Here is a 72,089-nt window from a genome sequence, read left to right as displayed (position 1 = left end):
CCTATTTCCTACCTACCATTCATTTCAAAAGTCCTAGATAATGTAGTCGCCACTCAACTCCACTCTCATCTCACCTGCAATAACCCTTTCAGTCCGGTTTCCGTGCACTTCACAGCACTGAATCAACTCTACTCAAGGTCACCTCTGCTCTCCTCATTGCAGCTGACTCAGATTCATTCTCCATTGTCATCCTTCTTAACCTGACTGCGGCCTTTGACACCATCTCACACACCATCCTTCTCAAAAGACTTTCTTCCATCGGCATCACCCACACCGCCCTCAACTGGTTCCATTCATACTTCAAAGACCGCACTCAGTTCATCCAGCTTAAATATTTCTCATCAAAGTCCCTCCCAGTCACCTCAGGTTTGCCCCAAGGCTCGGTCCTGGCCCCCCTATTATTTATCATATACCTCCTTCCCCTTGGCAGAATTTTCCGAAAATTCAATATCGCTTTCCATTGCTTCGCGGATGACACCCAGCTCTAGTTCTCCTGCAAACCCAGCATATCACTCCCTCCCACCTCCGTCACCTCCTGTCTATCTGAAATCAATGACTGGTTTTCTAATAATTTCATGAGGCTTAACAGCGACAAAACAGAAGTTATTCTTTTCAGTACAAAATCAATACAATCCAAAGTTGGCAGTTTTCCCATTCCTGTTGGCCCCTCCATTGTTTTCCCATCCCCTCAGGTCAAGAGTCTGGGTGTCATCCTTGACAGCACTCTATCTTTCCATAAACATAATAACACAACCCGGTCAGCCTACTTCCATCTGCACAATATCAGTCAACACCGCCCCTCCCTTTTTCCCTCATCCACTTCTATTCTGGTCCAAGTCGAGTCAAGTCAATTTTATGTGTATAGCCCTTAATCACAGACAGTCTCAAAGGGCTTTACATAACCACAATCAACATCCACTGATCTTAACCCCCAGGAGGGCAAGGAAAAACTCAAAACCCCATTGGGGGAAAAGTGAGAAAACTTGAGAAGGGACCACAGATGGGGGGGAAACCCCCTTCCAGGATGACCAGGCTGCTTTGGATGCCAAGTGGGCAACATTTGACACATACAATGATGCTATACAATGTTAGATGAGATAATGTGAGAGTCAATTAAATGAAGTGCTGCAGGAAGATGACTTTAGTGGAGTGGGTCCTCATCCAGGACCGTAATCGCCATGGCAGCATATCCGAGGTTGAGCCTTTGATCTTGAAATAGTCAGTTTGGGGTAAATTCAGAACAGCCACTTCCAAGTGAATCACCATCACCTAATTCCCAAGCTGTGGAATTGGGAACAGAAAAAAAAGAACAGAAATAGTAAACAGGCCAACAAGTAGTTCAACGAAGTGCTGAAATATAGGGAAATCAGAAGAGGTGCTGCATGAAGACGACTTCGGCAGAGCAGGTCCCTCCCCGGTTGGTCAGTGCCGTAATCTTCATAGCAGGTCACCATCACCTAATTCCCAAGCAGGGGAAGAGGGGGCAGAAAAGAGGAGAAGCGGCAGTAAACAGGCCAACAAATAATTAAATTAGATGCTAAAGTATATAAATAAATGTCGCGCTGCAGGAAGACGACATCACTGGAACAGGTGCATGCCCAGTTTGTCAATGCCTTAAACTTCCTAGTGGGTCACCGTCACCTAATCCCCCAGCCGGGGAAAAGGGGGCAGAAAAGAGAAGATAAGAGAAAAAGCGGCAGTAAACAGGCCAACAAATAGTTCAACTAAATGCACAAGAGTATAAATGCGTCTTTAATAGTGTTTTGAACATTTCTACTGAGGTGGCGCCTCTAATACCTGAGGGTAGTACATTCCAAAGCATTGGTGCCCGAATAGAGAACGCTCTAGAACCTGTGGACTTCTTTTTGGCTCGCGGGATCACTAAAAGACCAGCATTTTGTGAGCGAAGGTTTCGGGACGGAACATATGGTACCACGAGGTCAACGAGATAGGAAGGTGCTAAGCCATGCAATATTTTATAGGCAAGTAGCAGAACTTTAAAATCACATCTCAAGTGGACCGGAAGCCAATTCAAATTGGCAAGTATCGGGGTAATATGATCAAACTTTCTCGTTCTAGTCAAGAGTCTAGCTGCTGCATTTTGAACTAACTTTTAATACTAGACATGGGGAGACCCGAGAGCAAAACGTTACAATAGTCGAGGCGAGACGTAACAAACGCATGGATTAAGATTTTTGCATCACAAGTTGATAGAATTGGGCGAATTTTAGCAATGTTACGCAGATGAACAAATGCAGTTCTAGTAATATTTTTAATGTGCATTTGAAACGACATAGTTGTGTCAAATATAAGACCGAGATTTTTTGTTGAATCCTTTTGGGCAATTTATCGATACTCATAGTGGTGTCTTTGAAAAAGGTACAGATGACGCGCTGGTCCAATGATCAGCATCTCGGTTTTATCTGAGTTAAGACGCAAAATATTGAAAGACATTCATAGTTTAATTTCGGCAAGGCATGCCTCTAATTTATAGCAATCACACGGATTCGTTATATCCAACGGCATGTATAATTGCGTATCATCAGCATAACAATGAAAACTAATGTGATATTTCCGTATAATATCACCAAGCGGTAGCATCTAGTACCAATCCCTGCGGAACTCCGCGTGTGATCTTACAAAGATCAGAAGACGCATTGCCATGAATTACACGGTGCGTCGTCTCCGACAGATACGAATTAATCCAAGAAAGCGCTGAACCTGAAATGCCAACACAAGTTTCAAGGCGTTTTAATAATATGTTATGATCAAGTGTCAAAAGCGGCGCCAAGATCGAGTAAGAGTAATACAGTGAACCCTCGGTTATCGCGGTTAATGGGGACCTCGTAGCGGTCGCTGCTCGGGCCCTAATAATAATTTCTACAAAAACAATAGGGACCTCGCCGCCGTCGCAGCTCGGGCCCTAATAACAATTTCTAGAAAAACAATAGGGACATCGCAGCGGCCACTGCTCGGGCCCTAATAATAATAATAAAAATAATAATGATTTCGACAAAAACAATGGGGACCTCGTAGCGGTCGCTGCTCGGGCCCCAATAATAATTTCTACACAAAGTCCATTGTGGTGACCCGCCCCCTTTTAAGTAAATTCAAAGTGGCCGACTTCCTGTAAAACCTAGCTCATTGCTCCAAGAGACTTTTTTGTAGGTCTTGGTCTTATACATACAGTGAACCCTCGCTACTTCGCGGTTCACCTTTCGTGGGTTCAGTGCTTCGCGGGTCTAAAAAATATTCGGGGGCATTGTAGTTTCGCCGAGCGGCACGACAGGGCGCTGGAGCGGTTAGACGGCCGGCGTGCGCCGAAGAAGAGCGTGGGCGAAGAGGAGAGTGGACGAAGAAGAGCACGTTCCCCCGGACACGATCGGTGGCGACGTTTCGCGCGGTTCGGACCGTACCAGAGCTCCGGCCGGCGTGCGTGGCAGTTAAGCCGTAGAGGAGCACCTTCCTGTTAAGGATGTTTCTATCAAAACAAGCCTGAACAAATGAATCAACCAGCCAAGATTGTCTGTCATTTACGCGCGGGGCAGCCCTCGAACTCCGAGGCGAAGCCAGCGTGTTCGACTGCACACATGGTTTTTATTTGCATCAGCATAAGCAATTTGAATATGCAATACATACAGAATGGAAAACTTGACATTTGACTCCATCCCACTTGCCCACCCTCTTCCTGCCTATTCTAACGGTTTCAGCTTACAAGACACCTTTTGTTCATACTTCTGCTTATTCTAACAGCAAAAGTTCACTCTGAACTTCATTTGACCTGTGTAGTGTATTTTCACAAGGCTTAACGTGTTGAACTTATTTTATGGCCATGACGATATTGTTGCTTTAGAAATACCAAGCCTTGTGTTGGACCTCCCTAAATGCAGAAGTTACAGCCTTAAGAGGCCTCGGGCCCCAACATTATCTACGAAGGGTTAAAGAGGTCATCAACACCCCAAGGGAGGTGTTTACAGAAAAGGGTTCTGGCGTTGGGGAGTCACATTCGCGAGGAGGCCGTACCTGGCACCCGTAGCTGTCGAAAGTTTAATTAGAGGCCAGAAAGATACGAATGCATGTGCAACAAAGGGGGCCTGTAAGATTAGTTATAGTTTGAAACTTGCTAAGATGACAAACTAAACAACAAAACTAACAGATGAACATACAAACTTAAATTTCTTTAACATATCCCTCCTGTTTATCAAGTTTCAAATCTCATCATCAAAGGCTGTCGCTTGAGGGGGGAGAAAAACTACCCAAAAACTCAAAAATTCTTGGAGAAAAGGGTAGAAACCCATGCCCCGAACGAGAAGCCCAAAAAAATAATAACAATTAAAAGATAATAAAGCAAAGCTAATGCAGTTTTTGGTCCAATACATGTATGTACAAAATAAACCCGGAACATCAAACATTCACAACTGCAACTCTTTTCTGTGATGCAAGTTACATGAATCAGTGACCTTGAGCGTTTTTTCAGAGGCTGCAGGTTTTATTTGATGTGCGTGTAGTCAGCAGTCTGCGCCTGTGCAACTCGTCTGCGTTTGACGTTGTCCTGGTCTCGAGGTTGTGCGCTGACCAGGCACAGCCCTGCAAGGAAGTAGATGATGCATCTGGTCGACAGGGCAGTGCCCAGTTGCTGTTCGGCGGCTTGCTCCATCCTTCCGAGAGGGGTGTGTTTGCCACGGAAAACCCTCTTTCCAACTGTGGTCTTTTGTTGGTACATTGGAGTGTACGTGGTGGAGATCCTCTCCAAGGGACTTGCGTCGCTCAGCCTTCAGCAGGGACCGGAGAAGCTTGCACTGCGACTGATGGTTCCAGCCGCCACGCCCCTCGACCTTTGCTGCCGTCGGGGTCACTGCAATCACCTGATGAGGGCCGTCCCAGCGTTCACTGTCCCAACGAGGTCGTTTCAGCACCTTGAGGAAGAGTTGGTCTCCCACATGGACGTGGTTTATCTGTGGATCAAAACACACTGGCCAGTAATTGTGGTCAAACATGTCTTTCATGTGGACTGGGACAGATGTGCCAGTCGCTGGTGGTTCTGATGAACCTGAGAGTCTATGTGTGAGGCCATATAGGATAAAAAGGGGATAGTGTCCTTCCTTCGGCTGGCACTATCCTCATTGCTGTGATTGAAACACAGTCTGGCCATTGTCTCTTTTTTTTTTCTTTGTCTTGATAAGTCAGTTCCATTCGTGCGTTCCACAAGTCCTGCAGACTGTATGCAAAATGACGCTTTGAGTCAATTTTGCAACAACTGTCCCACTTGTTACAAACATTATTCACAAAATGCATCATTTTCACTTTAAATCACTCTTGAAATTCCAAATGTCAGGATAATTCGATTACACAAGACTTTTTCCAACTGTTTTAACATCATCATGTGTTGTTGGAAACAACGTAATCCATTTTGAAAACACATTAATTATAACCAAACAATATTGCAACCCAAACAACTAACACTTTGTCTAAAAAAAAGTTTTTTGTTGAAAAGTCTATATGTGGGAACAATTTCATATCATACTTCCCCCTGTTGACACACATGTGTCACTCATGTTACTCCTCAGCCTACTTCCATCTGCACAATATCAGTCAACACCGCCCCTCCCTTTTTCCCTCATCCACTTCTATTCTGGTCCAAGTCGAGTCAAGTCAATTTTATGTGTATAGCCCTTAATCACAGACAGTCTCAAAGGGCTTTACATAACCACAATCAACATCCACTGATCTTAACCCCCAGGAGGGCAAGGAAAAACTCAAAACCCCATTGGGGGAAAAGTGAGAAAACTTGAGAAGGGACCACAGATGGGGGGGAAACCCCCTTCCAGGATGACCAGGCTGCTTTGGATGCCAAGTGGGCAACATTTGACACATACAATGATGCTATACAATGTTAGATGAGATAATGTGAGAGTCAATTAAATGAAGTGCTGCAGGAAGATGACTTTAGTGGAGTGGGTCCTCATCCAGGACCGTAATCGCCATGGCAGCATATCCGAGGTTGAGCCTTTGATCTTGAAATAGTCAGTTTGGGGTAAATTCAGAACAGCCACTTCCAAGTGAATCACCATCACCTAATTCCCAAGCTGTGGAATTGGGAACAGAAAAAAAAGAACAGAAATAGTAAACAGGCCAACAAGTAGTTCAACGAAGTGCTGAAATATAGGGAAATCAGAAGAGGTGCTGCATGAAGACGACTTCGGCAGAGCAGGTCCCTCCCCGGTTGGTCAGTGCCGTAATCTTCATAGCAGGTCACCATCACCTAATTCCCAAGCAGGGGAAGAGGGGGCAGAAAAGAGGAGAAGCGGCAGTAAACAGGCCAACAAATAATTAAATTAGATGCTAAAGTATATAAATAAATGTCGCGCTGCAGGAAGACGACATCACTGGAACAGGTGCATGCCCAGTTTGTCAATGCCTTAAACTTCCTAGTGGGTCACCGTCACCTAATCCCCCAGCCGGGGAAAAGGGGGCAGAAAAGAGAAGATAAGAGAAAAAGCGGCAGTAAACAGGCCAACAAATAGTTCAACTAAATGCACAAGAGTATAAATGCGTCTTTAATAGTGTTTTGAACATTTCTACTGAGGTGGCGCCTCTAATACCTGAGGGTAGTACATTCCAAAGCATTGGTGCCCGAATAGAGAACGCTCTAGAACCTGTGGACTTCTTTTTGGCTCGCGGGATCACTAAAAGACCAGCATTTTGTGAGCGAAGGTTTCGGGACGGAACATATGGTACCACGAGGTCAACGAGATAGGAAGGTGCTAAGCCATGCAATATTTTATAGGCAAGTAGCAGAACTTTAAAATCACATCTCAAGTGGACCGGAAGCCAATTCAAATTGGCAAGTATCGGGGTAATATGATCAAACTTTCTCGTTCTAGTCAAGAGTCTAGCTGCTGCATTTTGAACTAACTTTTAATACTAGACATGGGGAGACCCGAGAGCAAAACGTTACAATAGTCGAGGCGAGACGTAACAAACGCATGGATTAAGATTTTTGCATCACAAGTTGATAGAATTGGGCGAATTTTAGCAATGTTACGCAGATGAACAAATGCAGTTCTAGTAATATTTTTAATGTGCATTTGAAACGACATAGTTGTGTCAAATATAAGACCGAGATTTTTTGTTGAATCCTTTTGGGCAATTTATCGATACTCATAGTGGTGTCTTTGAAAAAGGTACAGATGACGCGCTGGTCCAATGATCAGCATCTCGGTTTTATCTGAGTTAAGACGCAAAATATTGAAAGACATTCATAGTTTAATTTCGGCAAGGCATGCCTCTAATTTATAGCAATCACACGGATTCGTTATATCCAACGGCATGTATAATTGCGTATCATCAGCATAACAATGAAAACTAATGTGATATTTCCGTATAATATCACCAAGCGGTAGCATCTAGTACCAATCCCTGCGGAACTCCGCGTGTGATCTTACAAAGATCAGAAGACGCATTGCCATGAATTACACGGTGCGTCGTCTCCGACAGATACGAATTAATCCAAGAAAGCGCTGAACCTGAAATGCCAACACAAGTTTCAAGGCGTTTTAATAATATGTTATGATCAAGTGTCAAAAGCGGCGCCAAGATCGAGTAAGAGTAATACAGTGAACCCTCGGTTATCGCGGTTAATGGGGACCTCGTAGCGGTCGCTGCTCGGGCCCTAATAATAATTTCTACAAAAACAATAGGGACCTCGCCGCCGTCGCAGCTCGGGCCCTAATAACAATTTCTAGAAAAACAATAGGGACATCGCAGCGGCCACTGCTCGGGCCCTAATAATAATAATAAAAATAATAATGATTTCGACAAAAACAATGGGGACCTCGTAGCGGTCGCTGCTCGGGCCCCAATAATAATTTCTACACAAAGTCCATTGTGGTGACCCGCCCCCTTTTAAGTAAATTCAAAGTGGCCGACTTCCTGTAAAACCTAGCTCATTGCTCCAAGAGACTTTTTTGTAGGTCTTGGTCTTATACATACAGTGAACCCTCGCTACTTCGCGGTTCACCTTTCGTGGGTTCAGTGCTTCGCGGGTCTAAAAAATATTCGGGGGCATTGTAGTTTCGCCGAGCGGCACGACAGGGCGCTGGAGCGGTTAGACGGCCGGCGTGCGCCGAAGAAGAGCGTGGGCGAAGAGGAGAGTGGACGAAGAAGAGCACGTTCCCCCGGACACGATCGGTGGCGACGTTTCGCGCGGTTCGGACCGTACCAGAGCTCCGGCCGGCGTGCGTGGCAGTTAAGCCGTAGAGGAGCACCTTCCTGTTAAGGATGTTTCTATCAAAACAAGCCTGAACAAATGAATCAACCAGCCAAGATTGTCTGTCATTTACGCGCGGGGCAGCCCTCGAACTCCGAGGCGAAGCCAGCGTGTTCGACTGCACACATGGTTTTTATTTGCATCAGCATAAGCAATTTGAATATGCAATACATACAGAATGGAAAACTTGACATTTGACTCCATCCCACTTGCCCACCCTCTTCCTGCCTATTCTAACGGTTTCAGCTTACAAGACACCTTTTGTTCATACTTCTGCTTATTCTAACAGCAAAAGTTCACTCTGAACTTCATTTGACCTGTGTAGTGTATTTTCACAAGGCTTAACGTGTTGAACTTATTTTATGGCCATGACGATATTGTTGCTTTAGAAATACCAAGCCTTGTGTTGGACCTCCCTAAATGCAGAAGTTACAGCCTTAAGAGGCCTCGGGCCCCAACATTATCTACGAAGGGTTAAAGAGGTCATCAACACCCCAAGGGAGGTGTTTACAGAAAAGGGTTCTGGCGTTGGGGAGTCACATTCGCGAGGAGGCCGTACCTGGCACCCGTAGCTGTCGAAAGTTTAATTAGAGGCCAGAAAGATACGAATGCATGTGCAACAAAGGGGGCCTGTAAGATTAGTTATAGTTTGAAACTTGCTAAGATGACAAACTAAACAACAAAACTAACAGATGAACATACAAACTTAAATTTCTTTAACATATCCCTCCTGTTTATCAAGTTTCAAATCTCATCATCAAAGGCTGTCGCTTGAGGGGGGAGAAAAACTACCCAAAAACTCAAAAATTCTTGGAGAAAAGGGTAGAAACCCATGCCCCGAACGAGAAGCCCAAAAAAATAATAACAATTAAAAGATAATAAAGCAAAGCTAATGCAGTTTTTGGTCCAATACATGTATGTACAAAATAAACCCGGAACATCAAACATTCACAACTGCAACTCTTTTCTGTGATGCAAGTTACATGAATCAGTGACCTTGAGCGTTTTTTCAGAGGCTGCAGGTTTTATTTGATGTGCGTGTAGTCAGCAGTCTGCGCCTGTGCAACTCGTCTGCGTTTGACGTTGTCCTGGTCTCGAGGTTGTGCGCTGACCAGGCACAGCCCTGCAAGGAAGTAGATGATGCATCTGGTCGACAGGGCAGTGCCCAGTTGCTGTTCGGCGGCTTGCTCCATCCTTCCGAGAGGGGTGTGTTTGCCACGGAAAACCCTCTTTCCAACTGTGGTCTTTTGTTGGTACATTGGAGTGTACGTGGTGGAGATCCTCTCCAAGGGACTTGCGTCGCTCAGCCTTCAGCAGGGACCGGAGAAGCTTGCACTGCGACTGATGGTTCCAGCCGCCACGCCCCTCGACCTTTGCTGCCGTCGGGGTCACTGCAATCACCTGATGAGGGCCGTCCCAGCGTTCACTGTCCCAACGAGGTCGTTTCAGCACCTTGAGGAAGAGTTGGTCTCCCACATGGACGTGGTTTATCTGTGGATCAAAACACACTGGCCAGTAATTGTGGTCAAACATGTCTTTCATGTGGACTGGGACAGATGTGCCAGTCGCTGGTGGTTCTGATGAACCTGAGAGTCTATGTGTGAGGCCATATAGGATAAAAAGGGGATAGTGTCCTTCCTTCGGCTGGCACTATCCTCATTGCTGTGATTGAAACACAGTCTGGCCATTGTCTCTTTTTTTTTTCTTTGTCTTGATAAGTCAGTTCCATTCGTGCGTTCCACAAGTCCTGCAGACTGTATGCAAAATGACGCTTTGAGTCAATTTTGCAACAACTGTCCCACTTGTTACAAACATTATTCACAAAATGCATCATTTTCACTTTAAATCACTCTTGAAATTCCAAATGTCAGGATAATTCGATTACACAAGACTTTTTCCAACTGTTTTAACATCATCATGTGTTGTTGGAAACAACGTAATCCATTTTGAAAACACATTAATTATAACCAAACAATATTGCAACCCAAACAACTAACACTTTGTCTAAAAAAAAGTTTTTTGTTGAAAAGTCTATATGTGGGAACAATTTCATATCATACTTCCCCCTGTTGACACACATGTGTCACTCATGTTACTCCTCAGCCTACTTCCATCTGCACAATATCAGTCAACACCGCCCCTCCCTTTTTCCCTCATCCACTTCTATTCTGGTCCAAGTCGAGTCAAGTCAATTTTATGTGTATAGCCCTTAATCACAGACAGTCTCAAAGGGCTTTACATAACCACAATCAACATCCACTGATCTTAACCCCCAGGAGGGCAAGGAAAAACTCAAAACCCCATTGGGGGAAAAGTGAGAAAACTTGAGAAGGGACCACAGATGGGGGGGAAACCCCCTTCCAGGATGACCAGGCTGCTTTGGATGCCAAGTGGGCAACATTTGACACATACAATGATGCTATACAATGTTAGATGAGATAATGTGAGAGTCAATTAAATGAAGTGCTGCAGGAAGATGACTTTAGTGGAGTGGGTCCTCATCCAGGACCGTAATCGCCATGGCAGCATATCCGAGGTTGAGCCTTTGATCTTGAAATAGTCAGTTTGGGGTAAATTCAGAACAGCCACTTCCAAGTGAATCACCATCACCTAATTCCCAAGCTGTGGAATTGGGAACAGAAAAAAAAGAACAGAAATAGTAAACAGGCCAACAAGTAGTTCAACGAAGTGCTGAAATATAGGGAAATCAGAAGAGGTGCTGCATGAAGACGACTTCGGCAGAGCAGGTCCCTCCCCGGTTGGTCAGTGCCGTAATCTTCATAGCAGGTCACCATCACCTAATTCCCAAGCAGGGGAAGAGGGGGCAGAAAAGAGGAGAAGCGGCAGTAAACAGGCCAACAAATAATTAAATTAGATGCTAAAGTATATAAATAAATGTCGCGCTGCAGGAAGACGACATCACTGGAACAGGTGCATGCCCAGTTTGTCAATGCCTTAAACTTCCTAGTGGGTCACCGTCACCTAATCCCCCAGCTGGGGAAAAGGGGGCAGAAAAGAGAAGATAAGAGAAAAAGCGGCAGTAAACAGGCCAACAAATAGTTCAACTAAATGCACAAGAGTATAAATGCGTCTTTAATAGTGTTTTGAACATTTCTACTGAGGTGGCGCCTCTAATACCTGAGGGTAGTACATTCCAAAGCATTGGTGCCCGAATAGAGAACGCTCTAGAACCTGTGGACTTCTTTTTGGCTCGCGGGATCACTAAAAGACCAGCATTTTGTGAGCGAAGGTTTCGGGACGGAACATATGGTACCACGAGGTCAACGAGATAGGAAGGTGCTAAGCCATGCAATATTTTATAGGCAAGTAGCAGAACTTTAAAATCACATCTCAAGTGGACCGGAAGCCAATTCAAATTGGCAAGTATCGGGGTAATATGATCAAACTTTCTCGTTCTAGTCAAGAGTCTAGCTGCTGCATTTTGAACTAACTTTTAATACTAGACATGGGGAGACCCGAGAGCAAAACGTTACAATAGTCGAGGCGAGACGTAACAAACGCATGGATTAAGATTTTTGCATCACAAGTTGATAGAATTGGGCGAATTTTAGCAATGTTACGCAGATGAACAAATGCAGTTCTAGTAATATTTTTAATGTGCATTTGAAACGACATAGTTGTGTCAAATATAAGACCGAGATTTTTTGTTGAATCCTTTTGGGCAATTTATCGATACTCATAGTGGTGTCTTTGAAAAAGGTACAGATGACGCGCTGGTCCAATGATCAGCATCTCGGTTTTATCTGAGTTAAGACGCAAAATATTGAAAGACATTCATAGTTTAATTTCGGCAAGGCATGCCTCTAATTTATAGCAATCACACGGATTCGTTATATCCAACGGCATGTATAATTGCGTATCATCAGCATAACAATGAAAACTAATGTGATATTTCCGTATAATATCACCAAGCGGTAGCATCTAGTACCAATCCCTGCGGAACTACGCGTGTGATCTTACAAAGATCAGAAGACGCATTGCCATAAATTACACGGTGCGTCGTCTCCGACAGATACGAATTAATCCAAGAAAGCGCTGAACCTGAAATGCCAACACAAGTTTCAAGGCGTTTTAATAATATGTTATGATCAAGTGTCAAAAGCGGCGCCAAGATCGAGTAAGAGTAATACAGTGAACCCTCGGTTATCGCGGTTAATGGGGACCTCGTAGCGGTCGCTGCTCGGGCCCTAATAATAATTTCTACAAAAACAATAGGGACCTCGCCGCCGTCGCAGCTCGGGCCCTAATAACAATTTCTAGAAAAACAATAGGGACATCGCAGCGGCCACTGCTCGGGCCCTAATAATAATAATAAAAATAATAATGATTTCGACAAAAACAATGGGGACCTCGTAGCGGTCGCTGCTCGGGCCCTAATAATAATTTCTACAAAAACAATAGGGACCTTGCCGCGGTCGCTGCTCGGGCCCCAATAATAATTTCTACACAAAGTCCATTGTGGTGACCCGCCCCCTTTTAAGTAAATTCAAAGTGGCCGACTTCCTGTAAAACCTAGCTCATTGCTCCAAGAGACTTTTTTGTAGGTCTTGGTCTTATACATACAGTGAACCCTCGCTACTTCGCGGTTCACCTTTCGTGGGTTCAGTGCTTCGCGGGTCTAAAAAATATTCGGGGGCATTGTAGTTTCGCCGAGCGGCACGACAGGGCGCTGGAGCGGTTAGACGGCCGGCGTGCGCCGAAGAAGAGCGTGGGCGAAGAGGAGAGTGGACGAAGAAGAGCACGTTCCCCCGGGCACGATCGGTGGCGACGTTTCGCGCGGTTCGGACCGTACCAGAGCTCCGGCCGGCGTGCGTGGCAGTTAAGCCGTAGAGGAGCACCTTCCTGTTAAGGATGTTTCTATCAAAACAAGCCTGAACAAATGAATCAACCAGCCAAGATTGTCTGTCATTTACGCGCGGGGCAGCCCTCGAACTCCGAGGCGAAGCCAGCGTGTTCGACTGCACACATGGTTTTTATTTGCATCAGCATAAGCAATTTGAATATGCAATACATACAGAATGGAAAACTTGACATTTGACTCCATCCCACTTGCCCACCCTCTTCCTGCCTATTCTAACGGTTTCAGCTTACAAGACACCTTTTGTTCATACTTCTGCTTATTCTAACAGCAAAAGTTCACTCTGAACTTCATTTGACCTGTGTAGTGTATTTTCACAAGGCTTAACGTGTTGAACTTATTTTATGGCCATGACGATATTGTTGCTTTAGAAATACCAAGCCTTGTGTTGGACCTCCCTAAATGCAGAAGTTACAGCCTTAAGAGGCCTCGGGCCCCAACATTATCTACGAAGGGTTAAAGAGGTCATCAACACCCCAAGGGAGGTGTTTACAGAAAAGGGTTCTGGCGTTGGGGAGTCACATTCGCGAGGAGGCCGTACCTGGCACCCGTAGCTGTCGAAAGTTTAATTAGAGGCCAGAAAGATACGAATGCATGTGCAACAAAGGGGGCCTGTAAGATTAGTTATAGTTTGAAACTTGCTAAGATGACAAACTAAACAACAAAACTAACAGATGAACATACAAACTTAAATTTCTTTAACATATCCCTCCTGTTTATCAAGTTTCAAATCTCATCATCAAAGGCTGTCGCTTGAGGGGGGAGAAAAACTACCCAAAAACTCAAAAATTCTTGGAGAAAAGGGTAGAAACCCATGCCCCGAACGAGAAGCCCAAAAAAATAATAACAATTAAAAGATAATAAAGCAAAGCTAATGCAGTTTTTGGTCCAATACATGTATGTACAAAATAAACCCGGAACATCAAACATTCACAACTGCAACTCTTTTCTGTGATGCAAGTTACATGAATCAGTGACCTTGAGCGTTTTTTCAGAGGCTGCAGGTTTTATTTGATGTGCGTGTAGTCAGCAGTCTGCGCCTGTGCAACTCGTCTGCGTTTGACGTTGTCCTGGTCTCGAGGTTGTGCGCTGACCAGGCACAGCCCTGCAAGGAAGTAGATGATGCATCTGGTCGACAGGGCAGTGGCCAGTTGCTGTTCGGCGGCTTGCTCCATCCTTCCGAGAGGGGTGTGTTTGCCACGGAAAACCCTCTTTCCAACTGTGGTCTTTTGTTGGTACATTGGAGTGTACGTGGTGGAGATCCTCTCCAAGGGACTTGCGTTGCTCAGCCTTCAGCAGGGACCGGAGAAGCTTGCACTGCGACTGATGGTTCCAGCCGCCACGCCCCTCGACCTTTGCTGCCGTCGGGGTCACTGCAATCACCTGATGAGGGCCGTCCCAGCGTTCACTGTCCCAACGAGGTCGTTTCAGCACCTTGAGGAAGAGTTGGTCTCCCACATGGACGTGGTTTATCTGTGGATCAAAACACACTGGCCAGTAATTGTGGTCAAACATGTCTTTCATGTGGACTGGGACAGATGTGCCAGTCGCTGGTGGTTCTGATGAACCTGAGAGTCTATGTGTGAGGCCATATAGGATAAAAAGGGGATAGTGTCCTTCCTTCGGCTGGCACTATCCTCATTGCTGTGATTGAAACACAGTCTGGCCATTGTCTCTTTTTTTTTTCTTTGTCTTGATAAGTCAGTTCCATTCGTGCGTTCCACAAGTCCTGCAGACTGTATGCAAAATGACGCTTTGAGTCAATTTTGCAACAACTGTCCCACTTGTTACAAACATTATTCACAAAATGCATCATTTTCACTTTAAATCACTCTTGAAATTCCAAATGTCAGGATAATTCGATTACACAACACTTTTTCCAACTGTTTTAACATCATCATGTGTTGTTGGAAACAACGTAATCCATTTTGAAAACACATTAATTATAACCAAACAATATTGCAACCCAAACAACTAACACTTTGTCTAAAAAAAAGTTTTTTGTTGAAAAGTCTATATGTGGGAACAATTTCATATCATACTTCCCCCTGTTGACACACATGTGTCACTCATGTTACTCCTCTACTCCTCAGCAATGTTTGCACCTTTTTTCTCCCAATGTGTGCATTCAATTAGTGGTGTATTTTTCCCTGGCGTGAGATCAAATTGTCAAGTTGATTTGCTGCGTGTGTGTGTGTGTGTGTGTGTGCATTACCCCTTGCTGCATTGTCTGCGAGGCAGTATTCAATTGTAATCGTTTCATTTTCTGTTCAGAAAATTTTGCATTTACAAATACTTATTTAGACGTGCTTTATGCACAACTTTTCTTTCATCTTTTGTGATTTTTTAAAACGCCGTTTGCCCAATGTCGACAGAACACATAAACATATATCTTGGCAGTCAGTCCAAATTGTAAAATGTTTTTTAGAAAACATCTTACAATTCTGGATCAGCACAGAAGTTTCTGCTGCTTGTCCTGCACATACAGATTTTAATATCCCTTGAAACAAAATGCTTTGTTAAAAAAAAAATTCCCACCCCTTTGCGGCCGTCAAAAAACTGTCTCTCCAGTCGGGAGAAAGGTGTCCAAGAGGTCAGGTCGCTGTTTGGTGGTAATTTGGACTCGGCTTCCACAGTCGTGTGGTGTGCCTTCTACTGGTGCGGGAAAAAGTGACGCTGGGCTGAGCGCACCTTATCAGTGTAATGTGACAATTAGGTCGCCGTGCAATGTGAATGTGGTGGGTGAAGGCTGCTTGATCCAATTGTTGTGACTAATATGCAAGTGATTTCATGAGCCCTGCGCGTCTGCAGCCACACAAGGTCATGAAACCATTTTTTGCAGTCACTGTTTGCTCAAATGGCTCATAGTAATTTGGTAGTGCTAATACATCTTAATCAATGAGTTCACACTTGACAAGTTCAAAAGCTTGTCAACCTCAAGTGTTCAAACATTTTTTTTTTCCTCAAATGTCATTGGCTTGTCATAAATGATGTCCAGCAATAGTCGTGTGATTTCTAAGTACTTTGCAATCCATGCCTGGCAATAATTGCGTACACCTATAAGGGACATCATTTACTTCTTTGTTATTGGTTTTAGGGCTCGGGCAACGCCTTCTTTTTGCTTGTCACCAAAAATGCGCCCCTTTTCAGTCAAAATGCGGCCTAAATATGTGACTTCCTTTTTTAACAGCTGCATCTCATCGGTTCAGTTTGATGACGCATTAAGTAATTCTCGAGGTCAAACATATGTTTAATATCTTCCTCAATGTCCTCACTGTTGTCACTGTCAGAGGGGGAATCCAGAGGTTTGGACATCAACTCGCAGTCCGAAGCCCCACTGGGGTCCCGGCCTAGTCATTCATTTTCCCAATCGTACACTTCCTTAAAACAAGTTCTCAAACCCTTCATTCATTATGTAAATTACTCGTCTTCTCCTTGGCCGCCCTCGTGTGCAAGCCTATCCTAGACGCTCACAGCAGAAAAAGAAGGGAGGGGGGGGGCCTCACTGTTCATACGCCAATCACGCGGTCCCCAGGCAACCAAGCTGCCAGGGGTTACGCCCCCTACCAAAGGCTCCAGTTTACTGGCCACTCCTCCCTGCCAATTTACGAGCAGGCAATCTCAAGCCAATGGCAACAGCTCCTTCCCCCTAAACTTTCCGCTCGTTCCAATTCACTTACGCTTTCCTTCTGGCATCTGCCCAACCTACTTTACCTCTCAGTCATCTCCAACCCCCTCTTAACTTTCCGCTCATCCTATTTCACTTACGCTTTTCCTTCTCAACCTACCTTGCCTCTCAGTTAGAGAACCAAATTCTGCCCCCGCACCTCAGGTTTGACACCACTTAAAATTCAAAATCAGGAAACACCTATGCTTTTGCAAAGATTCCTCATGTTCACTTTCAAAACCTTCATTCCATCTTTCATAACACCTACTTCTCTCTTTCAATTCATGCAACCAACTCAGTGTCTTACATCCCTCAACCACATAGGTTCTAATTCTGTTACTCTATACAGTTTTCCACTTGCAAATCTGCCTATGACACCTTTCTCACTTGCCCTATCATTTGGACTTCATCAATCCTTTCTATGGAACATTAATTGTTCCTTTCCCTTTTCTACACATTCTTTTTCTTTCTTTACACATTCCTTTTCTTTTCTTATTAACTTCCAATCTCTACACTGCAAAGTTTCCCTGGACTTTACTATACTACCCAATACCCCAATTTTAGAAAATTGGACCAGTTTGTCAACACCTAGGGTGTTCTAAAAACTGGTTTCTCATCAGTAGGACAGCAACTCAATTTTCCTGTTGTGGCAATTCTCACTTCAACTTTTTCAGGTGGAGATTTCTTGTCTATTACATCCACAACAGTCTGCTGTTTATAATCCTACTGTATTACATGGGATAAAATACCAAGTGGTATTAGTAATCCCCAATCGCACACACTCCAGCTCACTGACTCAACCCCCACCCTTTCTCTTCTTTGTTCTCACACACACACATAGTCAGACTCAGACATATACACGGGCCCACAAAACAACACACACAGTTCTCAACATTGAACAGCTACAAACGAGAAGCTAATCAATATTTTTCAATTTCAACTAACCTACATTTTTCCTTTATTTCAAATTCGGAAAGTTGACAGTTAACTTCCTTCATCAATTCTGCCGCCATTTCTGACAGTCTTAATTGTTATGGTGTCTAGTTATGGTTCCTCAGTGTTGAGAAAAATTCAAATTGCCTGACTTTGGGTTGAATACCAAGCTTCTACTCCCAATTTGGAGCGGGTATTCCTGGGTGTTTTTACTCACAACCCTCGGTCAGTTTTAGATTTCTCAAACGTTGGACATTCATACAATACACATACACACTCACAGATTGATCAGTTCTGTGTCTGTGAAAATAGATAAACTATTTTCGTCTTCTATAAATAACAAACGTTGTACTATCACTTCCAAATATAGTAATAATTACATCTGTACTCTACCAGAAATAAGGACCCCTAAATCTGTCTTCCAGAAAAAACAACAGTTAATTCTGTACTATCCGAGCAGATATAATCAACTACACTTGTACTCTCTACCAGACAAGGAATGCCTTAATCTGCCTTCCAGAATAAACAACAGTTAATTCTGTACTGTCCGAGTCTTCCAACAAGTCTTCCAAAATAGCAAAGTTAAATCTGTATTTCTTCCAGAAAATAGCTAAGCTAAGATGTACTATCTCTTCGGGTAAAGGAACTCCCTGAAACCCTACTATCCTTCAAAAACCCCAAAAAGTTTTTTACTATCTGTTGTATACAACCACTGACCTGTGACAATCTCTCCGCTGGTCGAGACACTCGCGGTTCATGGATGAAGTCTGTGTTCTCTCCGGTGGAGGATGGCCGAGGACCGGCCTCCTGGAAGAGAGGACTTTTCACGATGGCGCCGTTTTCAGTCGTCGTCAATCGTCCACCGCAGATCACACGTTTTCATCCGGCATTCGAAGGACCAAGTAATGTTAAGGATGTTTCTATCAAAACAAGCCTGAACAAATGAATCAACCAGCCAAGATTGTCTGTCATTTCCGCGCTGGGCAGCCCTCGAACTCCGAGGCGAAGCCAGCGTGTTCGACTGCACACATGGTTTTTATTTGCATCAGCATAAGCAATTTGAATATGCAATACATACAGAATGGAAAACTTGACATTTGACTCCATCCCACTTGCCCACCCTCTTCCTGCCTATTCTAACGGTTTCAGCTTACAAGACACCTTTTGTTCATACTTCTGCTTATTCTAACAGCAAAAGGGAGCATGTTCACTCTGAACTTCATTTGACCTGTGTAGTGTATTTTCACAAGGCTTAACATGTTGAACTTATTTTATGGCCATGACGATATTGTTGCTTTAGAAATACCAAGCCTTGTGTTGGACCTCCCTAAATGCATAAGTTACAGCCTTAAGAGGCCTCGGGCCCCAACATTATCTACGAAGGGTTAAAGGGGTCATCAACACCCCAAGGGAGGTGTTTACAGAAAAGGGTTCTGGCGTTGGGGAGTCACATTCGCGATGAGGCCGTACCTGGCACCCGTAGCTGTCGAAAGTTTAATTAGAGGCCAGAAAGATACGAATGCATGTGCAACAAAGGGGGCCTGTAAGATTAGTTATAGTTTGAAACTTGCTAAGATGACAAACTAAACAACAAAACTAACAGATGAACATACAAACTTAAATTTCTTTAACACTTCCCCGGGCACGGGCGGTGCCAAGCGACCCCTAAGTTTAACCAAATGGAAGCTCCGGAGGAGGAGGGCATGCTCGCGTCACAGTAAGCCGAAGAGGAGCACCTTCCCCGGGCACGGGCGGTTCCAAGCGGCCCCTAAGTTTAACCGAATGGAAGCTCCGGAGGAGGAGGGCATGCTCGCGTCACAGTAAGCCGAAGAGGAGCACCTTCCCCAGGCACGGGCGGTTCCAAGCGGCCCCTACGTTTAACTGAATGGAAGCTCCGGAGGAGGAGGGCATGCTCGCGTCACAGTAAGCCGAAGAGGAGCACCTTCCCCGGGCACGGGCGGTGCCAAGCGGCCCCTAAGTTTAACCGAATGGAAGTTCCGAGGAGGAGGTCGGGCGTGTGTCACAGTTAAGCCGAATTGGAGCACCTCTTCCGCCCGGGCACGAGCGGAGCGCGAGGCTGTCCGTTATGAAAGAATAAATAAATAAAGAATGTCACCTTTTTTTCACAGGGCACACCGGACGGCGTACCATCAGGTTAAAGTCGGAGTAATTAAATAAATACAAAAAGAATGGCTGGGGAATAAAAAAATAATACGTTTTAATAATAATTTGGTTTTTTTGTTATAACATGAATTTCACTCTCTCTCTCTCTCTCTCTCCCCGTATATATATATATATATATATATAAATATAAATATTTATATATTTATTATATATATTGTATATTTTTTTAAGCATTTTTGAAGGTGCGCCGCTACTTCGCGGATTTTCAGTTTTTGCGGGTGGTCTCGGTCCCCATTAACCGCGATAACCGAGGGTTCACTGTACTCCATAAAATTTACAAAAAGCGAGGTGAAACACTCAACCAGGGCTGCTTTTTTGAACATTTCTCGAGGGCCATGGCGAGCCATTTCAAAAAAGCTGCACAACTAACGTATAAAATATTGATAAATTTGCTCTGCCTGATGTGTGTGTCAAGTTTCACGAGTTGTCGTTCATATTTAGAACCTCATAATCAGCGTTGTTTTATTGCCGAACCGTGCAATGCCACTCCCACAACTTTTCACGAAAAAGGATGAATTTCGTATTGTGACATCCTCATGGCCGAAACAGTCCTCCGAGCATATATGAGGGCGACCTTGTTGAGTTGCACGGAGAAAAACATCCAAGAAAATAACTTGTATTAGCTTTTACCAGTTGGTGGCGCTACTACTACGATGAAAAATAAGTTGGTAGATGTCTTCAGGGCTGAAGTATCCTCAAATGTGTACAACTTCGAGAAGATAGGATCATCTGAGTCATGTTGCCGGAGCTTTTGTTGCCACAAAGTACAATCGGACTTTTCAGCACCGTAATAGCCACGCCTTTTGCCAAAACGTCACAAATTCGGCAGAGAGTAAGATCATTGTCTTGAGTCTTTTCTGACTAATTTTCAGTCGGATTCGTCAAAAGGGCACCGTGCAGTACGTGAAAATTAAAATAAAAACAAATTTTTGATTCCACTTGGCGGCGCTGTGTGTATAACAAAATAATAACATTAAGATGTCTTCAGGTCGGGACATTTTATTTACAGGTGAAGGTTTGGATTTTTAGGAGCATGTGCAGGGGAGTTATTAAGCATTCATTTATTTGTATTAGGTTCATTTTGTCTTCTTATTATTGATATTTGACTGATTCATTAAAAGCAGACAATTATGTTTTAGGTAAATTTTTTACCTGACATGTTTCGGCGAGTCTTTCGCCTTCTTCAGAGTGTCGCATGATGGTGTCTTGAGACCCGTCTTTATCAGCTGATGTTCCATGAGGGTGTGACTTACCTGTCAAAAAAATTAAAAATCAGAGCAGTAAAAGAATAAGCACAACATGAACATTACAAATCAGCAATCACTGACCACTGCAAAAGGGAAAACCACATCATGGACCGGGAGAAGGGCAGGGTCATCCGCACCGAAGAGAACAAACAACAGCGCTGGATCAGAGAGGCCATTGAGATCTGCAAGCGAGGCATAAAAACCATGAACAGAGACAAGGGAGCATTTATCCTCTCGACCACCTGGAGCAGCATCTTGGCGGAGTGAACGGACAGCGGGGGGTGTGACTTGCCTTCATTCTTGTGACAGGTAAGTCACGCCCTCATTGAACATCAGCTGATAAAGACGGGTCACAATACACCATCATGTGACACTCTGAAGAAGGCGAAAGACTTTTGTATTGTGACATCCTCAAGGCCTAAACACTCATCCGAGCAAATATAAGGTAGATTTTGTGAACCTGCCCGGAGAAAAACATCAACGAAAATAATTTGTATTTGTTTTAACCAGTTGGTGGCGCTACCACTGCGATCAAAAATAAGTTGGCAGCCGTCTTCAGGGCCTGAATATCCTCAAATGTGAAAAATTTCGAGAAGATGGATCATCTGAATCATTTTGCAGGAACTTTTGTTGCCACGGAGAATAATCAGACTCTGCGGCACCGCAATAGCCACGCCCTTCGAAGGAAAGTCACAAAAATAGGGATAGCGTAAGATCAATGTCTTGAGTCTTTTCTAGCCAATTTTCAATCGGATTCGTTAAAAGGGCACCGTGCAGTACGTCAAAATGTAAAAAATGATATTGATTGGCGCAAGGTGTATAACAGAATATAAACATATAGATGTCTTCAGGTACCGACTCTTTATGTACATGTGAAGTTTTGGATTTTTAGCAGCATGTGCATGAGAGTTATTAAGCATTTTGTCCATTGCGGCGAAGGAAATCTTAAGTGAAAACTTTGAAGCCCCGCCCCCGTCATATAGTATTTCGGAAACAAAAGATTTTAGCCCCAGTGTTTGTCCCAGGTCTTAAGATGCTACAGACAGAATTTTAAGGCAATCAGATGAAGCCTTTAGGATCAGGGTGCAAAAGAATGACCCCTGTAAACATGCAAAAAAGGGCAAAAGTCGGACTTTCAAAAATTCATAACTCACTTCCTGTTCATATTAGACGTTAAAATATCAAATTTTTCGCCATGCCCGATGAGACTGCCAAGTTTGGTGAGTTTTTGTGCATGTTTCGGGGGTCAAAAATGCGATCGAACAATCGGAAAAATAATAATAATAATAATTTCAACAAAAACAATAGCGACTTCGCAGCGGTCGCTGCTCAGGCCCTAATAATAATAATAATAATAATAATAAAAGTAATAATATTTTCTACAAAAACATTAGGGACTTCGCAGCCGTCGCAGCTCGGGCCCTAATAACAATTTCTAGAAAAACGATAGGGACCTCGCAGCGGTCACTGCTCGGGCCCTAATAATAATAATAATAATAATTTCCACAAAAACAATGGGGACCTCGTAGCGGTTGCTGCTCGGGCCCTAATAATAATTTCTACATAAAAAATAGGGACCTCGCCGCGGTCGCTGCTCGGGCCCCAATAATAATTTCTACACAAAGTCCATTGTGGTGACCCGCCCCTTTTAAGTAAATTCAAAATGGCCGACTTCCTGTAAAACCTAGCTCATTGCTCCAAGAGACTTTTTTGTAGGTCTTGGTCTTATACATACAGTGAACCCTCGCTACTTCGCGGTTCACCTTTCGCGGGTTCAGTTCTTCGCGGGTCTAAAAAATATTCGGGGGCATTGTAGTTTCGCCGAGCGGCACGACGGGCGCTGGAGCGGTTAGACGGCCGGCGTGCGCCGAAGAAGAGCGTGGGCGAAGAGGAGAGTGGACGAAGAAGAGCACGTTCCCCCGGACACGATCGGTGGCGACGTTTCGCGCGGTTCGGACCGTACCAGGGCTCCGGCCGGCGTGCGTGGCAGTTAAGCCGTAGAGGAGCACCGTCCCCGGGCACGGGCGGTGCCAAGCGGCCCCTAAGTTTAACCGAATGGAAGCTCTGGAGGAGGAGGGCATGCTCGCGTCACAGTAAGCCGAAGAGGAGCACCTTCGCCGGGCACGGGCGGTTCCAAGCGGCCCCTAAGTTTAACCGAATTGAAGCTCCGGAGGAGGCGGGCATGCTCGCGTCACAGTAAGCCGAAGAGGAGCACCTTCCCCGGGCACGGGCGGTGCCAAGCGGCCCCTAAGTTTAACCGAATGGAAGCTCCGGGGGAGGAGGGCGGGCGTGTGTCACAGTTAAGCCGAATTGGAACACCTCTTCCGCCCGGGCACGAACGGAGCGCGAAGCTGTCAGTTATGAATGAATAAATGAATAAATAAATAAATAAATAAAGAATGCCACCTTTCATTTCACAGGGAACACCGGACGGCGTACCAGCAGGTAAAAGTCGGAGTAATTAAATAAATACAAAAAGAATGGCTGGGGAATAAAAAAATAATACGTTTTAATAATAATTTGTTTTTTTTGTTATAACATGAATTTCACTCTCTCTCTCTCTCTCTCTCCCCGTATATATATATACATATACATATATATATATATACATATATATATATATATATATACATATATATATATATATATATATATATATATATATTTATTATATATATATTGTATTTTCTTTTAAGCATTTTTGAAGGTGCGCCGCTACTTCGCGGATTTTCAGTTTCCGCGGGTGGTCTTGGTCCCCATTAACCGCGATAACCGAGGGTTCACTGTACTCCATAAAATTTACAAAAAGCGAGGTGAAACACTCAACCAGGGCTGCTTTTTTGAACATTTCTCGAGGGCCATGGCGAGCCATTTCAAAAAAGCTGCACAACTAACGTATAAAATATTGATAAATTTGCTCTGCCTGATGTGTGTGTCAAGTTTCACGAGTTGTCGTTCATATTTAGAACCTCATAATCAGCGTTGTTTTATTGCCAAAAAGTGCAATGCCACTCCCACAACTTTTCACGAAAAAGGATGAATTTCGTATTGTGACATCCTCATGGCCGAAACAGTCCTCCGAGCATATATGAGGGCGACCTTGTTGAGTTGCACGGAGAAAAACATCCAAGAAAATAACTTGTATTAGCTTTTACCAGTTGGTGGCGCTACTACTACGATGAAAAATAAGTTGGTAGATGTCTTCAGGGCTGAAGTATCCTCAAATGTGTACAACTTCGAGAAGATAGGATCATCTGAGTCATGTTGCCGGAGCTTTTGTTGCCACAAAGTACAATCGGACTTTTCAGCACCGTAATTGCCACGCCTTTTGCCAAAACGTCACAAAACTCGGCAGAGAGTAAGATCATTGTCTTGAGTCTTTTCTGACTAATTTTCAGTCGGATTCGTCAAAAGGGCACCGTGCAGTACGTGAAAATTAAAATAAAAACAAATTTTTGATTCCACTTGGCGGCGCTGTGTGTATAACAAAATAATAACATTAAGATGTCTTCAGGTCGGGACATTTTATTTACAGGTGAATGTTTGGATTTTTAGGAGCATGTGCAGGGGAGTTATTAAGCATTCATTTATTTGTATTAGGTTCATTTTGTCTTCTTATTATTGATATTTGACAGATTCATTAAAAGCAGACAATTATGTTTTCGGTAAAATTTTTTACCTGACATGTTTCGGCGAGTCTTTCGCCTTCTTCAGAGTGTCGCATGATGGTGTCTTGAGACCCGTCTTTATCAGCTGATGTTCCATGAGGGTGTGACTTACCTGTCAAAAAAATGAAAAATCGGAGCAGTAAAAGAACAAGCACAACATGAACATTACAAATCAGCAATCACTGACCACTGCAAAAGGGAAAACCACATCATGGACCGGGAGAAGGGCAGGGTCATCGGCACCGAAGAGAACAAACAACAGCGCTGGATCAGAGAGGCCATTGAGATCTGCAAGCGAGGCATAAAAACCATGAACAGAGACAAGGGAGCCTTCATCCTCTCTACCACCTGGAGCAGCATCTTGGCGGAGTTAACGGACAGCGGGGGGCGTGACTTGCCTTCATTCTTGTGACAGGTAAGTCACGCCCTCATGGAACATCAGCTGATAAAGACGGGCCACAAGACACCATCATGTGACACTCTGAAAAAGGCGAAAGACTTTCGTATTGTGACATCCTCAAGGCCTAAACACTCATCCGAGCAAATATAAGGTAGATTTTGTTAACCTGCCCGGAGAAAAACATCAACGAAAATAATTTGTATTTGTTTTAACCAGTTGGTGGCGCTACCACTGCGATCAAAAATAAGTTGGCAGCCGTCTTCAGGGCCTGAATATCCTCAAATGTGAAAAATTTCGAGAAGATGGATCATCTGAATCATTTTGCAGGAACTTTTGTTGCCACGGAGAATAATCAGACTCTGCGGCACCGTAATAGCCACGCCCTTCGAAGGAAAGTCACAAAAATAGGGATAGAGTAAGATCAATGTCTTGAGTCTTTTCTAGCCAATTTTCAATCGGATTCGTTAAAAGGGCACCGTGCAGTACGTCAAAATGTAAAAAATGATATTGATTGGCGCAAGGTGTATAACTGAATATAAACATATAGATGTCTTCAGGTACCGACTCTTTATGTACATGTGAAGTTTTGGATTTTTAGCAGCATGTGCAAGAGAGTTATTAAGCATTTTGTCCATTGCGGCGAAGGAAATCTTAAGTGAAAACTTCGAAGCCCCGCCCCCGTCATATAGTATTTCGGAAACAAAAAATTTTAGCCCCAGTGTTTGTCCCAGGTCTTAAGATGCTACAGACAGAATTTTAAGGCAATCAGATGAAGCCTTTAGGATCAGGGTGCAAAAGAATGACCCCTGTAAACATGCAAAAAAGGGCAAAAGTCGGACTTTCAAAAATTCATAACTCACTTCCTGTTCATATTAGACGTTAAAATATCAAATTTTTCGCCATGCCCGATGAGACTGCCAAGTTTGGTGAATTTTTGTGCATGTTTCGGGGGTCAAAAATGCAATCGAACAATCGGAAAAATAATAATAATAATAATTTCTACAAAAACAATAGGGACTTCGCAGCGGTCGCTGCTCAGGCCCTAATAATAATAATAATAATAATAATAATAAAAGTAATAATATTTTCTACAAAAACAGTAGGGACCTCGCAGCCGTCGCAGCTTGGGCCCTAATAACAATTTCTAGAAAAACAATAGGGACCTCGCAGCGGTCACTGCTCGGGCCCTAATAATAATAATAATAAAAATAATAATAATTTCCACAAAAACAATGGGGACCTCGTAGCGGTCGCTGCTCGGGCCCTAATAATAATTTCTACATAAACAATAGGGACCTCGCCGCGGTCGCTGCTCGGGCCCCAATAATAATTTCTACACAAAGTCCATTGTGGTGACGCGCCCCTTTTAAGTAAATTCAAAATGGCCGACTTCCTGTAAAACCTAGCTCATTGCTCCAAGAGACTTTTTTGTAGGTCTTGGTCTTATACATACAGTGAACCCTCGCTACTTCGCGGTTCACCTTTCGCGGGTTCAGTGCTTCGCGGGTATAAAAAAATATTCGGGGGCATTGTAGTTTCGCCGAGCGGCACGACGGGCGCTGGAGCGGTTAGACGGCCGGCGTGCGCCGAAGAAGAGCGTGGGCGAAGAGGAGAGTGGACGAAGAAGAGCACGTTCCCCCGGACACGATCGGTGGCGACGTTTCGCGCGGTTCGGACCGTACCAGAGCTCCGGCCGGCGTGCGTGGCAGTTAAGCCGTAGAGGAGCACCTTCCCCGGGCACGGGCGGTGCCAAGCGGCCCCTAAGTTTAACCGAATGGAAGCTCCGGAGGAGGAGGGCATGCTCGCGTCACAGTAAGCCAAAGAGGAGCACCTTCCCCGGGCACGGGCGGTTCCAAGCGGCCCCTAAGTTTAACCGAATGGAAGCTCCGGAGGAGGCGGGCATGCTCGCGTCACAGTAAGCCGAAGAGGAGCACCTTCCCCGGGCACGGGCGGTGCCAAGCGGCCCCTAAGTTTAACCGAATGGAAGCTCCGGGGCAGGAGGGCGGGCGTGTGTCACAGTAAAGCCGAATTGGAACACCTCTTCCGCCCGGGCACGAACGGAGCGCGAAGCTGTCAGTTATGAATGAATAAATGAATAAATAAATAAATAAATAAAGAATGCCACCTTTCATTTCACAGGGCACACCGGACGGCGTACCAGCAGGTAAAAGTCGGAGTAATTAAATAAATACAAAAAGAATGGCTGGGGAATAAAAAAATAATACGTTTTAATAATAATTTGGTTTTTTTGTTATAACATGAATTTCACTCTCTCTCTCTGTCTATATATACATATATATATATATATATATATCTATATATATATATATATTTATTTATTATATATATTGTATTTTTTTTTAAGCATTTTTGAAGGTGCGCCGCTACTTCGCGGATTTTCAGTTTTCGCGGGTGGTTTCTGTCCCCATTAACCGCGATAACCGAGGGTTCACTGTACTCCATAAAATTTACAAAAAGCAAGGTGAAACACTCAACCAGGGCTGCTTTTTTTAACATTTCTCGAGGGCCATGGCGAGCCATTTCAAAAAAGCTGCACAACTAACGTATAAAATATTGATAAATTTGCTCTGCCTGATGTGTGTGTAAAGTTTCACGAGTTGTCGTTCATATTTAGAACCTCATAATCAGCGTTGTTTTATTGCCGAACAGTGCAATGCCACTCCCACAACTTTTCACGAAAAAGGATGAATTTCGTATTGTGACATCCTCATGGCCGAAACAGTCCTCCGAGCATATATGAGGGCGACCTTGTTGAGTTGCACGGAGAAAAACATCCAAGAAAATAACTTGTATTAGCTTTTACCAGTTGGTGGCGCTACTACTACGATGAAAAATAAGTTGGTAGATGTCTTCAGGGCTGAAGTATCCTCAAATGTGTACAACTTCGAGAAGATAGGATCATCTGAGTCATGTTGCCGGAGCTTTTGTTGCCACAGAGTACAATCTGACTTTTCAGCACCGTAATAGCCACGCCTTTTGCCAAAACGACACAAAATTCGGCAGAGAGTAAGATCATTGTCTTGAGTCTTTTCTGACTAATTTTCAGTCGGATTCGTCAAAAGGGCACCGTGCAGTATGTGAAAATTAAAATAAAAACACATTTTTGATTCCACTTGGCGGCGCTGTGTGTATAACAAAATAATAACATTAAGATGTCTTCAGGTCGGGACGTTTTATTTACAGGTGAAGGTTTGGATTTTTAGGAGCATGTGCAGGGGAGTTATTAAGCATTCATTTATTTGTATTAGGTTCATTTTGTCTTCTTATTATTGATATTTGACTGATTCATTAAAAGCAGACAATTATGTTTTAGGTTAATTTTTTACCTGACATGTTTCGGCGAGTCTTTCGCCTTCTTCAGAGTGTCGCATGATGGTGTCTTGAGACCCGTCTTTATCAGCTGATGTTCCATGAGGGTGTGACTTACCTGTCAAAAAAATTAAAAATCAGAGCAGTAAAAGAACAAGCACAACATGAACATTACAAATCAGCAATCACTGACCACTGCAAAAGGGAAAACCACATCATGGACCGGGAGAAGGGCAGGGTCATCCGCACCGAAGAGAACAAACAACAGCGCTGGATCAGAGAGGCCATTGAGATCTGCAAGCGAGGCATAAAAACCATGAACAGAGACAAGGGAGCCTTCATCCTCTCTACCACCTGGAGCAGCATCTTGGCAGAGTGAACGGACAGCGGGGGGCGTGACTTGCCTTCATTCTTGTGACAGGTAAGTCACGCCCTCATGGAACATCAGCTGATAAAGACGGGTCACAAGACACCATCATGTGACACTCTGAAGAAGGCGAAAGACTTTCGTATTGTGACATCCTCAAGGCCTAAACACTCATCCGAACAAATATAAGGTAGATTTTGTTAACCTGCCCGGAGAAAAACATAAACGAAAATAATTTGTATTTGTTTTAACCAGTTGGTGGCGCTACCACTGCGATCAAAAATAAGTTGGCAGCCGTCTTCAGGGCCTGAATATCCTCAAATGTGAAAAATTTCGAGAAGATGGATCATCTGAATCATTTTGCAGGAACTTTTGTTGCCACGGAGATTAATCAGACTCTGCGGCACCGTAATAGCCACGCCCTTCGAAGGAAAGTCACAAAAATAGGGATAGAGTAAGATCAATGTCTTGAGTCTTTTCTAGCCAATTTTCAATCGGATTCGTTAAAAGGGCACCGTGCAGTACGTCAAAATGTAAAAAATGATATTGATTGGCGCAAGGTGTATAACTGAATATAAACATATAGATGTCTTCAGGTACCGACTCTTTATGTACATGTGAAGTTTTGGATTTTTAGCTGCATGTGCAGGAGAGGTATTAAGCATTTTGTCCATTGCGGCGAAGGAAATCTTAAGTGAAAACTTCGAAGCCCCGCCCCCGTTCATATAGTATTTCGGAAACAAAAAATTTTAGCCCCAGTGTTTGTCCCAGGTCTTAAGATGCTACAGACAGAATTTTAAGGCAATCAGATGAAGCCTTTAGGATCAGGGTGCAAAAGAATGACCCCTGTAAACATGCAAAAAAGGGCAAAAGTCGGACTTTCAAAAATTCATAACTCACTTCCTGTTCATATTAGACGTTAAAATATAAAATTTTTCGCCATGCCCGATGAGACTGCCAAGTTTGGTGAATTTTTGTGCATGTTTCGGGGGTCAAAAATGCGATCGAACAATCGGAAAAATAATAATAATAATAATTTCTACAAAAACAAGAGGGACTTCGCAGCGGTCGCTGCTCAGGCCCTAATAATAATAATAATAATAAAAGTAATAATATTTTCTACAAAAACAATAGGGACCTCGCAGCCGTCGCAGCTCGGGCCCTAATAACAATTTCTAGAAAAACAATAGGGACCTCGCAGCGGTCACTGCTCGGGCCCTAATAATAATAATAATAATAATTTCCACAAAAACAATGGGGACCTCGTAGCGGTCGCTGCTCGGGCCCTAATAATAATTTCTACAAAAACAATAGGGACCTCTCCGCGGTCGCTACTCGGGCCCCAATAATAATTTCTACACAAAGTCCATTGTGGTGACCCGCCCCCTTTTAAGTAAATTCAAAATGGCCGACTTCCTGTAAAACCTAGCTCATTGCTCCAAGAGACTTTTTTGTAGGTCTTGGTCTTATACATACAGTGAACCCTCGCTACTTGGCGGTTCACCTTTCGCGGGTTCAGTGTTTCGCGGGTCTAAAAAATATTCGGGGGCATTGTAGTTTCGCCGAGCGGCACGACGGGGTGCTGGAGCGGTTAGACGGCCGGCGTGCGCCGAAGAAGAGCGTGGGCGAAGAGGAGAGTGGACGAAGAAGAGCACGTTCCCCCGGACACGATGGGTGGCGACGTTTCGCGCGGTTCGGACAGTACCAGAGCTCCGGCCGGCGTGCGTGGCAGTTAAGCCGTAGAGGAGCACCTTCCCCGGGCACGGGCGGTGCCAAGCGGCCCCTAAGTTTAACCGAATGGAAGCTCCGGAGGAGGAGGGCATGCTCGCGTCACAGTAAGCCGAAGAGGAGCACCTTCCCCGGGCACGGGCGGTTCCAAGCGGCCCCTAAGTTTAACCGAATGGAAGCTCCGGAGGAGGAGGGCATGCTCGCGTCACAGTAAGCCGAAGAGGAGCACCTTCCCCGGGCACGGGCGGTTCCAAGCGGCCCCTAAGTTTAACCGAATGGAAGCTCCGGAGGAGGAGGGCATGCTCGCGTCACAGTAAGCCGAAGAGGAGCACCTTCCCCGGGCACGGGCGGTGCCAAGCGGCCCCTAAGTTTAACCGAATGGAAGCTCCGGGGGAGGAGGGCGGGTGTGTGTCACAGTTAAGCCGAATTGGAGCACCTCTTCCGCCCGGGCACGAGCGGAGCGCGAAGCTGTCAGTTATGAATGTATAAAAGAATAAATAAATAAATAAATAAAGAATGCCACCTTTCATTTCACAGGGCACACCGGACGGCGTACCAGCAGGTAAAAGTCGGAGTAATTAAATAAATACAAAAAGAATGGCTGGGGAATAAAAAAATAATACGTTTTAATAATAATTTGTTTTTTTTGTTATAACATGAATTTCACTCTCTCTCTCCCCGTATATATATATATATATATATATATATTTATTATATATATTGTATATTTTTTTAAGCATTTTTGAAGGTGCGCCGCTACTTCGCGGATTTTCAGTTTTCGCGGGTGGTCTCTGTCCCCATTAACCGCGATAACCGAGGATTCACTGTACTCCATAAAATTTACAAAAAGCGAGGTGAAACACTCAACCAGGGCTGCTTTTTTTAACATTTCTCGAGGGCCATGGCGAGCCATTTCAAAAAAGCTGCACAACTAACGTATAAAATATTGATAAATTTGCTCGGCCTGATGTGTGTGTAAAGTTTCACGAGTTGTCGTTCATATTTAGAACCTCATAATCAGCGTTGTTTTATTGCCGAACAGTGCAATGCCACTCCCACAACTTTACAAGAAAAAGGACGAATTTCGTATTGTGACATCCTCATGGCCGAAACAGTCATCCGAGCATATATGAGGGCGACCTTGTTGAGTTGCACGGAGAAAAACATCCAAGAAAATAACTTGTATTAGCTTTTACCAGTTGGTGGCGCTACTACTACGATGAAAAATAAGTTGGTAGATGTCTTCAGGGCTGAAGTATCCTCAAATGTGTACAACTTCGAGAAGATAGGATCATCTGAGTCATGTTGCCGGAGCTTTTATTGCCACAGAGTACAATCTGACTTTTCAGCACCGTAATAGCCACGCCTTTTGCCAAAACGTCACAAAATTCGGCAGAGAGTAAGATCATTGTCTTGAGTCTTTTTTGACTAATTTTCAGTCGGATTCGTCAAAAGGGCACCGTGCATAATGTGAAAATTTAAATAAAAACAAATTTTTGATTCCACTTGGCGGCGCTGTGTGTATAACAAAATAATAACATTAAGATGTCTTCAGGTCGGGACGTTTTATTTACAGGTGAAGGTTTGGATTTTTAGGAGCATGTGCAGGGGAGTTATTAAGCATTCGTTTATTTGTATTAGGTTCATTTTGTCTTCTTATTATTGATATTTGACTGATTCATTAAAAGCAGACAATTATGTTTTAGGTTAATTTTTTACCTGACATGTTTCGGCGAGTCTTTCGCCTTCTTCAGAGTGTCGCATGATGGTGTCTTGAGACCCGTCTTTATCAGCTGATGTTCCATGAGGGTGTGACTTACCTGTCAAAAAAATTAAAAATCAGAGCAGTAAAAGAACAAGCACAACATGAACATTACAAATCAGCAATCACTGACCACTGCAAAAGGGAAAACCACATCATGGACCGGGAGAAGGGCAGGGTCATCCGCACCGAAGAGAACAAACAACAGCGCTGGATCAGAGAGGCCATTGAGATCTGCAAGCGAGGCATAAAAACCATGAACAGAGACAAGGGACCCTTCATCCTCTCTACCACCTGGAGCAGCATCTTGGCGGAGTGAACGGACAGCGGGGGGCGTGACTTGCCTTCATTCTTGTGAATGGTAAGTCACGCCCTCATGGAACATCAGCTGATAAAGACGGGCCACAAGACACCATCATGTGACACTCTGAAGAAGGCGAAAGACTTTCGTATTGTGACATCCTCAAGGCTTAAACACTCATCCGAGCAAATATAAGGTAGATTTTGTTAACCTGCCCGGAGAAAAACATCAACGAAAATAATTTGTATTTGTTTTAACCAGTTGGTGGCGCTACCACTGCGATCAAAAATAAGTTGGCAGCCGTCTTCAGGGCCTGAATATCCTCAAATGTGAAAAATTTCAAGAAGATGGATCATCTGAATCATTTTGCAGGAACTTTTGTTGCCACGGAGAATAATCAGACTCTGCGGCACCGTAATAGCCACGCCCTTCGAAGGAAAGTCACAAAAATAGGGATAGAGTAAGATCAATGTCTTGAGTCTTTTCTAGCCAATTTTCAATCGGATTCGTTAAAAGGGCACCGTGCAGTTTGTCAAAATGTAAAAAATGATATTGATTGGCGCAAGGTGTATAACTGAATATAAACATATAGATGTTTTCAGGTACCGACTCTTTATGTACATGTGAAGTTTTGGATTTTTAGCAGCATGTGCAAGAGAGTTATTAAGCATTTTGTCCATTGCGGCGAAGGAAATCTTAAGTGAAAACTTCGAAGCCCCGCCCCCGTCATATAGTATTTCGGAAACAAAAAATTTTAGCCCCAGTGTTTGTCCCAGGTCTTAAGATGCTACAGACAGAATTTTAAGGCAATCAGATGAAGCCTTTAGGATCAGGGTGCAAAAGAATGACCCCTGTAAACATGCAAAAAAGGGCAAAAGTCGGACTTTCAAAAATTCATAACTCACTTCCTATTCATATTAGACATTAAAATATCAAATTTTTCGCCATGCCCGATGAGACTGCCAAGTTTGGTGAATTTTTGTGCATGTTTCGGGGGTCAAAAATGCAATCGAACAATCGGAAAAATAATAATAATAATAATTTCTACAAAAACAATAGGGACTTCGCAGCGGTCGCTGCTCAGGCCCTAATAATAATAATAATAATAAGAGAAGATAAGATAAGATGTCCTTTATTAGTCCCACAATGGGGAAATTTGAAAGTAATAATATTTTCTACAAAAACAATAGGGACCTCGCAGCCGTCGCAGCTCGGGCCCTAATAACAATTTCTAGAAAAACAATAGGGACCTCGCAGCGGTCACTGCTCGGGCCCTAATAATAATAATAATAATAATTTCCACAAAAACAATGGGGACCTCGTAGCGGTCGCTGCTCGGGCCCTAATAATAATTTCTACATAAACAATAGGGACCTCGCCGCGGTCGCTGCTCGGGCCCCAATAATAATTTCTACACAAAGTCCATTGTGGTGACCCGCCCCCTTTTAAGTAAATTCAAAATGGCCGACTTCCTGTAAAACCTAGCTCATTGCTCCAAGAGACTTTTTTGTAGATCTTGGTCTTATACATACAGTGAACCCTCGCTACTTGGCGGTTCACCTTTCGCGGGTTCAGTGCTTCGCGGGTCTAAAAAATATTCGGGGGCATTATAGTTTCGCCGAGCGGCACGACGGGGCGCTGGAGCGGTTAGACGGCCGGTGTGCGCCGAAGAAGAGCGTGGGCGAAGAGGAGAGTGGACGAAGAAGAGCACGTTCCCCCGGACACGATCGGTGGCGACGTTTCGCGCGGTTCGGACAGTACCAGAGCTCCGGCCGGCGTGCGTGGCAGTTAAGCCGTAGAGGAGAACCTTCCCAGGGCACGGGCGGTGCCAAGCGGCCCCTAAGTTTAACCGAATGGAAGCTCCGGAGGAGGAGGGCATGCTCGCGTCACAGTAAGCCGAAGAGGAGCACCTTCCCCGGGCACGGGCGGTTCCAAGCGGCCCCTAAGTTTAACCGAATGGAAGCTCCGGAGGAGGAGGGCATGCTCGCGTCACAGTAAGCCGAAGAGGAGCACCTTCCCCGGGCACGGGCGGTGCCAAGCGGCCCCTAAGTTTAACCGAATGGAAGCTCCGGGGGAGGAGGGCGGGTGTGTGTCACAGTTCAGCCGAATTGGAGCACCTCTTCCGCCCGGGCACGAGCGGAGCGCGAAGCTGTCAGTTATGAATGTATAGAAGAATAAATAAATAAATAAATAAAGAATGCCACCTTTCATTTCACAGGGCACACCGGACGGCGTACCAGCAGGTAAAAGTCGGAGTAATTAAATAAATACAAAAAGAATGGCTGGGGAATAAAAAAATAATACGTTTTAATAATAATTTGTTTTTTTTGTTATAACATGAATTTCACTCTCTCTCTCTCTCTCTCTCTCTCCCCCGTATATATATATATATATATATATATATATATATATATATATATATATATATATATTTATTCTATATATTGTATTTTCTTTTAAGCATTTTTGAAGGTGCGCCGCTACTTCGCGGATTTTCAGTTTCCGCGGGTGGTCTCGGTCCCCATTAACCGCGATAACCGAGGGTTCACTGTACTCCATAAAATTTACAAAAAGCGAGGTGAAACACTCAACCAGGGCTGCTTTTTTGAACATTTCTCGAGGGCCATGGCGAGCCATTTCAAAAAAGCTGCACAACTAACGTATAAAATATTGATAAATTTGCTCTGCCTGATGTGTGTCTCAAGTTTCACGAGTTGTCGTTCATATTTAGAACCTCATAATCAGCGTTGTTTTATTGCCAAAAAGTGCAATGCCACTCCCACAACTTTTCACGAAAAAGGATGAATTTCGTATTGTGACATCCTCATGGCCGAAACAGTCCTCCGAGCATATATGAGGGCGACCTTGTTGAGTTGCACGGACAAAAACATCCAAGAAAATAACTTGTATTAGCTTTTACCAGTTGGTGGCGCTACTACTACGATGAAAAATAAGTTGGTAGATGTCTTCAGGGCTGAAGTATCCTCAAATGTGTACAACTTCGAGAAGATAGGATCATCTGAGTCATGTTGCCGGAGCTTTTGTTGCCACAAAGTACAATCGGACTTTTCAGCACCGTAATTGCCACGCCTTTTGCCAAAACGTCACAAAACTCGGCAGAGAGTAAGATCATTGTCTTGAGTCTTTTCTGACTAATTTTCAGTCGGATTCGTCAAAAGGGCACCGTGCAGTACGTGAAAATTAAAATAAAAACAAATTTTTGATTCCACTTGGCGGCGCTGTGTGTATAACAAAATAATAACATTAAGATGTCTTCAGGTCGGGACATTTTATTTACAGGTGAATGTTTGGATTTTTAGGAGCATGTGCAGGGGAGTTATTAAGCATTCATTTATTTGTATTAGGTTCATTTTGTCTTCTTATTATTGATATTTGACAGATTCATTAAAAGCAGACAATTATGTTTTCGGTAAAATTTTTTACCTGACATGTTTCGGCGAGTCTTTCGCCTTCTTCAGAGTGTCGCATGATGGTGTCTTGAGACCCGTCTTTATCAGCTGATGTTCCATGAGGGTGTGACTTACCTGTCAAAAAAATGAAAAATCAGAGCAGTAAAAGAACAAGCACAACATGAACATTACAAATCAGCAATCACTGACCACTGCAAAAGGGAAAACCACATCATGGACCGGGAGAAGGGCAGGGTCATCGGCACCGAAGAGAACAAACAACAGCGCTGGATCAGAGAGGCCATTGAGATCTGCAAGCGAGGCATAAAAACCATGAACAGAGACAAGGGAGCCTTCATCCTCTCTACCACCTGGAGCAGCATCTTGGCGGAGTTAACGGACAGCGGGGGGCGTGACTTGCCTTCATTCTTGTGACAGGTAAGTCACGCCCTCATGGAACATCAGCTGATAAAGACGGGCCACAAGACACCATCATGTGACACTCTGAAGAAGGCGAAAGACTTTCGTATTGTGACATCCTCAAGGCCTAAACACTCATCCGAGCAAATATAAGGTAGATTTTGTTAACCTGCCCGGAGAAAAACATCAACGAAAATAATTTGTATTTGTTTTAACCAGTTGGTGGCGCTACCACTGCGATCAAAAATAAGTTGGCAGCCGTCTTCAGGGCCTGAATATCCTCAAATGTGAAAAATTTCGAGAAGATGGATCATCTGAATCATTTTGCAGGAACTTTTGTTGCCACGGAGAATAATCAGACTCTGCGGCACCGTAATAGCCACGCCCTTCGAAGGAAAGTCACAAAAATAGGGATAGAGTAAGATCAATGTCTTGAGTCTTTTCTAGCCAATTTTCAATCGGATTCGTTAAAAGGGCACCGTGCAGTACGTCAAAATGTAAAAAATGATATTGATTGGCGCAAGGTGTATAACTGAATATAAACATATAGATGTCTTCAGGTACCGACTCTTTATGTACATGTGAAGTTTTGGATTTTTAGCAGCATGTGCAAGAGAGTTATTAAGCATTTTGTCCATTGCGGCGAAGGAAATCTTAAGTGAAAACTTCGAAGCCCCGCCCCCGTCATATAGTATTTCGGAAACAAAAAATTTTAGTCCCAGTGTTTGTCCCAGGTCTTAAGATGCTACAGACAGAATTTTAAGGCAATCAGATGAAGCCTTTAGGATCAGGGTGCAAAAGAATGACCCCTGTAAACATGCAAAAAAGGGCAAAAGTCGGACTTTCAAAAATTCATAACTCACTTCCTGTTCATATTAGACGTTAAAATATCAAATTTTTCGCCATGCCCGATGAGACTGCCAAGTTTGGTGAATTTTTGTGCATGTTTCGGGGGACAAAAATGCAATCGAACAATCGGAAAAATAATAATAATAATAATTTCTACAAAAACAATAGGGACTTCGCAGCGGTCGCTGCTCAGGCCCTAATAATAATAATAATAATAATAATAATAAAAGTAATAATATTTTCTACAAAAACAGTAGGGACCTCGCAGCCGTCGCAGCTTGGGCCCTAATAACAATTTCTAGAAAAACAATAGGGACCTCGCAGCGGTCACTGCTCGGGCCCTAATAATAATAATAATAAAAATAATAATAATTTCCACAAAAACAATGGGGACCTCGTAGCGGTCGCTGCTCGGGCCCTAATAATAATTTCTACATAAACAATAGGGACCTCGCCGCGGTCGCTGCTCGGGCCCCAATAATAATTTCTACACAAAGTCCATTGTGGTGACCCGCCCCTTTTAAGTAAATTCAAAATGGCCGACTTCCTGTAAAACCTAGCTCATTGCTCCAAGAGACTTTTTTGTAGGTCTTGGTCTTATACATACGGTGAACCCTCGCTACTTCGCGGTTCACCTTTCGCGGGTTCAGTGCTTCGCGGGTATAAAAAATATTCGGGGGCATTGTAGTTTCGCCGAGCGGCACGACGGGCGCTGGAGCGGTTAGACGGCCGGCGTGCGCCGAAGAAGAGCGTGGGCGAAGAGGAGAGTGGACGAAGAAGAGCACGTTCCCCCGGACACGATCGGTGGCGACGTTTCGCGCGGTTCGGACCGTACCAGAGCTCCGGCCGGCGTGCGTGGCAGTTAAGCCGTAGAGGAGTACCTTCCCCGGGCACGGGCGGTGCCAAGCGGCCCCTAAGTTTAACCGAATGGAAGCTCCGGAGGAGGAGGGCATGCTCGCGTCACAGTAAGCCAAAGAGGAGCACCTTCCCCGGGCACGGGCGGTTCCAAGCGGCCCCTAAGTTTAACCGAATGGAAGCTCCGGGGCAGGAGGGCGGGCGTGTGTCACAGTAAAGCCGAATTGGAACACCTCTTCCGCCCGGGCACGAACGGAGCGCGAAGCTGTCAGTTATGAATGAATAAATGAATAAATAAATAAAGAATGCCACCTTTCATTTCACAGGGCACACCGGACGGCGTACCAGCAGGTAAAAGTCGGAGTAATTAAATAAATACAAAAAGAATGGCTGGGGAATAAAAAAATAATACGTTTTAATAATAATTTGTTTTTTTTGTTATAACATGAATTTCACTCTCTCTCTCCCCGTATATATATATATATATATATACATATATATATATATATTTATTATATATATTGTATTTTCTTTTAAGCATTTTTGAAGGTGCGCCGCTACTTCGCGGATTTTCAGTTTTCGCGGGTGGTCTCTGTCCCCATTAACCGCCATAACCGAGGGTTCACTGTACTCCATAAAATTTACAAAAAGCGAGGTGAAACACTCAACCAGGGCTGCTTTTTTGAACATTTCTCGAGGGCCATGGCGAGCCATTTCAAAAAAGCTGCACAACTAACGTATAAAATATTGATAAATTTGCTCTGCCTGATGTGTGTGTAAAGTTTCACGAGTTGTCGTTCATATGTAGAACCTCATAATCAGCGTTGTTTTATTGCCGAACAGTGCAATGCCACTCCCACAACTTTACACGAAAAAGGACGAATTTCGTATTGTGACATCCTCATGGCCGAAACAGTCATCCGAGCATATATGAGGGCGACCTTGTTGAGTTGCACGGAGAAAAACATCCAAGAAAATAACTTGTATTAGCTTTTACCAGTTGGTGGCGCTACTACTACGATGAAAAATAAGTTGGTAGATGTCTTCAGGGCTGAAGTATCCTCAAATGTGTACAACTTCGAGAAGATAGGATCATCTGAGTCATGTTGCCGGAGCTTTTGTTGCCACAGAGTACAATCTGACTTTTCAGCACCGTAATAGCCATGCCTTTTGCCAAAACATCACAAAATTCGGCAGAGAGAAAGATCATTGTCTTGAGTCTTTTCTGACTAATTTTCAGTCGGATTTGTCAAAAGGGCACCGTGCAGGATGTGAAAATTAAAATAAAAACACATTTTTGATTCCACTTGGCGGCGCTGTGTGTATAACAAAATAATAACATTAAGATGTCTTCAGGTCGGGACGTTTTATTTACAGGTGAAGGTTTGGATTTTCAGGAGCATGTGCAGGGGAGTTATTAAGCATTCATTTATTTGTATTAGGTTCATTTTGTCTTCTTATTATTGATATTTGACTGATTCATTAAAAGCAGACAATTATGTTTTAGGTTAATTTTTTACCTGACATGTTTCGGCGAGTCTTTCGCCTTCTTCAGAGTGTCGCATGATGGTGTCTTGAGACCCGTCTTTATCAGCTGATGTTCCATGAGGGTGTGACTTACCTGTCAAAAAAATGAAAAATCAGAGCAGTAAAAGAACAAGCACAACATGAACATTACAAATCAGCAATCACTGACCACTGCAAAAGGGAAAACCACATCATGGACCGGGAGAAGGGCAGGGTCATCCGCACCGAAGAGAACAAACAACAGCGCTGGATCAGAGAGGCCATTGAGATCTGCAAGCGAGGCATAAAAACCATGAACAGAGACAAGGGAGCCTTCATCCTCTCTACCACCTAGAGCAGCATCTTGGCGGAGTGAACGGACAGCGGGGGTGTGACTTGCCTTCATTCTTGTGACAGGTAAGTCACGCCCTCATGGAACATCAGCTGATAAAGACGGGTCACAAGACACCATCATGTGACACTCTGAAGAAGGCGAAAGACTTTCGTATTGTGACATCCTCAAGGCCTAAACACTCATCCGAGCAAATATAAGGTAGATTTTGTGAACCTGCCCGGAGAAAAACATCAACGAAAATAATTTGTATTTGTTTTAACCAGTTGGTGGCGCTACCACTGCGATCAAAAATAAGTTGGCAGCCGTCTTCAGGGCCTGAATATCCTCAAATGTGAAAAATTTCGAGAAGATGGATCATCTGAATCATTTTGCAGGAACTTTTGTTGCCACGGAGAATAATCAGACTCTGCGGCACCGCAATAGCCACGCCCTTCGAAGGAAAGTCACAAAAATAGGGATAGAGTAAGATCAATGTCTTGAGTCTTTTCTAGCCAATTTTCAATCGGATTCGTTAAAAGGGCACCGTGCAGTACGTCAAAATGTAAAAAATGTTATTGATTGGCGCAAGGTGTATAACAGAATATAAACATATAGATGTCTTCAGGTACCGACTCTTTATGTACATGTGAAGTTTTGGATTTTTAGCAGCATGTGCAGGAGAGTTATTAAGCATTTTGTCCATTGCGGCGAAGGAAATCTTAAGTGAAAACTTTGAAGCCCCGCCCCCGTCATATAGTATTTCGGAAACAAAAGATTTTAGCCCCAGTGTTTGTCCCAGGTCTTAAGATGCTACAGACAGAATTTTAAGGCAATCAGATGAAGCCTTTAGGATCAGGGTGCAAAAGAATGACCCCTGTAAACATGCAAAAAAGGGCAAAAGTCGGACTTTCAAAAATTCATAACTCACTTCCTGTTCATATTAGACGTTAAAATATCAAATTTCTCGCCATGCCCGATGAGACTGCCAAGTTTGGTGAGTTTTTGTGCATGTTTCGGGGGTCAAAAATGCGATCGTACAATCGGAAAAATAATAATAATAATAATTTCTACAAAAACAACAGGGACTTCGCAGCGGTCGCTGCTCAGGCCCTAATAATAATAATAATAATAATAATAAAAGTAATGATATTTTCTACAAAAACAATAGGGACCTCGCAGCCGTCGCAGCTCGGGCCCTAATAACAATTTCTAGAAAAACAATAGGGACCTCGCAGCGGTCACTGCTCGGGCCCTAATAATAATAATAATAATAATTTCCACAAAAACAATGGGGACCTCGTAGCGGTCGCTGCTCGGGCCCTAATAATAATTTCTACATAAACAATAGGGACCTCGCCGCGGTCGCTGCTCGGGCCCCAATAATAATTTCTACACAAAGTCCATTGTGGTGACCCGCCCCTTTTAAGTAAATTCAAAATGGCCGACTTCCTGTAAAACCTAGCTCATTGCTCCAAGAGACTTTTTTGTAGGTCTTGGTCTTATACATACAGTGAACCCTCGCTACTTCGCGGTTCACCTTTCGCGGGTTCAGTGCTTCGCGGGTATAAAAAATATTCGGGGGCATTGTAGTTTCGCCGAGCGGCACGACGGGCGCTGGAGCGGTTAGACGGCCGGCGTGCGCCGAAGAAGAGCGTGGGCGAAGAGGAGAGTGGACGAAGAAGAGCACGTTCCCCCGGACACGATCGGTGGCGACGTTTCGCGCGGTTCGGACCGTACCAAGGCTCCGGCCGGCGTGCGTGGCAGTTAAGCCGTAGAGGAGCACCGTCCCCGGGCACGGGCGGTGCCAAGCGGCCCCTAAGTTTAACCGAATGGAAGCTCCGGAGGAGGAGGGCATGCTCGCGTCACAGTAAGCCGAAGAGGAGCACCTTCCCCAGGCACGGGCGGTTCCAAGCGGCCCCTAAGTTTAACCAAATGGAAGCTCCGGAGGAGGAGGGCATGCTCGCGTCACAGTAAGCCGAAGAGGAGCACCTTTGCCGGGCACGGGCGGTTCCAAGCGGCCCCTAAGTTTAACCGAATGGAAGCTCCGGAGGAGGCGGGCATGCTCGCGTCACAGTAAGCCGAAGAGGAGCACCTTCCCCGGGCACGGGCGGTGCCAAGCGGCCCCTAAGTTTAACCAAATGGAAGCTCCGGGGGAGGAGGGCGGGCGTGTGTCACAGTTAAGCCGAATTGGAACACCTCTTCCGCCCGGACACGAACGGAGCGCAAAGCTGTCAGTTATGAATGAATAAATGAATAAATAAATAAATAATTAAAGAATGCCACCTTTCATTTCACAGGGAACACCGGACGGCGTACCAGCTGGTAAAAGTCGGAGTAATTAAATAAATACAAAAAGAATGGCTGGGGAATAAAAAAATAATACGTTTTAATAATAATTTGGTTTTTTTGTTATAACATGAATTTCACTCTCTCTCTCTCTCTCTCCCCGTATATATATATATATATATATATATATATATATATATATATATATATATATATATATATATATATATATATTTATTATATATATTGTATTTTCTTTTAAGCATTTTTGAAGGTGCGCCGCTACTTCGCGGATTTTCAGTTTCCGCGGGTGGTCTCGGTCCCCATTAACCGCGATAACCGAGGGTTCACTGTACTCCATAAAATTTACAAAAAGCGAGGTGAAACACTCAACCAGGGCTGCTTTTTTGAACATTTCTCGAGGGCCATGGCGAGCCATTTCAAAAAAGCTGCACAACTAACGTATAAAATATTGATAAATTTGCTCTGCCTGATGTGTGTGTCAAGTTTCACGAGTTGTCGTTCATATTTAGAACCTCGTAATCAGCGTTGTTTTATTGCCAAACAGTGCAATGCCACTCCCACAACTTTTCACGAAAAAGGATGAATTTCGTATTGTGACATCCTCATGGCCGAAACAGTCCTCCGAGCATATATGAGGGCGACCTTGTTGAGTTGCACGGAGAAAAACATCCAAGAAAATAACTTGTATTAGCTTTTACCAGTTGGTGGCGCTACTACTACGATGAAAAATAAGTTGGTAGATGTCTTCAGGGCTGAAGTATCCTCAAATGTGTACAACTTCGAGAAGATAGGATCATCTGAGTCATGTTGCCGGAGCTTTTGTTGCCACAGAGTACAATCGGACTTTTCAGCACCGTAATAGCCACGCCTTTTGCCAAAACGTCACAAAATTCGGCAGAGAGTAAGATCATTGTCTTGAGTCTTTTCTGACTAATTTTCAGTCGGATTCGTCAAAAGGGCACCGTGCAGTATGTGAAAATTAAAATAAAAACAAATTTTTGATTCCACTTGGCGGCGCTGTGTGTATAACAAAATAATAACATTAAGATGTCTTCAGGTCGGGACATTTTATTTACAGGTGAAGGTTTGGATTATTAGGAGCATGTGCAGGGGAGTTATTAAGCATTCATTTATTTGTATGAGGTTCATTTTGTCTTCTTATTATTGATATTTGACAGATTCATTAAAAGCAGACAATTATGTTTTAGGTAAATGTTTTACCTGACATGTTTCGGCGAGTCTTTCGCCTTCTTCAGAGTGTCGCATGATGGTGTCTTGAGACCCGTCTTTATCAGCTTATGTTCCATGAGGGTGTGAATTACCTGTCAAAAAAATGAAAAATCATAGCAGTAAAAGAACAAGCACAACATGAATATTACAAATCAGCAATCACTGACCACTGCAGAAGGGAAAACCACATCATGGACCGGGAGAAGGGCAGGGTCATCCGCACCGAAGAGAACAAACAACAGCGCTGGATCAGAGAGGCCATTGAGATCTGCAAGCGAGGCATAAAAACCATGAACAGAGACAAGGGAGCCTTCATCCTCTCTACCACCTGGAGCAGCATCTTGGCGGAGTGAACGGACAGCGGGGGGTGTGACTTGCCTTCATTCTTGTGACAGGTAAGTCACGCCCTCATGGAACATCAGCTGATAAAGACGGGTCACAAGACACCATCATGTGACACTCTGAAGAAGGCGAAAGACTTTCGTATTGTGACATCCTCAAGGCCTAAACACTAATCCGAGCAAATATAAGGTAGATTTTGTGAACCTGCCCGGAGAAAAACATCAACGAAAATAATTTGTATTTGTTTTACCAGTTGGTGGCGCTACCACTGCGATCAAAAATAAGTTGGCAGCCGTCTTCAGGGCCTGAATATCCTCAAATGTGAAAAATTTCGAGAAGATGGATCATCTGAATCATTTTGCAGGAACTTTTGTTGCCACGGAGAATAATCAGACTCTGCGGCACCGCAATAGCCACGCCCTTCGAAGGAAAGTCACAAAAATAGGGATAGAGTAAGATCAATGTCTTGAGTCTTTTCTCGCCAATTTTCAATCGGATTCGTTAAAAGGGCACCGTGCAGTACGTCAAAACGTAAAAAATTATATTGATTGGCGCAAGGTGTATAACAGAATATAAACATATAGATGTCTTCAGGTACCGACTCTTTATGTACATGTGAAGTTTTGGATTTTTAGCAGCATGTGCAGGAGAGTTATTAAGCATTTTGTCCATTGCGGCGAAGGAAATCTTAAGTGAAAACTTTGAAGCCCCGCCCCCGTCATATAGTATTTCGGAAACAAAAGATTTTTGCCCCAGTGTTTGTCCCAGGTCTTAAGATGCTACAGACAAAATTTTAAGGCAATCAGATGAAGCCTTTAGGATCAGGGTGCAAAAGAATGACCCCTGTAAACATGCAAAAAAGAGCAAAAGTCGGACTTTCAAAAATTCATAACTCACTTCCTGTTCATATTAGACGTTTAAAATATCAAATTTCTCGCCATGCCCGATGAGACTGCCAAGTTTGGTGAGTTTTTGTGCATGTTTCGGGGGTCAAAAATGCGATCGAACAATCGGAAAAATAATAATAATAATAATTTCTACAAAAACAACAGGGACTTCGCAGCGGTCGCTGCTCAGGCCCTAATAATAATAATAATAATAATAATAAAAAAAGTAATAATATTTTCTAGAAAAACAATAGGGACCTCGCAGCGGTCACTGCTCGGGCCCTAATAATAATAATAATAATAATTTCCACAAAAACAATGGGGACCTCGTAGCGGTCGCTGCTCGGCCCTAATAATAATTTCTACATAAACAATAGGGACCTCGCCGCGGTCGCTGCTCGGGCCCCAATAATAATTTCTACACAAAGTCCATTGTGGTGACCCGCCCCCTTTTAAGTAAATTCAAAATGGCCGACTTCCTGTAAAACCTAGCTCATTGCTCCAAGAGACTTTTTTGTAGGTCTTGGCCTTATACATACAGTGAACCCTCGCTACTTCGCGGTTCACCTTTCGCGGGTTCAGTGCTTCGCGGGTATAAAAAATATTCGGGGGCATTGTAGTTTCGCCGAGCGGCACGACGGGCGCTGGAGCGGTTAAACGGCCGGCGTGCGCCGAAGAAGAGCGTGGGCGAAGAGGAGATTGGACGAAGAAGAGCACGTTCCCCCGGACACGATCTGTGGCGACGTTTCGCGCGGTTCGGACCGTACCAGAGCTCCGGCCGGCGTGCGTGGCAGTTAAGCCGTAGAGGAGCACCTTCCCCGGGCACGGGCGGTGCCAAGCGGCCCCTAAGTTTAACCGAATGGAAGCTCCGGAGGAGGAGGGGATGCTCGCGTCACAGTAAGCCGAAGAGGAGCACCTTCCCCGGGCACGGGCGGTTCCAAGCGGCCCCTAAGTTTAACCGAATGGAAGCTCCGGAGGAGGAGGGCATGCTCGCGTCACAGTAAGCCGAAGAGGAGCACCTTCGCCGGGCACGGGCGGTTCCAAGCGGCCCCTAAGTTTAACCGAATGGAAGCTCCGGAGGAGGAGGGCATGCTCGCGACACAGTAAGCCGAAGAGGAGCACCTTCCCCGGGCACGGGCGGTGCCAAGCGGCCCCTAAGTTTAACCGAATGGAAGCTCCGGGGGAGGAGGGCGGGCGTGTGTCACAGTTAAGCCGAATTGGAACACCTCTTCCGCCCGGGCACGAACGGAGCGCGAAGCTGTCAGTTATGAATGAATAAATGAATAAATAAATAAATAAATAAAGAATGCCACCTTTCATTTCACAGGGCACACCGGACGGCGTACCAGCAGGTAAAAGTCGGAGTAATTAAATAAATACAAAAAGAATGGCTGGGGAATAAAAAAATAATACGTTTTAATAATAATTTGGTTTTTTTGTTATAACATGAATTTCACTCTCTCTCTCTCTCCTCGTATATATATATATATATATATATATATATATATATAAATATATATATATATATATATATTTATATATAAATATATATATATATATATATATTTATATATTTATTATATATATTGTATTTTTTTTTAAGCATTTTTGAAGGTGCGCCGCTACTTCGCGGATTTTCAGTTTTTGCGGGTGGTCTCGGTCCCCATTATAATATAATAATAATAATATAATATTCCCTTTATTAGTCCCACAATGGGGAAATTTGAGATTCGAACCCAGGCCTCGTGGGGAGACTGGGTCCTGAACGCGGCGCCTTAGACCACTCGGCCATCCTGGCAGCCATAATAATACTAATATTCCCTTTATTAGTCCCACAATGGGGAAATTCGAGATTCGAACCCAGGCCTCCTGGGGAGACTGGGTCCTGAACGCGGCGCCTTAGACCACTCGGCCATCCTGGCAGCCAAAGAAATCATGCGAGGCACATCAGGTGGGGATCGAACCCGCGCCGATAATACGTGCTTGCACTGCAATTCTTGTCATTGACCATTCGACCATTTTAACATTAACCGCGATAACCGAGGGTTCACTGTACTCCATAAAATTTACAAAAAGCGAGGTGAAACACTCAACCAGGGCTGCTTTTTTGAACATTTCTCGAGGGCCATGGCGAGCCATTTCAAAAAAGCTGCACAACTAACGGATAAAATATTGATAAATTTGCTCTGCCTGATGTGTGTGTAAAGTTTCACGAGTTGTCATTCATATTTAGAACCTCATAATCAGCGTTGTTTTATTGCCGAACAGTGCAATGCCACTCCCACAACTTTTCACGAAAAAGGATGAATTTCGTATTGTGACATCCTCATGGCCGAAACAGTCATCCGAGCATATATGAGGGCGACCTTGTTGAGTTGCACGGAGAAAAACATCCAAGAAAATAATTTGTATTAGCTTTTACCAGTTGGTGGCGCTACTACTACGATGAAAAATAAGTTGGTAGATGTCTTCAGGGCTGAAGTATCCTCAAATGTGTACAACTTCGAGAAGATAGGATCATCTGAGTCATGTTGCCGGAGCTTTTGTTGCCACAAAGTACAATCGGACTTTTCAGCACCGTAATAGCCACGCCTTTTGCCAAAACGTCACAAAATTCGGCAGAGAGTAAGATCATTGTCTTGAGTCTTTTCTGACAAATTTTCAGTCGGATTCGTCAAAAGGGCACCGTGCAGTATGTGAAAATTAAAATAAAAACACATTTTTGATTCCACTTGGCGGCGCTGTGTGTATAACAAAATAATAACATTAAGATGTCTTCAGGTCGGGACGTTTTATTTACAGGTGAAGGTTTGGATTTTTAGGAGCATGTGCAGGGGAGTTATTAAGCATTCATTTATTTGTATTAGGTTCATTTTGTCTTCTTATTATTGATATTTGACAGATTCATTAAAAGCAGACAATTATGTTTTAGGTTAATTTTTTACCTGACATGTTTCGGCGAGTCTTTCGCCTTCTTCAGAGTGTCGCATGATGGTGTCTTGAGACCCGTCTTTATCAGCTGATGTTCCATGAGGGTGTGACTTACCTGTCAAAAAAATGAAAAATCAGAGCAGTAAAAGAACAAGCACAACATGAATATTACAAATCAGCAATCACTGACCACTGCAAAAGGGAAAACCACATCATGGACCGGGAGAAGGGCAGGGTCATCCGCAACGAAGAGAACAAACAACAGCGCTGGATCAGAGAGGCCATTGAGATCTGCAAGCGAGGCATAAAAACCATGAACAGAGACAAGGGAGCCTTCATCCTCTCTACCACCTGGAGCAGCATCTTGGCGGAGTGAACGGACAGCGGGGGGCGTGACTTGCCTTCATTCTTGTGACAGGTAAGTCACGCCCTCATGGAACATCAGCTGATAAAGACGGGTCACAAGACACCATCATGTGACACTCTGAAGAAGGCGAAAGACTTTCATATTGTGACATCCTCAAGGCCTAAACACTCATCCGAACAAACATAAGGTAGATTTTGTTAACCTGCCCGGAGAAAAACATCAACGAAAATAATTTGTATTTGTTTTAACCAGTTGGTGGCGCTACCACTGCGATCAAAAATAAGTTGGCAGCCGTCTTCAGGGCCTGAATATCCTCAAATGTGAAAAATTTCGAGAAGATGGATCATCTGAATCATTTTGCAGGAACTTTTGTTGCCACGGAGATTAATCAGACTCTGCGGCACCGTAATAGCCACGCCCTTCGAAGGAAAGTCACAAAAATAGGGATAGAGTAAGATCAATGTCTTGAGTCTTTTCTAGCCAATTTTCAATCGGATTCGTTAAAAGGGCACCGTGCAGTACGTCAAAATGTATAAAATTATATTGATTGGCGCAAGGTGTATAACTGAATATAAACATATCGATGTCTTCAGGTACCGACTCTTTATGTACATGTGAAGTTTTGGATTTTTAGCAGCATGTGCAGGAGAGTTATTAAGCATTTTGTCCATTGCGGCGAAGGAAATCTTAAGTGAAAACTTCGAAGCCCCGCCCCCGTTCATATAGTATTTCGGAAACAAAAGATTTTAGCCCCAGTGTTTGTCCCAGGTCTTAAGATGCTACAGACAGAATTTTAAGGCAATCAGATGAAGCCTTTAGGATCAGGGTGCAAAAGAATGACCCCTGTAAACATGCAAAAAAGGGCAAAAGTCGGACTTTCAAAAATTCATAACTCACTTCCTGTTCATATTAGACGTTAAAATATCAAATTTTTCGCCATGCCCGATGAGACTGCCAAGTTTGGTGAATTTTTGTGCATGTTTCGGGGGTCAAAAATGCGATCGAACAATCGGAAAAATAATAATAATAATAATTTCTACAAAAACAATAGGGACTTCGCAGCCGTCGCAGCTCGGGCCCTAATAACAATAGGGACCTCGCAGCGGTCACTGCTCGGGCCCTAATAATATTAATAATAATAATTTCCACAAAAACAATGGGGACCTCGTAGCGGTCGCTGCTCGGGCCCTAATAATAATTTCTACATAAACAATAGGGACCTCGCCGCGGTCGCTGCTCGGGCCCCAATAATAATTTCTACACAAAGTCCATTGTGGTGACCCGCCCCCTTTTAAGTAAATTCAAAATGGCCGACTTCCTGTAAAACCTAGCTCATTGCTCCAAGAGACTTTTTTGTAGGTCTTGGTCTTATACATACAGTGAACCCTCGCTACTTCGCGGTTCACCTTTCGCGGGTTCAGTGCTTCGCGGGTATAAAAAATATTCGGGGGCATTGTAGTTTCGCCGAGCGGCACGACGGGGCGCTGGAGCGGTTAGACGGCCGGCGTGCGCCGAAGAAGAGCGTGGGCGAAGAGGAGAGTGGACGAAGAAGAGCACGTTCCCCCGGACACGATCGGTGGCGACGTTTCGCGCGGTTCGGACCGTACCAGAGCTCCGGCCGGCGTGCGTGGCAGTTAAGCCGTAGAGGAGCACCTTCCCCGGGCACGGGCGGTGCCAAGCGGCCCCTAAGTTTAATGGAATGGAAGCTCCGGAGGAGGAGGGCATGCTCGCGTCACAGTAAGCCGAAGAGGAGCACCTTCCCCGGGCACGGGCGGTTCCAAGCGGCCCCTAAGTTTAACCGAATGGAAGCTCCGGAGGAGGAGGGCATGCTCGCGACACAGTAAGCCGAAGAGGAGCACCTTCCCCGGGCACGGCGGTGCCAAGCGGCCCGTAAGTTTAACCGAATGGAAGCTCCGGGGGAGGAGGGTGGGCGTGTGTCACAGTTAAGCCGAATTGGAGCACCTCTTCCGCCCGGGCACGAGCGGAGCGCGAAGCTGTCAGTTATGAATGAATAAATGAATAAATAAATAAATAAATAAAGAATGGCACCTTTCATTGCACAGGGCACACCGGACGGCGTACCAGCAGGTAAAAGTCGGAGTAATTAAATAAATACAAAAAGAATGGCTGGGGAATAAAAAAATAATACGTTTTAATAATAATTTGTTTTTTTTGTTATAACATGAATTTCACTCTCTCTCTCCCCGTATATATATATATATATATATATATATATTGTATTTTTTTTTAAAGCATTTTTGAAGGTGCGCCGCTACTTCGCGGATTTTCAGTTTTCGCGGGTGGTCTCGGTCCCCATTAACCGCGATAACCGAGGGTTCACTGTACTCCATAAAATTTACAAAAAGCGAGGTGAAACACTCAACCAGGGCTGCTCTGCATGTTGTGCTGGGCCACCTGGAACAACAGCGGAGCTATGCAAGGATGCTCTTTGTGGACTACAGCTCGGCATTCAACACAATCATCCCAGACATCCTCGTCGCCAAACTGGACACTCTCGGCCTCCCTGCCCTCACACACATCTGGATTAAGGACTTTCTGACCAACAGACCCCAGACTGTGTTGCTCGGCCCCTACACGTCCTCCACCCTCATGGTGAGCACCGGTTCCCCCCAAGGATGCGTGCTGAGCCCTCTCCTGTACGCCCTCTACACCTACGACTGCAGCCCGGCCCACGGCAACAACACCATCGTCAAGTTTGCTGACGACACGACAGTGGTCGGTCTGATCTCGGAAGGTGACGAGACAGCCTACAGAGAGGAGGTAGGGAGACTGACAACTTGGTGCAAGGACAACAGACTGCACCTTAACTCTGCTAAAACAAAGGAGATTGTCGTCGACTTCAGGAGGAACAAGACGCTGCCGCACCCCTCTGCATCGAAGGCGTGTGTGTGGAGAGGGTCCACACGTTCAAGTTCCTGGGAGTACAGATCTCCGATGACCTTTCTTGGAGTCACAACACCACAGCAGTGGTAAAGAAGGTCCGCCAACGTCTGCACTTCCTGAGAGTCCTCAGGAAATTCAACCTGGACAGGAAGCTGCTGCTGGCCTTCTACCACTCGTCCATCGAGAGCCTGCTGACGTACTGTGTCTCCACCTGGTACAGCGGCTGCACTGAGGCGGACAGAGTGAGGCTCCAGAGGACAGTCAAAACAGCGCAAAGGATTATTGGCTGCCCTCTCCCCTCGCTGTCGGACATCTACACCGCCCGGTGCCTCAGAGGGGCTCTCAACATCGTCAAAGACAATACCCACCCAAACTCACACCTGTTCGACCGGTTGCCCTCTGGCAGGCGCTACAGATTCATCAAATCAAGGACCAATAGACTGAGAAACAGTTTCTTTCCGAGAGCCATCTCCATACTGAACTCTCACACACACACGAGACCACCCTAACCTTGCAAAACAGCATTGTGATGTGTTTCTATATGCCCTATTCAGTACTGAATTCCATTGCACTGTCGTATTTATTTATCTAATTTATATATTGTCTGTATTATTGTTGTATTGCACTGGAGAGGGGAGCCCTCTAATCTCGTTGCACACTTGAGTACAATGACAATAAAGGGATTTCTATTTCTATTCTATTCTTTTTTTAACTTTTCTCGAGGGCCATGGCGAGCCATTTCAAAAAAGCTGCACAACTAACGTATAAAATATTGATAAATTTGCTCTGCCTGATGTGTGTGTAAAGTTTCACGAGTTGTCGTTCATATTTAGAACCTCATAATCAGCGTTGTTTTATTGCCGAACAGTGCAATGCCACTCCCACAACTTTTCACGAAAAAGGATGAATTTCGTATTGTGACATCCTCATGGCTGAAACAGTCATCCGAGCATATATGAGGGCGACCTTGTTGAGTTGCACGGAGAAAAACATCCAAGAAAATAACTTGTATTAGCTTTTACCAGTTGGTGGTGCTACTACTACGATGAAAAATAAGTTGGTAGATGTCTTCAGGGCTGAAGTATCCTCAAATGTGTACAACTTCGAGAAGATAGGATCATCTGAGTCATGTTGCCGGAGCTTTTGTTGCCACAAAGTACAATCGGATTTTTCAGCACCGTAATAGCCACGCCTTTTGCCAAAACGTCACAAAATTCGGCACAGAGTAAGATCATTGTCTTGAGTCTTTTCTGACTAATTTTCAGTCGGATTCGTCAAAAGGGCACCGTGCAGTACGTGAAAATTAAAATAAAAACAAATTTTTGATTCCACTTGGCGGCGCTGTGTGTATAACAAAATAATAACATTAAGATGTCTTCAGGTCGGGACATTTTATTTACAGGTGAAGGTTTGGATTTTTAGGAGCATGTGCAGGGGAGTTATTAAGCATTCATTTATTTGCATTAGGTTCATTTTGTCTTCTTATTATTGATATTTGACAGATTCATTAAAAGCAGACAATTATGTTTTAGGTTAATTTTTTACCTGACATGTTTCGGCGAGTCTTTCGCCTTCTTCAGAGTGTCGCATGATGGTGTCTTGAGACCCGTCTTTATCAGCTGATGTTCCATGTGGGTGTGACTTACCTGTCAAAAAAATGAAAAATCAGAGCAGTAAAAGAACAAGCACAACATGAACATTACAAATCAGCAATCACTGACCACTGCAAAAGGGAAAACCACATCATGGACCGGGAGAAGGGCAAGGTCATCCGCACCGAAGAGAACAAACAACAGCGCTGGATCAGAGAGGCCATTGAGATCTGCAAGCGAGGCATAAAAACCATGAACAGAGACAATCCTCTCTACCACCTGGAGCAGCATCTTGGCGGAGTGAACGGACAGCGGGGGGCGTGACTTGCCTTCATTCTTGTGACAGGTAAGTCACGCCCTCATGGAACATCAGCTGATAAAGACGGGTCACAAGACACCATCATGTGACACTCTGAAGAAGGCGAAAGACTTTCGTATTGTGACATCCTCAAGGCCTAAACACTCATCCGAGCAAATATAAGGTAGATTTTGTTAACCTGCCCGGAGAAAAAAATCAACGAAAATAATTTGTATTTGTTTTAACCAGTTGGTGGCGCTACCACTGCGATCAAAAATAAGTTGGCAGCCGTCTTCAGGGCCTGAATATCCTCAAATGTGAAAAATTTCGAGAAGATGGATCATCTGAATCATTTTGCAGGAACTTTTGTTGCCACGGAGAATAATCAGACTCTGCGGCACCGTAATAGCCACGCCCTTCGAAGGAAAGTCACAAAAATAGGGATAGAGTAAGATCAATGTCTTGAGTCTTTTCTAGCCAATTTTCAATCGGATTCGTTAAAAGGGCACCGTGCAGTACGTCAAAATGTAAAAAATTATATTGATTGGCGCAAGGTGTATAACAGAGTATAAACATATAGATGTCTTCAGGTACCGACTCTTTATGTACATGTGAAGTTTTGGATTTTTAGCAGCATGTGCAGGAGAGTTATTAAGCATTTTGTCCATTGCGGCGAAGGAAATCTTAAGTGAAAACTTTGAAGCCCCGCCCCCGTCATATAGTATTTCGGAAACAAAAGATTTTAGCCCCAATTTTAGCCCCAGTGTTTGTCCCAGGTCTTAAGATGCTACAGACAGAATTTTAAGGCAATCAGATGAAGCCTTTAGGATCAGGGTGCAAAAGAATGACCCCTGTAAACATGCAAAAAAGGGCAAAAGTCGGACTTTCAAAAATTCATAACTCACTTCCTGTTCATATTAGACGTTTAAAATATCAAATTTCTCCCCATGCCCGATGAGACTGCCAAGTTTGGTGAGTTTTTGTGCATGTTTCGGGGGTCAAAAATGCGATCGAACAATCGGAAAAATAATAATAATAATAATTTCTACAAAAACAACAGGGACTTCGCAGCGGTCGCTGCTCAGGCCCTAATAATAATAATAATAATAATAATAAAAGTAATAATATTTTCTACAAAAACAATAGGGACCTCGCAGCCGTCGCAGCTCGGGCCCTAATAACAATTTCTAGAAAAACAATAGGGACCTCGCAGCGGTCACTGCTCGGGCCCTAATAATAATAATAATAATAATTTCTACAAAAACAATAGGGACCTCGCCGCGGTCGCTGCTCGGGCCCCAATTATAATTTCTACACAAAGTCCATTGTGGTGACCCGCCCCCTTTTAAGTAAATTCAAAATGGCCGACTTCCTGTAAAACCTAGCTCATTGCTCCAAGAGACTTTTTTGTAGGTCTTGGTCTTATACATACAGTGAACCCTCGCTACTTGGCGGTTCACCTTTCGCGGGTTCAGTGCTTCGCGGGTCTAAAAAATATTCGGGGGCATTGTAGTTTCGCCGAGCGGCACGACGGGGCGCTGGAGCGGTTAGACGGCCGGTGTGCGCCGAAGAAGAGCGTGGGCGAAGAGGAGAGTGGACGAAGAAGAGCACGTTCCCCCGGACACGATCGGTGGCGACGTTTCGCGCGGTTCGGACAGTACCAGAGCTCCGGCCGGCGTGCGTGGCAGTTAAGCCGTAGAGGAGAACCTTCCCCGGGCACGGGCGGTGCCAAGCGGCCCCTAAGTTTAACCGAATGGAAGCTCCGGAGGAGGAGGGCATGCTCGCGTCACAGTAAGCCGAAGAGGAGCACCTTCCCCGGGCACGGGCGATTCCAAGCGGCCCCTAAGTTTAACCGAATGGAAGCTCCGGAGGAGGAGGGCATGCTCGCGTCACAGTAAGCCGAAGAGGAGCACCTTCCCCGGGCACGGGCGGTGCCAAGCGGCCCCTAAGTTTAACCGAATGGAAGCTCCGGGGGAGGAGGGCGGGTGTGTGTCACAGTTAAGCCGAATTGGAGCACCTCTTCCGCCCGGGCACGAGCGGAGCGCGAAGCTGTCAGTTATGAATGTATAAAAGAATAAATAAATAAATGAATAAAGAATGCCACCTTTCATTTCACAGGGCACACCGGACGGCGTACCAGCAGATAAAAGTCGGAGTAATTAAATAAATACAAAAAGAATGGCTGGGGAATAAAAAAATAATACGTTTTAATAATAATTTGGTTTTTTTGTTATAACATGAATTTCACTCTCTCTCTCCCCATATATATATATATATATATATATATATATATATATATATATATATATATTTATATATTTATTATATATATTGTATATTTTTTTAAGCATTTTTGAAGGTGCGCCGCTACTTCGCGGATTTTCAGTTTTCGCGGGTGGTCTCTGTCCCCATTAACCGCGATTACCGAGGGTTCACTGTACTCCATAAAATTTACAAAAAGCGAGGTGAAACACTCAACCAGGGCTGCTTTTTTGAACATTTCTCGAGGGCCATGGCGAGCCATTTCAAAAAAGCTGCACAACTAACGTATAAAATATTGATAAATTTGCTCGGCCTGATGTGTGTGTAAAGTTTCACGAGTTGTCGTTCATATTTAGAACCTCATAATCAGCGTTGTTTTATTGCCGAACAGTGCAATGCCACTCCCACAACTTTACACGAAAAAGGACGAATTTCGTATTGTGACATCCTCATGGCCGAAACAGTCATCCGAGCATATATGAGGGCGACCTTGTTGAGTTGCACGGGGAAAAACATCCAAGAAAATAACTTGTATTAGCTTTTACCAGTTGGTGGCGCTACTACTACGATGAAAAATAAGTTGGTCGATGTCTTCAGGGCTGAAGTATCCTCAAATGTGTACAACTTCGAGAAGATAGGATCATCTGAGTCATGTTGCCGGAGCTTTTGTTGCCACAGAGTACAATCTGACTTTTCAGCACCGTAATAGCCACGCCTTTTGCCAAAACGTCACAAAATTCGGCAGAGAGAAAGATCATTGTCTTGAGTCTTTTCTGACTAATTTTCAGTCGGATTTGTCAAAAGGGCACCGTGCAGGATGTGAAAATTAAAATAAAAACACATTTTTGATTCCACTTGGCGGCGCTGTGTGTAGAACAAAATAATAACATTAAGATGTCTTCAGGTCGGGACATTTTATTGACAGGTGAAGGTTTGGATTATTAGGAGCATGTGCAGGGGAGTTATTAAGCATTCATTTATTTGTATGAGGTTCATTTTGTCTTCTTATTATTGATATTTGACAGATTCATTAAAAGCAGACAATTATGTTTTAGGTAAATGTTTTACCTGACATGTTTCGGCGAGTCTTTCGCCTTCTTCAGAGTGTCGCATGATGGTGTCTTGAGACCCGTCTTTATCAGCTTATGTTCCATGAGGGTGTGAATTACCTGTCAAAAAAATGAAAAATCATAGCAGTAAAAGAACAAGCACAACATGAATATTACAAATCAGCAATCACTGACCACTGCAGAAGGGAAAACCATATCATGGACCGGGAGAAGGGCAGGGTCATCCGCAACGAAGAGAACAAACAACAGCGCTGGATCAGAGAGGCCATTGAGATCTGCAAGCGAGGCATAAAAACCATGAACAGAGACAAGGGAGCCTTCATCCTCTCTACCACCTGGAGCAGCATCTTGGCGGAGTGAACGGACAGCGGGGGGCGTGACTTGCCTTCATTCTTGTGACAGGTAAGTCACGCCCTCATGGAACATCAGCTGATAAAGACGGGTCACAAGACACCATCATGTGACACTCTGAAGAAGGCGAAAGACTTTCATATTGTGACATCCTCAAGGCCTAAACACTCATCCGAACAAACATAAGGTAGATTTTGTTAACCTGCCCGGAGAAAAACATCAACGAAAATAATTTGTATTTGTTTTAACCAGTTGGTGGCGCTACCACTGCGATCAAAAATAAGTTGGCAGCCGTCTTCAGGGCCTGAATATCCTCAAATGTGAAAAATTTCGAGAAGATGGATCATCTGAATCATTTTGCAGGAACTTTTGTTGCCACGGAGATTAATCAGACTCTGCGGCACCGTAATAGCCACGCCCTTCGAAGGAAAGTCACAAAAATAGGGATAGAGTAAGATCAATGTCTTGAGTCTTTTCTAGCCAATTTTCAATCGGATTCGTTAAAAGGGCACCGTGCAGTACGTCAAAATGTATAAAATTATATTGATTGGCGCAAGGTGTATAACTGAATATAAACATATCGATGTCTTCAGGTACCGACTCTTTATGTACATGTGAAGTTTTGGATTTTTAGCAGCATGTGCAGGAGAGTTATTAAGCATTTTGTCCATTGCGGCGAAGGAAATCTTAAGTGAAAACTTCGAAGCCCCGCCCCCGTTCATATAGTATTTCGGAAACAAAAGATTTTAGCCCCAGTGTTTGTCCCAGGTCTTAAGATGCTACAGACAGAATTTTAAGGCAATCAGATGAAGCCTTTAGGATCAGGGTGCAAAAGAATGACCCCTGTAAACATGCAAAAAAGGGCAAAAGTCGGACTTTCAAAAATTCATAACTCACTTCCTGTTCATATTAGACGTTAAAATATCAAATTTTTCGCCATGCCCGATGAGACTGCCAAGTTTGGTGAATTTTTGTGCATGTTTCGGGGGTCAAAAATGCGATCGAACAATCGGAAAAATAATAATAATAATAATTTCTACAAAAACAATAGGGACTTCGCAGCCGTCGCAGCTCGGGCCCTAATAACAATAGGGACCTCGCAGCGGTCACTGCTCGGGCCCTAATAATATTAATAATAATAATTTCCACAAAAACAATGGGGACCTCGTAGCGGTCGCTGCTCGGGCCCTAATAATAATTTCTACATAAACAATAGGGACCTCGCCGCGGTCGCTGCTCGGGCCCCAATAATAATTTCTACACAAAGTCCATTGTGGTGACCCGCCCCCTTTTAAGTAAATTCAAAATGGCCGACTTCCTGTAAAACCTAGCTCATTGCTCCAAGAGACTTTTTTGTAGGTCTTGGTCTTATACATACAGTGAACCCTCGCTACTTCGCGGTTCACCTTTCGCGGGTTCAGTGCTTCGCGGGTATAAAAAATATTCGGGGGCATTGTAGTTTCGCCGAGCGGCACGACGGGGCGCTGGAGCGGTTAGACGGCCGGCGTGCGCCGAAGAAGAGCGTGGGCGAAGAGGAGAGTGGACGAAGAAGAGCACGTTCCCCCGGACACGATCGGTGGCGACGTTTCGCGCGGTTCGGACCGTACCAGAGCTCCGGCCGGCGTGCGTGGCAGTTAAGCCGTAGAGGAGCACCTTCCCCGGGCACGGGCGGTGCCAAGCGGCCCCTAAGTTTAATGGAATGGAAGCTCCGGAGGAGGAGGGCATGCTCGCGTCACAGTAAGCCGAAGAGGAGCACCTTCCCCGGGCACGGGCGGTTCCAAGCGGCCCCTAAGTTTAACCGAATGGAAGCTCCGGAGGAGGAGGGCATGCTCGCGACACAGTAAGCCGAAGAGGAGCACCTTCCCCGGGCACGGCGGTGCCAAGCGGCCCGTAAGTTTAACCGAATGGAAGCTCCGGGGGAGGAGGGTGGGCGTGTGTCACAGTTAAGCCGAATTGGAGCACCTCTTCCGCCCGGGCACGAGCGGAGCGCGAAGCTGTCAGTTATGAATGAATAAATGAATAAATAAATAAATAAATAAAGAATGGCACCTTTCATTGCACAGGGCACACCGGACGGCGTACCAGCAGGTAAAAGTCGGAGTAATTAAATAAATACAAAAAGAATGGCTGGGGAATAAAAAAATAATACGTTTTAATAATAATTTGTTTTTTTTGTTATAACATGAATTTCACTCTCTCTCTCCCCGTATATATATATATATATATATATATATATTGTATTTTTTTTTAAAGCATTTTTGAAGGTGCGCCGCTACTTCGCGGATTTTCAGTTTTCGCGGGTGGTCTCGGTCCCCATTAACCGCGATAACCGAGGGTTCACTGTACTCCATAAAATTTACAAAAAGCGAGGTGAAACACTCAACCAGGGCTGCTCTGCATGTTGTGCTGGGCCACCTGGAACAACAGCGGAGCTATGCAAGGATGCTCTTTGTGGACTACAGCTCGGCATTCAACACAATCATCCCAGACATCCTCGTCGCCAAACTGGACACTCTCGGCCTCCCTGCCCTCACACACATCTGGATTAAGGACTTTCTGACCAACAGACCCCAGACTGTGTTGCTCGGCCCCTACACGTCCTCCACCCTCATGGTGAGCACCGGTTCCCCCCAAGGATGCGTGCTGAGCCCTCTCCTGTACGCCCTCTACACCTACGACTGCAGCCCGGCCCACGGCAACAACACCATCGTCAAGTTTGCTGACGACACGACAGTGGTCGGTCTGATCTCGGAAGGTGACGAGACAGCCTACAGAGAGGAGGTAGGGAGACTGACAACTTGGTGCAAGGACAACAGACTGCACCTTAACTCTGCTAAAACAAAGGAGATTGTCGTCGACTTCAGGAGGAACAAGACGCTGCCGCACCCCTCTGCATCGAAGGCGTGTGTGTGGAGAGGGTCCACACGTTCAAGTTCCTGGGAGTACAGATCTCCGATGACCTTTCTTGGAGTCACAACACCACAGCAGTGGTAAAGAAGGTCCGCCAACGTCTGCACTTCCTGAGAGTCCTCAGGAAATTCAACCTGGACAGGAAGCTGCTGCTGGCCTTCTACCACTCGTCCATCGAGAGCCTGCTGACGTACTGTGTCTCCACCTGGTACAGCGGCTGCACTGAGGCGGACAGAGTGAGGCTCCAGAGGACAGTCAAAACAGCGCAAAGGATTATTGGCTGCCCTCTCCCCTCGCTGTCGGACATCTACACCGCCCGGTGCCTCAGAGGGGCTCTCAACATCGTCAAAGACAATACCCACCCAAACTCACACCTGTTCGACCGGTTGCCCTCTGGCAGGCGCTACAGATGCATCAAATCAAGGACCAATAGACTGAGAAACAGTTTCTTTCCGAGAGCCATCTCCATACTGAACTCTCACACACACACGAGACCACCCTAACCTTGCAAAACAGCATTGTGATGTGTTTCTATATGCCCTATTCAGTACTGAATTCCATTGCACTGTCGTATTTATTTATCTAATTTATATATTGTCTGTATTATTGTTGTATTGCACTGGAGAGGGGAGCCCTCTAATCTCGTTGCACACTTGAGTACAATGACAATAAAGGGATTTCTATTTCTATTCTATTCTTTTTTTAACTTTTCTCGAGGGCCATGGCGAGCCATTTCAAAAAAGCTGCACAACTAACGTATAAAATATTGATAAATTTGCTCTGCCTGATGTGTGTGTAAAGTTTCACGAGTTGTCGTTCATATTTAGAACCTCATAATCAGCGTTGTTTTATTGCCGAACAGTGCAATGCCACTCCCACAACTTTTCACGAAAAAGGATGAATTTCGTATTGTGACATCCTCATGGCCGAAACAGTCATCCGAGCATATATGAGGGCGACCTTGTTGAGTTGCACGGAGAAAAACATCCAAGAAAATAACTTGTATTAGCTTTTACCAGTTGGTGGTGCTACTACTACGATGAAAAATAAGTTGGTAGATGTCTTCAGGGCTGAAGTATCCTCAAATGTGTACAACTTCGAGAAGATAGGATCATCTGAGTCATGTTGCCGGAGCTTTTGTTGCCACAAAGTACAATCGGATTTTTCAGCACCGTAATAGCCACGCCTTTTGCCAAAACGTCACAAAATTCGGCACAGAGTAAGATCATTGTCTTGAGTCTTTTCTGACTAATTTTCAGTCGGATTCGTCAAAAGGGCACCGTGCAGTACGTGAAAATTAAAATAAAAACAAATTTTTGATTCCACTTGGCGGCGCTGTGTGTATAACAAAATAATAACATTAAGATGTCTTCAGGTCGGGACATTTTATTTACAGGTGAAGGTTTGGATTTTTAGGAGCATGTGCAGGGGAGTTATTAAGCATTCATTTATTTGCATTAGGTTCATTTTGTCTTCTTATTATTGATATTTGACAGATTCATTAAAAGCAGACAATTATGTTTTAGGTTAATTTTTTACCTGACATGTTTCGGCGAGTCTTTCGCCTTCTTCAGAGTGTCGCATGATGGTGTCTTGAGACCCGTCTTTATCAGCTGATGTTCCATGTGGGTGTGACTTACCTGTCAAAAAAATGAAAAATCAGAGCAGTAAAAGAACAAGCACAACATGAACATTACAAATCAGCAATCACTGACCACTGCAAAAGGGAAAACCACATCATGGACCGGGAGAAGGGCAAGGTCATCCGCACCGAAGAGAACAAACAACAGCGCTGGATCAGAGAGGCCATTGAGATCTGCAAGCGAGGCATAAAAACCATGAACAGAGACAATCCTCTCTACCACCTGGAGCAGCATCTTGGCGGAGTGAACGGACAGCGGGGGGCGTGACTTGCCTTCATTCTTGTGACAGGTAAGTCACGCCCTCATGGAACATCAGCTGATAAAGACGGGTCACAAGACACCATCATGTGACACTCTGAAGAAGGCGAAAGACTTTCGTATTGTGACATCCTCAAGGCCTAAACACTCATCCGAGCAAATATAAGGTAGATTTTGTTAACCTGCCCGGAGAAAAAAATCAACGAAAATAATTTGTATTTGTTTTAACCAGTTGGTGGCGCTACCACTGCGATCAAAAATAAGTTGGCAGCCGTCTTCAGGGCCTGAATATCCTCAAATGTGAAAAATTTCGAGAAGATGGATCATCTGAATCATTTTGCAGGAACTTTTGTTGCCACGGAGAATAATCAGACTCTGCGGCACCGTAATAGCCACGCCCTTCGAAGGAAAGTCACAAAAATAGGGATAGAGTAAGATCAATGTCTTGAGTCTTTTCTAGCCAATTTTCAATCGGATTCGTTAAAAGGGCACCGTGCAGTACGTCAAAATGTAAAAAATTATATTGATTGGCGCAAGGTGTATAACAGAGTATAAACATATAGATGTCTTCAGGTACCGACTCTTTATGTACATGTGAAGTTTTGGATTTTTAGCAGCATGTGCAGGAGAGTTATTAAGCATTTTGTCCATTGCGGCGAAGGAAATCTTAAGTGAAAACTTTGAAGCCCCGCCCCCGTCATATAGTATTTCGGAAACAAAAGATTTTAGCCCCAATTTTAGCCCCAGTGTTTGTCCCAGGTCTTAAGATGCTACAGACAGAATTTTAAGGCAATCAGATGAAGCCTTTAGGATCAGGGTGCAAAAGAATGACCCCTGTAAACATGCAAAAAAGGGCAAAAGTCGGACTTTCAAAAATTCATAACTCACTTCCTGTTCATATTAGACGTTTAAAATATCAAATTTCTCCCCATGCCCGATGAGACTGCCAAGTTTGGTGAGTTTTTGTGCATGTTTCGGGGGTCAAAAATGCGATCGAACAATCGGAAAAATAATAATAATAATAATTTCTACAAAAACAACAGGGACTTCGCAGCGGTCGCTGCTCAGGCCCTAATAATAATAATAATAATAATAATAAAAGTAATAATATTTTCTACAAAAACAATAGGGACCTCGCAGCCGTCGCAGCTCGGGCCCTAATAACAATTTCTAGAAAAACAATAGGGACCTCGCAGCGGTCACTGCTCGGGCCCTAATAATAATAATAATAATAATTTCTACAAAAACAATAGGGACCTCGCCGCGGTCGCTGCTCGGGCCCCAATTATAATTTCTACACAAAGTCCATTGTGGTGACCCGCCCCCTTTTAAGTAAATTCAAAATGGCCGACTTCCTGTAAAACCTAGCTCATTGCTCCAAGAGACTTTTTTGTAGGTCTTGGTCTTATACATACAGTGAACCCTCGCTACTTGGCGGTTCACCTTTCGCGGGTTCAGTGCTTCGCGGGTCTAAAAAATATTCGGGGGCATTGTAGTTTCGCCGAGCGGCACGACGGGGCGCTGGAGCGGTTAGACGGCCGGTGTGCGCCGAAGAAGAGCGTGGGCGAAGAGGAGAGTGGACGAAGAAGAGCACGTTCCCCCGGACACGATCGGTGGCGACGTTTCGCGCGGTTCGGACAGTACCAGAGCTCCGGCCGGCGTGCGTGGCAGTTAAGCCGTAGAGGAGAACCTTCCCCGGGCACGGGCGGTGCCAAGCGGCCCCTAAGTTTAACCGAATGGAAGCTCCGGAGGAGGAGGGCATGCTCGCGTCACAGTAAGCCGAAGAGGAGCACCTTCCCCGGGCACGGGCGATTCCAAGCGGCCCCTAAGTTTAACCGAATGGAAGCTCCGGAGGAGGAGGGCATGCTCGCGTCACAGTAAGCCGAAGAGGAGCACCTTCCCCGGGCACGGGCGGTGCCAAGCGGCCCCTAAGTTTAACCGAATGGAAGCTCCGGGGGAGGAGGGCGGGTGTGTGTCACAGTTAAGCCGAATTGGAGCACCTCTTCCGCCCGGGCACGAGCGGAGCGCGAAGCTGTCAGTTATGAATGTATAAAAGAATAAATAAATAAATGAATAAAGAATGCCACCTTTCATTTCACAGGGCACACCGGACGGCGTACCAGCAGATAAAAGTCGGAGTAATTAAATAAATACAAAAAGAATGGCTGGGGAATAAAAAAATAATACGTTTTAATAATAATTTGGTTTTTTTGTTATAACATGAATTTCACTCTCTCTCTCCCCATATATATATATATATATATATATATATATATATATATATATATATATATATTTATATATTTATTATATATATTGTATATTTTTTTAAGCATTTTTGAAGGTGCGCCGCTACTTCGCGGATTTTCAGTTTTCGCGGGTGGTCTCTGTCCCCATTAACCGCGATTACCGAGGGTTCACTGTACTCCATAAAATTTACAAAAAGCGAGGTGAAACACTCAACCAGGGCTGCTTTTTTGAACATTTCTCGAGGGCCATGGCGAGCCATTTCAAAAAAGCTGCACAACTAACGTATAAAATATTGATAAATTTGCTCGGCCTGATGTGTGTGTAAAGTTTCACGAGTTGTCGTTCATATTTAGAACCTCATAATCAGCGTTGTTTTATTGCCGAACAGTGCAATGCCACTCCCACAACTTTACACGAAAAAGGACGAATTTCGTATTGTGACATCCTCATGGCCGAAACAGTCATCCGAGCATATATGAGGGCGACCTTGTTGAGTTGCACGGAGAAAAACATCCAAGAAAATAACTTGTATTAGCTTTTACCAGTTGGTGGCGCTACTACTACGATGAAAAATAAGTTGGTAGATGTCTTCAGGGCTGAAGTATCCTCAAATGTGTACAACTTCGAGAAGATAGGATCATCTGAGTCATGTTGCCGGAGCTTTTGTTGCCACAGAGTACAATCTGACTTTTCAGCACCGTAATAGCCACGCCTTTTGCCAAAACGTCACAAAATTCGGCAGAGAGAAAGATCATTGTCTTGAGTCTTTTCTGACTAATTTTCAGTCGGATTTGTCAAAAGGGCACCGTGCAGGATGTGAAAATTAAAATAAAAACACATTTTTGATTCCACTTGGCGGCGCTGTGTGTATAACAAAATAATAACATTAAGATGTCTTCAGGTCGGGACGTTTTATTTACAGGTGAAGGTTTGGATTTTCAGGAGCATGTGCAGGGGAGTTATTAAGCATTCATTTATTTGTATTAGGTTCATTTTGTCTTCTTATTATTGATATTTGACTGATTCATTAAAAGCAGACAATTATGTTTTAGGTTAATTTTTTACCTGACATGTTTCGGCGAGTCTTTCGCCTTCTTCAGAGTGTCGCATGATGGTGTCTTGAGACCCGTCTTTATCAGCTGATGTTCCATGAGGGTGTGACTTACCTGTCAAAAAAATGAAAAATCAGAGCAGTAAAAGAACAAGCACAACATGAACATTACAAATCAGCAATCACTGACCACTGCAAAAGGGAAAACCACATCATGGACCGGGAGAAGGGCAGGGTCATCCGCACCGAAGAGAACAAACAACAGCGCTGGATCAGAGAGGCCATTGAGATCTGCAAGCGAGGCATAAAAACCATGAACAGAGACAAGGGAGCCTTCATCCTCTCTACCACCTAGAGCAGCATCTTGGCGGAGTGAATGGACAGCGGGGGGTGTGACTTGCCTTCATTCTTGTGACAGGTAAGTCACGCCCTCATGGAACATCAGCTGATAAAGACGGGTCACAAGACACCATCATGGGACACTCTGAAGAAGGCGAAAGACTTTCGTATTGTGACATCCTCAAGGCCTAAACACTCATCCGAGCAAATATAAGGTAGATTTTGTGAACCTGCCCGGAGAAAAACATCAACGAAAATAATTTGTATTTGTTTTAACCAGTTGGTGGCGCTACCACTGCGATCAAAAATAAGTTGGCAGCCGTCTTCAGGGCCTGAATATCCTCAAATGTGAAAAATTTCGAGAAGATGGATCATCTGAATCATTTTGCAGGAACTTTTGTTGCCACGGAGAATAATCAGACTCTGCGGCACCGCAATAGCCACGCCCTTCGAAGGAAAGTCACAAAAATAGGGATAGAGTAAGATCAATGTCTTGAGTCTTTTCTAGCCAATTTTCAATCGGATTCGTTAAAAGGGCACCGTGCAGTACGTCAAAATGTAAAAAATGTTATTGATTGGCGCAAGGTGTATAACAGAATATAAACATATAGATGTCTTCAGGTACCGACTCTTTATGTACATGTGAAGTTTTGGATTTTTAGCAGCATGTGCAGGAGAGTTATTAAGCATTTTGTCCATTGCGGCGAAGGAAATCTTAAGTGAAAACTTTGAAGCCCCGCCCCCGTCATATAGTATTTCGGAAACAAAAGATTTTAGCCCCAGTGTTTGTCCCAGGTCTTAAGATGCTACAGACAGAATTTTAAGGCAATCAGACGAAGCCTTTAGGATCAGGGTGCAAAAGAATGACCCCTGTAAACATGCAAAAAAGGGCAAAAGTCGGACTTTCAAAAATTCATAACTCACTTCCTGTTCATATTAGACGTTAAAATATCAAATTTCTCGCCATGCCCGATGAGACTGCCAAGTTTGGTGAGTTTTTGTGCATGTTTCGGGGTCAAAAATGCGATCGTACAATCGGAAAAATAATAATAATAATAATTTCTACAAAAACAACAGGGACTTCGCAGCGGTCGCTGCTCAGGCCCTAATAATAATAATAATAATAATAATAAAAGTAATGATATTTTCTACAAAAACAATAGGGACCTCGCAGCCGTCGCAGCTCGGGCCCTAATAACAATTTCTAGAAAAACAATAGGGACCTCGCAGCGGTCACTGCTCGGGCCCTAATAATAATAATAATAATAATTTCCACAAAAACAATGGGGACCTCGTAGCGGTCGCTGCTCGGGCCCTAATAATAATTTCTACATAAACAATAGGGACCTCGCCGCGGTCGCTGCTCGGGCCCCAATAATAATTTCTACACAAAGTCCATTGTGGTGACCCGCCCCTTTTAAGTAAATTCAAAATGGCCGACTTCCTGTAAAACCTAGCTCATTGCTTCAAGAGACTTTTTTGTAGGTCTTGGTCTTATACATACAGTGAACCCTCGCTACTTCGCGGTTCACCTTTCGCGGGTTCAGTGCTTCGCGGGTATAAAAAATATTCGGGGGCATTGTAGTTTCGCCGAGCGGCACGACGGGCGCTGGAGCGGTTAGACGGCCGGCGTGCGCCGGAGAAGAGCGTGGGCGAAGAGGAGAGTGGACGAAGAAGAGCACGTTCCCCCGGACACGATCGGTGGCGACGTTTCGCGCGGTTCGGACCGTACCAAGGCTCCGGCCGGCGTGCGTGGCAGTTAAGCCGTAGAGGAGCACCGTCCCCGGGCACGGGCGGTGCCAAGCGGCCCCTAAGTTTAACCGAATGGAAGCTCCGGAGGAGGAGGGCATGCTCGCGTCACAGTAAGCCGAAGAGGAGCACCTTCCCCAGGCACGGGCGGTTCCAAGCGGCCCCTAAGTTTAACCAAATGGAAGCTCCGGAGGAGGAGGGCATGCTCGCGTCACAGTAAGCCGAAGAGGAGCACCTTTGCCGGGCACGGGCGGTTCCAAGCGGCCCCTAAGTTTAACCGAATGGAAGCTCCGGAGGAGGCGGGCATGCTCGCGTCACAGTAAGCCGAAGAGGAGCACCTTCCCCGGGCACGGGCGGTGCCAAGCGGCCCCTAAGTTTAACCGAATGGAAGCTCCGGGGGAGGAGGGCGGGCGTGTGTCACAGTTAAGCCGAATTGGAACACCTCTTCCGCCCGGACACGAACGGAGCGCGAAGCTGTCAGTTATGAATGAATAAATGAATAAATAAATAAATAATTAAAGAATGCCACCTTTCATTTCACAGGGAACACCGGACGGCGTACCAGCTGGTAAAAGTCGGAGTAATTAAATAAATACAAAAAGAATGGCTGGGGAATAAAAAAATAATACGTTTTAATAATAATTTGGTTTTTTTGTTATAACATGAATTTCACTCTCTCTCTCTCTCTCTCCCCGTATATATATATATATATATATATATATATATATATATTTATTATATATATTGTATTTTCTTTTAAGCATTTTTGAAGGTGCGCCGCTACTTCGCGGATTTTCAGTTTCCGCGGGTGGTCTCGGTCCCCATTAACCGCGATAACCGAGGGTTCACTGTACTCCATAAAATTTACAAAAAGCGAGGTGAAACACTCAACCAGGGCTGCTTTTTTGAACATTTCTCGAGGGCCATGGCGAGCCATTTCAAAAAAGCTGCACAACTAACGTATAAAATATTGATAAATTTGCTCTGCCTGATGTGTGTGTCAAGTTTCACGAGTTGTCGTTCATATTTAGAACCTCATAATCAGCGTTGTTTTATTGCCAAACAGTGCAATGCCACTCCCACAACTTTTCACGAAAAAGGATTAATTTCGTATTGTGACATCCTCATGGCCGAAACAGTCATCCGAGCATATATGAGGGCGACCTTGTTGAGTTGCACGGAGAAAAACATCCAAAAAAATAACTTGTATTAGCTTTTACCAGTTGGTGGCGCTACTACTACGATGAAAAATAAGTTGGTGGATGTCTTCAGGGCTGAAGTATCCTCAAATGTGTACAACTTCGAGAAGATAGTATCATCTGAGTAATGTTGCCGGAGCTTTTGTTGCCACAGAGTACAATCGGACTTTTCAGCACCGTAATAGCCACGCCTTTTGCCAAAACGTCACAAAATTCGGCAGAGAGTAAGTGAGTCTTTTCTGACTAATTTTCAGTCGGATTCGTCAAAAGGGCACCGTGCAGTACGTGAAAATTAAAATAAAAACAAATTTTTGATTCCACTTGGCGGCGCTGTGTGTATAACAAAATAATAACATTAAGATGTCTTCAGGTCGGGACGTTTTATTTACAGGTGAAGGTTTGGATTTTTAGGAGCATGTCCAGGGGAGTTATTAAGCATTCAATTATTTGTATTAGGTTCATTTTGTCTTCTTATTATTGATATTTGACTGATTCATTAAAAGCAGACAATTATGTTTTAGGTTAATTTTTTACCTGACATGTTTCGGCGAGTCTTTCGCCTTCTTCAGAGTGTCGCATGATGGTGTCTTGAGACCCGTCTTTATCAGCTGATGTTCCATGAGGGTGTGACTTACCTGTCAAAAAAATTAAAAAATCAGAGCAGTAAAAGAACAAGCACAACATGAACATTACAAATCAGCAATCACTGACCACTGCAAAAGGGAAAACCACATCAAGGACTGGGAGAAGGGCAGGGTCATCCGCACCGGAGAGAACAAACTACAGCGCTGGATCAAAGAAGCAATTGAGATCTGCAAGCGAGGCATAAAAACCATGAACAGAGACAAGGGAGCCTTCATCCTCTCTACCACCTGGAGCAGCATCTTGGCGGAGTGAACGGACAGCGGGGGGCGTGACTTGCCTTCATTCTTGTGACAGGTAAGGCACGCCTTCATGGAACATCAGCTGATAAAGACTGGTCACAAGACACCATCACAGGGTTCGAAGTTAACTTTAAAAACTGCTTCCCCATAGGGCAAGTGCCACTAAAATTTGCCTTGCCCGAGTGGCCAAATTACTTGCCCAACTAGGGCAAGTGACAATTTTTTTTCTCTTGCCCTGAGTGACTTTTTGTATGACAAAGTGTCTAATTACAAATTGCATGAATTTTTTGTTCGGACAGTTCCCGCCTAGAAAGAATTAAAAATACGTTACAATCATAAGTGTTGCTTATATAAAAATGTATCATGTATTAACACATTAATTAGGTGTCTGCTGACCCAGGATTATGTTATTGTTATGTTATGTTATATATCAAAGAGAATGTGGAATGACACTGAACGATGGAAGGTGGAAGGATGTGGAAAGATCGTGAATGACATTGAATGATTTGGAATGACACTGAAAGATTTTGAATAATACTGAATGACACTGAATGAAGTAAAACTCTCTGGGAACGGGCCAATTCAAGATAGCTGCCGCACTGTGGGGGAGGCTTTGGTACCAAATTTGGAAAGAGACCCAAACGGTTGGGTCCATTTTATATCAGTGTGGGGGTGAAACGTTGGTCTTGGCGGAGCTGTCTGAATATTGGAGAAGTGAGAAGACAAAGTAAAACAGAACAATTAAAATCACTCTTCAAATACATATTGTTTGGTAAGCAGAGCATGATTTACAGCTCACCATTTTATTGCATGCACCAAGCATGTTATACATTTTTCTGTCCACGGGATGGCGTAGTCAAGAAAAATGAAGCATCTCGAAGCCCATTCGTGTGTGAAGTATTTCCCTGCAGGGCTTGGCTGCTTTATGGGGCTTCATTTTGCCATCACTAGTTTTAGATAGTTTTAATTTTTGAAAGAGCATTTTCATTTTACAGTGAACCCTCGCTACTTCGCGGTTCACCTTTCGCGGGTTCAGTGCTTCGCGGGTCTAAAAAATATTCGGGGGCATTGTAGTTTCGCCGAGCGGCACGACGGGGCGCTGGAGCTGTTCGACGGCCGGCATGCGCCGAAGAAGAGCGTGGGCGAAGAGGAGAGTGGACGAAGAAGAGCACGTTCCCCCGGGCACGATTTGGGGCGACGTTTCGCGCGGTTCGGACCGTACCAGAGCTCCGGCCAGCGTGCGTGGCAGTTAAGCCGAAGAGGAACAACTTCCGCCCGGGCACTAGCGGGGCGACATTTCGCTCTGTTCGGGAGCGTACGAGAGCTCCGGAGGAGGCCGGCCGGCGTGCGTGGCAGTTAAGCCGAAGAGGAGCACCTTCCCCGGGCACGGGCGGTGTCAAGCGGCCCCTAAGTTTAACCGAATGGAAGCTCCGGAGGAGGAGGGCATGCTCGCGTCACAGTTAAGCCGAAGAGAAGCACCTTCCCCGGGCACGGGCGGTGCCAAACGGCCCTTAAGTTTAACCGAATGGAAGCTCCGGGGGAGGAGGGCGGGCGTGTGTCACAGTTAAGCCGAATAGGAGCACCTTCCCCGGGCACGGGCGGGGCGAAATGAAACCGAGTTCAATCGAACGGAGACACGCTTCGGGGGAGCAGGTCCGGCGTGCATGACAATTAAGCCGAAGAGGAGCACCTCTTCCGCCCGAGCACGAGCGGAGCGCGAGGCTGTCAGTTATGAATGAATAAATGAATAAAAAAAATAAATGAAGAATGCCACCTTTCATTTCACAGGGCACACCGGACGGCGTACCAGCAGGTAAAGGTCGAAGCAATTAAAAAAATACAAAAAGAAGTAATTGAATAAATACAAAAATAATGGCTGGGGAATAAAAAAATAATAAGTTTTAATAATAATTTTTTTTTTTTTGTTATAGCATGAATTTCACTCTCTCTCTCTCTACCCGTGTGTATATATATATATATATATATATATATATATATATATATTTATTAAATTTTTTTTTTTAAACATTTTTGAAGGTGCACCACTACTTCGCACTTTTTTTTTTAAGCATTTTTGAAGGTGCGCCGCTACTTCGCGGATTTTCAGTTTTCGCGGGTGGTCTCGGTCCCCATTAACCGCGATAACCGAGGGTTCACTGTATTTTTTTCATTATCGAATTTTATTTTTTTCTATTCAAGTTTTGAGTTCATTTTCGTTTACTAAAATAACCTTGGGCTGCAACTACTATCACAGCAACGGCTCATTATATTTTGGCTGCTAAATATGCCAATTTGTCAGAGAGAAGACCGTGACAAAGAATGGCCCAATCGCAATAAACACTCTACACCATACGTTCCTCGTTGACGTGTACATGGGGTGTTGCAGAGCACAGGTTCCAAGCGTACCGATATTGCAAAATTGGGACAATGCGTGTGACGACACCAACTTCCGCCTCCTATGTCATCGAGCTTGGCGGCACGTTATCATTATGTATTTATTTGTAACAATTTTGACGTTGAGAGTGATATTAAAACTTAAGTAATGTGGTAGTTAGGAAAAAACCCTGGCTTGGGACCCACCGGAACAAGCTATAGCTTCATTTGTACTATTTGAGGCGCTCTCACAATCTGCGGCGCATGCACACAAGGTCGCTAAGTACGCTAGCTGCACTCGGACAAAACACGTAGGTGACTTTAAAAGAGTGACCGAAATTGCACACATGCAACTGTTTATCATAATGTCATAATTCGATATGTACATTTGAAGAGAATTTTTTTCAGCATGGGCACAAGAATTCCACCGAACATCGCCAGTTCAATGGGATTTTGGTTAAGTCCGCAAATAATTGTGGACAATATACTTTGGCTGCGCGCTCGAATAATTTTACTCGTATATACTTCAATGAGGGTGTAGTGTGGGTATCGGGATCTTTAACACGCCCTAACACGAAGCTGACTCTCCAACCGCCACAGCCTTTTAATGACGAAATTATAAAATAAACAAAAACACTGTTCAACAACATAAAATAAAATAAAAAATCACATCATACTTACATTTATAAACTTTAATCCTCAAGAACATTATTCTCAGGTTGACCGAAAGACGAGGACACGGGAGCGCCTCGGGCATGTTCTTCTTCCTTGTGTAGGCGA

This window comes from Idiotropiscis lumnitzeri, unplaced genomic scaffold (assembly GCF_059441095.1).
Source record: "Idiotropiscis lumnitzeri isolate Australia: NSW breed Sydney's pygmy pipehorse unplaced genomic scaffold, RoL_Ilum_1.0 HiC_scaffold_41, whole genome shotgun sequence".
Classification (NCBI taxonomy): domain Eukaryota; kingdom Metazoa; phylum Chordata; class Actinopteri; order Syngnathiformes; family Syngnathidae; genus Idiotropiscis; species Idiotropiscis lumnitzeri.
Note: the sequence above shows the minus strand (reverse complement) of the source record.